This window comes from Hordeum vulgare, chromosome 2H (genome assembly GCF_904849725.1).
Source record: "Hordeum vulgare subsp. vulgare chromosome 2H, MorexV3_pseudomolecules_assembly, whole genome shotgun sequence".
In the NCBI taxonomy this organism is placed as follows: Eukaryota; Viridiplantae; Streptophyta; class Magnoliopsida; order Poales; family Poaceae; genus Hordeum; species Hordeum vulgare.
In genome coordinates this window covers 475,300,891-475,372,979 of record NC_058519.1, presented here as the reverse complement: position 1 = coordinate 475,372,979, position 72,089 = coordinate 475,300,891, and positions in this window count along the sequence as shown.

The following is a 72,089-nucleotide window of genomic DNA, read 5'->3' as shown; positions in this document are numbered from 1 at the left end:
ACCCCTTGGCTCCTCCTATATATACTTGAGGTTTAGGGATTTTTGAGACAGAACTTTTCCACGTGCAACCCTAAACCTCTACTTCGTAGTTCTTCCTCTAGATCGGTTTTCTGCAGAGCTAGGGGCGGGGCCATGCAGGAATAGATCATTACCATCACTAGCGCACCGTCACGCTGCCGAAGAACTCATCTACTTACCCGTCTCTCTTGCTGGATCAAGAAGGCGGAGATCATCATCGAGTTGTACGTGTGCTGAACGCGGAGGTGTCGTCCGTTTGGCGCTAGATCGGAATGGATCATGGGACGACGATGATTTGAATCACGAAGCTGTTCCACTACATCAACCGCGTTTCTTAATGCTTCCCACATAGCGATATACAAGGGTATGTGGATCCGATCTCCCTCTCGTAGATGAACATCACCATGACAGGTCTTCGTGTGCGTAGGAAATTTTTTGTTTCCCATGCAACGTTCCCCAATAGTGGCATCATGAGCTAGATTCATGCGTAGATGCAATCTCGAGTAGAACACAAAAGTTTTTGTGGGCGCTGAAGTTCGATTGGTTGCCCTCCTTAGTATTTTCTTGATTTGGCGGTATTGTTGGATTGAAGCGGCGCGAACCAACATTACTCGTACGCTTACGAGAGACCGGTTTCATCGAGTAACATTCAACTTGTTGCATAAAGATGACTGGCAGGTACCTGTTTCTTCAACTTTAGTTGAATTGGATTTGACCGAGGCAGTCCTTGGAGAGAGGTTAAATAGCAATTTGCACATCTCCGTTGTGGTTTTTTGTAAGTAAGATGCGATCATACTAGATACCCATAGCAGCCACGTAAAACATGCAACAACAAATTAGAGGACATCTAACAATTAAGAGGACGTCTAACTTGTTTTTAAACTAACTTGATGTGATATGGACAAAAACATGATGTGATATATTGGATGTATGAGATGACCATGTTGTAATAGTTAAATATCGACTTCTACGTCGATGCTACGGCAACCGGCAGGAGCCATATGGGTGTCTTTAAACTAACGTTTGTGTTTGCAGATGTGTTTACTATTTTGCTAGGTTGTAGCTTTAGTAGTAATAGCATAGATAGCACGACAACCTCGATGGCGGCACGATGATGGAGATCATGGTGTGGCGCCGGTGACGATGAAGATCATGTCGGTGCTTTGGTGATGGAGATCAAGAAGCACAAGATCATGGCCATATCATGTCACTTATGAATTGCATGAGATGTTAATCCTTTTATGCACCTTATCTTGCTTAGAACGACGGTAGCATTATAAGATGATCCCTCACTAAAATTTCAAGATAAAAGTGTGTTCTCCCCGACTATGCACCGTTGCGATAGTTCGTCGTTTCGAGACCCCGTGATGTTCGGGTGTGATAGACTCAACGTTCACATACAACTGGTGCAAAACAGTTGCACATATGGAACACTTGGGTTAAACTTGACAAGCTTAGCATGTGCAGACATGGCCTCGGAACACAAGAGACCAAAAGGTCGAGCATGAATCGTATAGTTGATATGATTAACATAGAGATGTTTACCAGTGAAACTACACTCAACTCACGTGATGATCGTACTTGAGTTAGTGAATTTGGATCATGCCACACTCAAGTAACTAGAGGGATGTCTATTTGAGTGGGAGTTTATTAGTAATTTGATTAGCTAAACTCTAATTGTCTTGAACATAGTATCAGTCCTCTTTGCAATATTTTATGTTGTAGATCAATGGCTCACGAAGTAGCAACCCTGAATTTCAATATGTTCCTAGAGAAAGCTAAGCTGAAAGGTGATGGTAGCAACTTTGTAGACTTGGCTCGTAATCTAAGGCTCATCCTACAAGATGGGGAAAACAATTATGTGCTTGATGCAGCGCTAGGAGATGAACCACCCGCTACGTCTGATCAACATAGAGATGTGCAGTCTTGTATGGCTTAGAACCGGGACTTCAACGACGCTTTGAACGTCATGGAGCATATGTGATGTTCCAGGAGTTGAAGTTTATCTTTCAGAAGAATGCCCGGATCGAGAGGTATGAGACCTCCGATAAATTCTATGCTTGCAAAATGGAGGAGAATTCGTCTGTCAGTGAACATGTGCTCAAAATGTCTGGGTACTCAAACCGTCTAGCTGAGTTGGGGATTGAACTCCTGCAAGAGGCTATCACTCATAGAATTCTTGAATTACTGCCACCTAGGTACAACAGCTTTGTGTTGAACTATAACATGCAAGGGATGAATAACTCACCCGGCGAGTTATCCGCGATGCTGAACGTCGCAGAGTGAGAACTCCAGAAATAACATCAAGTGTTGATGGTGAGTAAGACCATTGGTTCAAGAAAAACGGCAAAGTCAAGAAGGGTAACTCCAAGAAGAGCGGCAAAGATGTTGCCCCTCCGATAAAGAAACCCAAGGTTAGACCTAAGCCGGAAACTGAGTGCTATTATTGCAAGGGGATGGGTCACTGGAAGCTCAACTGCCCCAAGTATTTGGCTGATAAGAGGGCAGCTAACGCCAAACTAGGTATATGTGATATACATGTTATTGATGTGTACCTAACCAACTCTCGTAGCAGTGCCTAGGTATTTGATACCGGTTCTGTTGCTCATATTTGCAACTCGAAGCAGGAACTACGGAATAAACGAAGGCTGACAAAGGATGAAGTGACGATGCGCGTGGGAAATGGTTCCAAGGTTGATGCAATCGCCGTCGGCACGCTCTCACTTCAGTTACCATCAGGATTAGTTATGAACTTAAATAATTGTTATTTAGTGCCTGCGTTAAGCATGAACATTATATCTGGATCTTGTTTATTGCGAGAAGATTACTCATTTAAGTTAGAGAATAATGGTTGTTCTATTTTTATGAGTAATATCTTTTATGGTCATGCACCCAATGTGAGGGGTTTGTTCATATTGAATCTTGATTGTGATGACACACATATCCATATCATTGAGACCAAAAGACGTAGAGTTAACAATGATAGCGCCACCTTTTTGTGGCACTGCCGCTTAGGTCATATTGGTGTAAAGCGCATGAAGAAACTCCATGCTGATGGACTTTTGGAGTCACTTGATTTCGAATCACTTGACACGTGCGATCCATGCCTCATGGGCAAGATGACTAAGACTCCGTTCTCCAGAACAATGGAGCGTGCAAGTGACTTGTTGGAGATCATACATACTGATGTGTGCGGTCCAATGAGTGTGGAGGCGCACGACTGATATCGTTATTTTCTCACCTTCACTGATGATTTGAGTAGGTATGGATATATCTACTTGATGAAGCACAAGTCTGAAACTTTTGAAAAGTTCAAGCAATTTTAGAGTGAAGTTGAAAATCATCGTAACAAGAAGATCAAGTTCCTACGATCTGATCAAGGGGGCGGATATCTGAGTTTCGAGTTTGGTGCTCACTTAACACAATGTGGAATCGTTTCACAGTTGACACCGCCTGGAACACCACAGCGTAATGGTGTGTCCGAACTTCGTAATCGTACTTTGTTAGATATGGTGCAATATATGATGTCTCTTACCGATTTTCCATTATCGTTTTGGGGTTATGCATTAGAGAGAACTGCATTCACTTTAAATAGGGCACTATAAAAATCCGTTGAGACGACACTATATGAGATATGGCATGGCAAGAGGACGAAGTTGTCGTTTCTTAAAGTTTGGGGATGTGATGCTTATGTCGAAAAGCTTCAGCCTGAAAAGCTGGAACCCAAAGCGGAAAAGTGTGTCTTCATAAGTTACCCAAAAGAGACAATTGGGTACACCTCCTATCTCAGATCCGAGGGAAAAGTGTTTGTTGCTAAGAACGGAGCTTTTCTTGAGAAGGAGTTTCTCTCGTAAGAATTTAGTGGGAGGAAGATAGAACTTGATGAGGTTGTGGAACCTCTGCTCCCTCTAGATGGTGGTGCAGGGCAGAGGGAAATCTCTGTTGAGGCAACACCGGTTGAGGAGGAAGCTAATGATGATGATTGATGACCCACAAGTATAGGGGATCTATCATAGCCCTTTTGATAAGTAAGAGTGTTGAACCCAACGAGGAGCAGAAGGATCTGACAAGTGGTTTTCAGCAAGGTAATCTCTGCAAGCACTGAAATTAACGGTAACAAGTAGTTGTGTGACAAGATGATTCGTAGCAAGTAGCAAGTAACAACGGTAACAAAGGTGCAGCAAAGTGGCCCAATCCCTTTTGTAGCAAGGGACAAGCCTCGACAAACTATTATAGGAGGTAAAACGCTCCCGAGGACACATGGGAAGTTGTGTCAAGCTAGTTTTCATCATGTTCATATGATTCGCGTTCGGTACTTCGATAGTTTGATATGTGGGTGGACCGGCGCTTGGGTACTGCCCTTACTTGGACAAGCATCCCACTTATGATTAACCCCTCTCGCAAGCGTCCACAACTACGAAAGAAGAAGTAAGACAAAGTCTAACCATATCATTAAACTAGTGGAGCCAAATCAGCCCCTTACGAAGCAACGCATAAACTAGGGTTTAAGCTTCTGTCACTCTAGCAACCCATCATTTACTTACTACTTCCCAATGCCTTCCTCTAGGCCCAAATAATGGTGAAGTGTTATATAGTCAACGTTCACATAACACCACTAGAGGAAAAACAACATACTACACATCAAATTATCGAACGAATACCAAATTCACATGACTACTTATAGCAAGACTTATCCCATGTCCTCAGGAACAAAAGTGACTACTCACAAAGCATAGTCATATTCATGACCAGAGAGGTAATGACTAGCATCAAAGATTTGAACATATAATCTTCCACCAAGTAATCCAACTAGCATCAACTACAAAGAGTAATTAACACTACTAGCAACCTTACAGGTACCAATCAGAATCGCGAGACGGAGATTGGTTACAAGAGATGAACTAGGGTTTGGAGATGAGATGGTGCTAATGAAGATGTTGATGGTGATGAGTCCCCTCCGATGAGAGGAGTGTTGGTGATGACGATAGCGATGATTTACCCCTCCGGGAGGGAAGTTTCCCAGGCAGGATGACCCTGCCGGAGCTCTAGATTGCTTCTGCTCCAGTTACGCCTCGTGGCGGCGGCGATTCCTCCCGAAATCCTCCTCTTGATTTTTTCTGGAACGAAACCCTTCTTGTAGCAAAAGAGGGGGGCCAGAGGGCCAGCTGGGAGCCCACAAGCCCCTAGGTGCGGCCAGGGGGGAGGCCGCGCCTAGCAGGCTTGTGGCTTCCAAGTGGCGCCCCTCTGGTACTTCTTCGGCCCAGTAATTTTATAAATTCCAAAATAAATCCTTGTTGATTTTCACGGCTTTTGGAGTTGCGCAGAATAGGTATCTCAAACTTGCTCCCTTTTTAGGCCAGAATTCCAGCTGCCGGCATTCTCCCTCTTCATGTAATCCTTGCAAAGTAAGAGAAAAAAGGCATAAGTATTGTACCGTGAAGTGTAATAACATCCCAAAACGCGATAAATAACAACATGAAAGCATGATGCAAAATGGATGTATCAACTCCCCCAAGCTTAGACCTCGCTTGTCCTCAAGCGAAAGCCGAGATCAATAAATATGCCCACATGTTTAGAGAGAGAGAGTTGTCCAAGCTTAGACCTCGCTTGTCCTCAAGCAGGCATCATGATCATAGTTAGAACAGCAATATCATCATATGAACTCTTATGCTAAAGTGTCAATTCCTTCACAAGGTAAAGTATGGATCAAGAGCCTTACCGAGAATTAACAACCGATAGCCTTTAGTCATTGAAGCAATTGCAATTTATTATAACATCAGAAAGAGTCAAGTAAGAGCTTGTAAAGCAAATCCACATACTCAATCATCCTTTTGTCTTCTACAATTGCTACCACTCACGTGGTACTCATAAGATTAAAGTTTCAGCTGAACACAGAGAAAGATAGGGGCTTATAGTTTCGCCTCCCAACCATTTACCTCAAGGGTAATGTCAACAATAATAATTCATGAACACTCACTTCCAAGTTGACATATGAATATAGATCTTTCCCTAGCATATGACGTTAGCCAAGATAAAAGTGAAATAAGGAATTGGTGTAGATCAGCATTACTCTTTCAAGGGTAAAAAGTAAAGGTAAAAGATAGGCTCTTCGCAGAGGGAAGCAGAGGTTGTCATGCGCTTTTGAGGTTTGGATGTGTGTCCTCTTAGTGTGGAGGAACATCACTTTATATTGCCTCGTGTGATACATAACTTTATTATGCAGTCTGTCGCTTTTATGTCTTCCTCATCACAGGTTCGTACAAAGCTTTTTTCCACACACTAATAGATCATACATATTTAGGGAGCAATTTTTATTGCTTGCACCGATGACAACTTACTTGAGGGATCTTATTCAATCCATAGGTAGGTATGGTGGACTCTCATGGCAAAACTGGGTTGAAGGTTTATGGATGCACAAGTAGTATCTCTACTTGGTGCGGGAGGTTTTGCTAATATGAGGTGGAAGTAATCGTCACATGCTAAGGGATCTCTAGTCATATAACATTGTTCGGAAACAAGCAAACACAATTCATCATGTTGTCTTTCTTGTCCAGCATCTACTTCTAAGCATGTAATAGTTTAGTGAGTGTTCACAATCATAGATTGTGTCAAAGATGATATATTTATATGTGAACCTCTCCTTCTTTATCACTTCCTATTAATTGCAACAATGACCAAGGTTTACGTTTGTCTACCCCCAACAAGTTTCAATCAACATTCTTTTTTATATGTGAAGCCATCACTTCCCATAAGATCATTACATGATCTTTCTTGCTTTTGTTCTTTTCTCATTCTTTTGATCATGGCATGAAGCAAGGCCCTTAACTAAGACACTCTTTATTATATGGCTCACGAGCTCGAATACATCGGGGGTGACACAAAGGAAAACTCAAGCCTAAAACACTAAGGACTTTAATTCTACTAGAGAAAGATAAAACCAAAAAGGAACAAACTAAGAAAGGTAAAGGCAAAAGAGGAGATGGTGATACGATACCGGGACAACTCCCCCAAGCTTGGCACAAGCCAAGGTGATTGCACATACCCATGCTTAGTTGTCTTCCTTTGGAGGTGATGGTGGTGGAGTTGTTGCAACATGGGTTTGATCCCGTGTCTTCCAAGGCATAGGTGCTCCATCATGGAAAGATGACTGAGTCTCCGGAATGCTCAAATCTGCAGCCAACCGTATTGATTTAAATATATACTCATACTCACAGTTTTGGTTCTGCAGGTCATAGATCTGAGCTTGGAGATGATCAATTCTGTCATAGAGCCTGGAGAGGTGCTTCCCTATGTCATTGGCATCGATCTTGTGCTTGTTGGTGAACACCGTGATCATCATGTGGTTGGGGTTGAGTCCACGCTCCACCACCCCTTGGCACTTGAAGACTTGTTGCCCCACTGCTTCGAGCCTCGCCTCCACGCTTCCGGTCCTCTTGGGCCCCTCAACATCATTAATGTGCAGCACCCCCTTGCTACTGCAACAAAAGACCTTCCAACGGCGCCAGAAACAAGCGTGCTGACAAGAGACTATTCTTGTCTTGATACTCCTCAGCAACGGCACCAGGAATCCTTCTGCTAGGGCTACGCCTTTAGGGACTTCCTTGGCAAATATGCAAAGGATTCCCCCGTGGCCTTGGAGCCTTGCGTTGGTGTTCCCTCGAAGCGGAAAGGGTGATGTATCACATCGGTGGTAAGTATTTCCCTCAGTTTTGAGAACCAAGGTATCGATCCAGTGAAGGATTATCACAAGTACCTGCACAAACACAATGAGCTTGCACCCAACGCTATGAAGGGGTTGTCAATCCCTTATAGATTGTTTGCCAGGTGAGAACTGAAAGCAACAAAGAAACAAAGCAAAGTAAAAGCGAAAGTGGAAACGATAAGTGTGAATAGACCCGGGGGCCGTAGTATTCACTAGTGGCTTCTCTCATGAAAGCAAGTAGATGGTGGGTGAACGAATTACTGTCGAGCAATTGATAGAACCGCGCAAAGTCGTGACATTATCTACGGCAATGATTATATCTATAGGCATCACGTCCAAAACAAGTAGACTGATACTTTCTGCATCTACTACTATTACTCCACACGTCGACCGCTATCCAGCATGCATCTAGTGTATTAAGTTCATGAGAACAGAGTAACGCCTTAAGCAAGATGACATGATGTAGATGGACAATCTCACATCTATGATAAAAGCCCATCTTGTTACCCTTGATGGCAACAACACGATGCGTGCCTTGCTGCCCCTTCTGTCACTTGGAAAGGTCACCACACGGTATGAACCCAAAACCAAGCACATCTCCCATTGCAAGAATCATAGATCTAGTTGGCCAAACAAAACCCAAGACTCGGAGAGACTTACAAGGATATCAAATCATGCATATAAGAAATCAGCAAAGACTCAAATATATATCATAGATAATCTAATCACAAATCCACCATTCATCGGATCTCGACAAACACACCGCCAAACAGGATTACATCAGATAGATCTCCATGAAGATCATGGAGAACTTTGTATTGAAGATCCAAGAGAGAGAAGAAGCCATCTAGCTACTAATGACGGACCCGTAGGTCTGAAGTGAACTACTCACGAGTCATTGGAGGGGCGATGATATCGATAAAGAAGCCCTCCAACTCCAAAGTCCCCTCCGGCAGGGCACCGGGAAGGGTGTCCAGATGAGATCTCGCGGAAACGGAAGCTTGCGGCGGCAGAAAAGTGTTTTCGTGGATGCCCTGATTTTTCTGGATTTTTAGGGAATTTATAGGCCAAAGACCTAGGACAGGGGAGCGCCAGGGGGGCCACAAGCTTGGTTGCTGCGGCCTCCCCCCTGGCCGCGACAACAGGGCTTGTGGGCCCCCATTGGGCCCACTTGCTTGGCCCTCAAGCCTCCCGATCTTCTTCCGTTCTGGAAAACTTCATTTCGTGGATTTTATTCCGTTTGTACTTTGTTCAAAAATCAGATCTGAAAAGAGTCAAAAACAGAGAAAAAACAGGAACTAGCACTTGGTACTGAGTTAATAAGTTAGTCCCAAAAAGATATAAAAGGTAAACAAAACATCCAAAGTTGACAAGATAACAACGTGAAACCATCAAAAAATTATAGATACGTTTGAGACGTATCAAGCATCCCCAAGCTTAACTCCTGCTCGTCCTCGAGTAGGGAAGTGATAAAGAATGAATTTTTGATGCTTTCATGCTGCCTAACATAGATGTCCTTTGTAACTCCTCTTATGTGACGTGAATGTTCAGATCCATTAGATTCAAAACAATAGCTTGCTATTGACGTGGAGACAATAATAATTCAAGCAAACTAGCAAGGTAATCATGAACTTTCAGAATAACAAGGCCAAACGAAGGTTATCCCTAAAAATCATATAGGCTGGCTATGCTCTATCATCATTGCATAACGAATTTAAATCATGCACAACCCCCGTTATGGCCAAGTAATTGTTTTCACACCTTTACTTTCTCAAACTTTTTCAACTCTCACGCAATACATGAGCGTGAGCTATGGTTTTAGCACTATAAGTGGTGTGGAGTGTGGTGGAGGTTGCAAGACAAACAAGGAGAAGATGGTCACATTAACTAGGCATATCAATGAGCTGTGGAGATGCTCATCAATAGATATCAATGTGAATGAGTAGGGATTGCCATACAAATGATGCACTACAGCTAAGAGTATTTCAAAGCTCTTAAAGAAAACTAGTGGGTGTGCATCCAACTTGCTTGCTCACGAAGACCTAAGGCAATTTTGAGGAAGCCTATCATTGTAATATACAAGCCAAGTTATATAATGAAAATTTCCCACTAGCTATATGGTGGTGACAAAACGAGAGACTCTCAATCATGAAGATCATGGTGCTTAATATGCACAAGTGTGGAAAGGTGGTAGCCTTGTCCCTTCTCTCTTTTTCTCTCATTTTTTCGGTGGGCTCTTTGGCCTCTTATTTTGGTGGGCATCTTTGGCCTCTTTTTGTATATGGGCTTCTCTGTCCTCTTTTATTTTCTCACATGGGACAATGCTCCATCAATGATGATCATCACACTTACAACTCAAAACTTAGAGCAATGATGACTCTATATGGAATGGCTTCGGTAGTGTACCGTGACAATGATCTAGCATGGCATAGACACTAATGGAAACATCATGCTAGCTATCTTACGATCATGCAATGGCAATGTTGACATGGTGGCACATGTCATGGTGGTAGTTGCATGGCAATATATCTCGGAATGACTTTGAAAAAGCATAGTAGGTAGGTATGGTGGCTGTTTTGAGGGAGGCTAATGGTGGGTTTTGTGCACCGACGAAAGTTGCACGACACTGAAGAAGATAGTGATGGTGGAAGGTGAAAGTGCATCTAAACCATGGACTCAACATTAGTCATGAAGAACTCATATACTTGTTGCAAAAGTTTTATTAGTAATTGAAACAAAGCATTCAACGCATACTCCCAGGGGAAGGGTTGGTAGGTATAAACCATCGCGCGATCCCGACCGCCACACAAAGAATGACAATCAATAGACTAATCATGCTCAGACTTCATTACATAGCGATTCACCATACGTGCATGCTACGGGAATCACTAGCTTCAATACAAGTATTTCTAGATCCACAACACCCTTACTAATATAACTTCAATATTACCATAACCACAACTCGAAACTTCTCTAACTATTCAATGCACATGAAGGTGGAAGTTTTCGTATCCCTTTGGATAACTACCCCTTTTGAGACTACTTTCATATCATAGATAAACTACCAAGCCACGCACCGCCGTGCTCTAAAAGATATAAGTGAATCACACAGAGCAAAATCAACTAGCTCAAAAGATATAAGTGAAGCACATGTGAGCTGAATTGTCTACCAAAGGATGTAAGTGAAGCTCGACAAAATCACAATGAGTGCATGTCTCTCTCTCTCTCTCTAGGTGTGCAGCAAGGATGATTGTGACACAACAAAAATAAAAGACTCCTACGAAACAAGACGCTCCAAGCAAAACACATAACATGTGGTGAATAAAAATATAGCCCCAAGTAACGTTACCGATGGATTGAAGACGAAAGAGGGGATGCCTTCCTCGGGCATCCCCAAGCTTAGGCTTTTAAGGTATCCTTTAATCAACTTGGGGTGCCTTGTGCATCCCAAAGCTTGAGCTCTTGCCACTCTTTATCTTTTTGTCCATAAGAACTTCACCCAAAACTTGAAAACTTCACAACACGAAACTTAAACAGAAACTCGTGATAACATTAGTATAAGAAAGAAAACCACCACTTCCTTAGGTACTGTAGCAAACTTAAATTCTACTTATGTTGATGTTGGGTTACTGTATTTTCAATATTCCATGGCTAATACCCCACGATACTATCCATAGTTTCATCAAAATAAGCAACCAACACAACAAAAATAGAATCTGTTAACAGCAGAACAGTGTGTAGCAATCTGTATACTTCGTATATTTCTGGTACTTCAAAAATTCTGAAAATTTACGACGGTCTGAAGAATTTGCGTAGAAGTCAGCAGCAAAAAGAATCAACTGATAAGCTCTTACAGAAAAAAAATGAAAATTCTTTTATTGAGCAGAAAGTTTCTGTCTTTTCCAGCATGACCAAACGATCATCCCCAAGACTAATCATAACGGTTTTGCTTGGCACAAATGCAAAAAGAAACACAAAAAACACAATCATAACAGAATTATGAAAGTGTGGAAAACACAAAAGAGAAAGAAAAAGGATAGATTCATTGTGTTGCCTCCCAACAAGCGCTATTGTTTAACGCCCTTAGCTAGGCATAAGGTGATGAAATCACGTATAGTCATCCTTGGTGCTCAAACCATAAGTAGCCCTCATCATAGATTCATAAGGCAATCTTATTTTCTTTCTAGGAAAATGCTCCATGCCCTTATTTAGGGGAAATTGAAATCTAATATTCCCTTCCTTCATATCAATGATAGCAACAATAGTCCTTAGGAAAGGTCTACCAAGAATAATGGGACATTAAGGATTGCAATATATGTCAAGTACAATGAAATCCATGGGTACATAGTTCTTATTTGCAACAATAAGAACATCATCGATCCTTCCCATGGGTTTCTTGACAGTAGAATCCGCAAGATGCAAATTAAGAGAACACTCTTCAATCTCATGAAAACCAAGAATATCACATAAAGACTTTGGAATTGCGGAAACACTAGCACCCAAATCACACAAAGCATTACACTCATAGTTTTTATCTTGATTTTCATAGTAGGTTCCCACTCATCGTGAAGTTTTCTAGGTATAGAGACTTCTAGTTCGAGCTTCTCTTCAAGAGATTTCATCATAGCATCTACGGTATGCGCGGGAAAGGCTTTGCTTTGGCTATAAGCATGTGGAGAGTTTGCAATGGATTGCATCAAAGAAATTCATTCAAACAAGGAGCAACTATCATAATTGAATTCCTTTAAATCAAAAGTGGGAGTTTCATTACTACCCAAAATTTTAATTTCTTCTACTCCACTCTCCACACCTTTATCATCAAGATAGGTGCGCTCCGAATCATTGGGGCGTTTTTCAACCAAAGTAGATTCATATCCAGCCCCTTCATCAATAGGTTTGACGCGCGAAAACAAAGATTCAAGAGGAGTCACACCAAGCACTTTAAGATCTTCGTGATTTGCATCACTAGAATGCACCCTTGTAAACCATTCATGCCTAGCACGAATTTGGGTGGTTCTTTCTTTGCTCTCATTCATGGAGACACACATAGCTTTCAAAGTTTCATCCAAGTTGACCTTGGGAGGAGCACATCTAACTTTCAAAGCATTAATATCACAAGACATCATATCAACGCTCTTAGCCAAATCGTCAATTTTGAGTAGTTTTCCCTCTATGGACGCATTGAAAATCTTTTGAGAGTTGACGAACTCTTTGATATTACTCGCTAAATCAGAGGGTAATTTGTTGTGATTTCCATAAGTGTTGTTGTAGGAATTTCCATAACTGTTAGAGGAGTTACTAGGAAAAGGCCTAGGAACATAGTTTCCTCTAAAAGCATTGTTGCTGCGAAAATTGTTCCTACCAACAAAATTAACGTCCAAACTAGCGTTACTACTCTCAATCTTGGAAGATAGTTGCATGTCATTAGGATCTAAAGGAGCGTTTCCACAAGCAACCAAATTCATCAAATCGTCCATCTTAGCACTAAGCGAGTTAATTTCTTCTATAGCGTGTACCTTTTTCGTTAGCAGGTGACCTTTCAGTGTGCCACTGAGAGTAGTTGGTCATGATATTGTCTAGGAGTTTTGTAGCGTCTCCTAACGTGATTTCCATGAACGTTCCACCTGAGGCGGAGTCCAAGATATTGCGAGAGGCAAAATTCAAACCAGCACAAAAGATTTGTATAATCATCCACAAACTCAAGCCATGAGCGGGACAATTTCTAATCATTAACTTCATCCTCTCCCAAGATTGTGCAACGTGTTCATGATCAAGTTGCTTGAAATTCATGATATCGTTACGTAATGAGATAATCTTAGTGGGCGGAAAATACTTGGATATGTAAGCATCTTTGCACTTATCCCAAGAATCGATACTATTTTTAGGCAAAGAAGAAAACCAAGTTTTTACGCCATCTCGCAACGAGAAAGGAAAAAGCTTCAACTTAATCACGTCATTATCCACATCTCTTTTCTTTTGCATATCGCAAAGCTCAATGAAGGTATTGAGATGGGATGTGGCATCTTCACTAGGAAGGCCAGAGAATTGCTCTGTCATAACAAGATTCAGCAAAGCTGCGTTGATTTCATACGATTCCGCACTAGTGGCGGGAGCAATCGGAGTACTAATAAAATCATTATTATTGGTACTCGAGAAGTCGCAAAGTTTGGTGTTTTCAGCCATGATGACTTTAACAAACAAACAAGCACACAAGCAAGCAAGAAAACCGGCAAAGAAAAACGGCAAAGGGCAAAAGAAAGCGGCAAAGGAAAACAACAAAAAGGCAAAATAAAACGGCAAAGGAGAAAGGCAAAGGAGAAAGGCAAATGAAAACGGCAAATGTGAAGTGGGGAAGAGGAAAACGAGAGGCAACTGGCAAAAAAAGTAAATGCAAGAGATGAGTTTGTGAGACCTACTTGGATAGATCTCTCTTTCCCCGGCAATGGCGCCAAAAATACTTCTGCTACTGCAACAAAAGACCTTCCAACGGTGCCAGAAACAAGCGTGCTAATGGGAGACTATTCTTGTCTTGATACTCCTCAGCAACGGCACCAGGAATCCTTCTGCTACGGGTACGCCTTTAGGGACTTCCTTGGAAAATATGCAAAGTATTCCCACGTGGCCTTGGAGCCTTGCATTGGTGTTCCCTCGAAGCGGAAAGGGTGATGTAGCACAGCGGTGGTAAGTATTTCCCACAGTTTTGAGAACCAAGGTATCGATCGTGTGACGGATTATCACAAGTACGTGTACAAACACAAAGAGCTTGCACCCAACGCTATGAAGGGGTTGTCAATCCCTTATAGATTGTTTGCCAAGTGAGAACTGAAAGCAATAAAGAAACAAAGCAAAGTAAAAGCGGAAGTGGAAACGATAAGTGTGAATAGACCCGGGGGACGTAGTATTCACTAGTGGCTTCTCGCATGAAAACAAGTAGACGGTGGGTGAACGAATTACTGTCGAGCAATTGATAGAACCGCGCAAAGTCATGATGTTATCTACGGCAATGATTATATCTATAGGCATCACGTCCAAAACAAGTAGACCGATACTTTCTGCATCTACTACTATTACTCCACACGTCGACCGCTATCCAGCATGCATCTAGTGTATTAAGTTCATGAGAACAGAGTAACGCCTTAAGCAAGATGACATGATGTAGATGGACAATCTCATATCTACGATAAAACCCCATCTTGTTACCCTTGATGGCAACAACACGATGCTTGCCTTGCTGCCCCTTCTGTCACTGGGAAAGGTCACCACACGGTATGAACCCAAAACCAAGCACTTCTCCCATTGCAAGAATCATAGATCTAGATGGCCAAACAAAACCCAAGACTCGGAGAGACTTACAAGGATATCAAATGATGCATATAAGAAATCAGAAAAGACTCAAATATATATCATAGATAATCTGATCACAAATCCACAATTAATTGAAGATCATGGAGAACTTTGTATTGAAGATCCAAGAGAGAGAAGAAGCCATATAGCTACTAACTACGGACCCGTAGGTCTGAAGTGAACTACTCACGAGTCATTGGAGGGGCGATGATATTGATGAAGAAGCCCTCCAACTCCAAAGTCCCCTCCGGCAGGGCACCGGGAAGGGTCTCCATATGAGATCTCGCGGAAACGGAAGCTTGCGGCGGCGGAAAAGTGTTTTCGTGGATGCCCTGATTTTTTCTGGATTTTTAGGGAATTTATAGGCCAAAGACCTAGGGCAGGGGAGCGCCAGGGGGGCCACAAGCTTGGTTGCCGCGGCCTCCCCCTGGCCGCGGCAACAGGGGTTGTGGGCCCCCTGTGGGCTCACTTGCTTGGACCTCAAGCCTCCCGATCTTCTTCCGTTTTGGAAAAATTCATTTCGGGGATTTTATTCCGTTTGGAATCCGTTCCAAAATCAGATCTGAAAAGAGTCAAAAACATAGAAAAAAACAGGAACTGGCACTTGGCACTGAGTTAATAAGTTAGTCCCAAAAAAGATATAAAAGGTAAACAAAACATCCAAAGTTGACAAGATAACAGCGTGAAACCATCAAAAATTATAGATACGTTTGAGAGTATCACCCCTCACGCATCTCAATAGATTGAGGGTGTTGCAGCACTCCCGCGAGGTAGGGATTGATGACCTTCTCGAAGATCTTGTCCTTCGGAGCTTTTGGTGACGCCATTGCGATCTAGATCTGCAGCAGAAACAGGCTCGAAACGAAACAGAGGAAATTTGTGTGATACGAGGGTCAGACCTTTTGGGCGAATATATAATGATTTTTTCTATTTTCTATTACACACTTATAGAATCACATACCTCTTCGTTTTGGAGTCTAAAACAGGCTGATAAATATCCCTTATGTACTCCTCCGGAGTTATGGTATTGATAATATTGCTTTCAATAGCCGGTCAAGAATCAATTGAAAAGACTGTGGGGTGATTCCCTACAGTAGCCGGTCAAAAAAAATATTGCTTTCAACATTTATGGGAGTACCTGAGATATAATGCTTGATTCTCTGCCCATTTACCACTCTCGGAAAATTACCTTCCGTGTTGTTGATCTTCATGGCACCGGAACGATATACTTGCTCAACAATGTAAGGACCTTCCCACTTGGAGAGAAGCTTGCATGCAAATAATCTTAAACGAGAATTATATAACAAGACATAATCACCTACATTGAACTCATGTTTTTGTATCCTTTTATCATGCCGCCTCTTAACCTTTTCTTTGAACAACTTGGCATTTTCATATGCCCGAGCTCGCCGTTCATCAAGTGAGCTAATATCAAATAACCTCTTCTCACCAACAAGTTTGAAATCAAAGTTGAGCTCTTTGATTGCCCAATAAGCCTTATGCTCTAGTGCAAGAGGTAAATGACAAGCTTTACCGTAAACCATTTTGTACGGAGACATGCCCATGGGATTCTTATAGGCAGTTCTATAAGCCCACAGTGTATCATCGAGCTTCTTAGACCAATTCTTTCTAGACCTATTGATAGTGTTTTGCAGAATTAGTTTAATCTCTCTATTGCTTAGCTCTACTTGACCACTGGACTAAGGGTGATAGGGAGACGCAATTCTATGGTTGACATCATACTTAGCAAGCATTTTACGGAAAGCACCATGAATGAAATGTGAACCACTGTCGGTCATTAGATATCTAGGGACTCCAAATCTAGGGAATATAACTTCTTTAAGCATCCTGATAGAAGTGTTGTGATCAACACTACTGGTTGGGATAGCTTCTACCCACTTAGTAACGTAATCAACAGCAACTAGGATATGAGTATACCCGTTGGATTTTGGAAAAGGTCCCATATAATCAAAGGCCCAAACATCAAATGGTTCAATAACAAGTGAATAGTTCATAGGCATTTCCTGACGTTTACCGATATTACCTGTTCTTTGACATTCGTCACAAGACAAGACAAACTTACGGGCGTCCTTGAAGAGAGTGGGCCAATAGAAACCTGATTGCAATACCTTGTGTGCAGTTCTATCTCCCGCATGGTGTCCTCTGTAGGCCTCGGAGCGACACTTCTGTTGGATCTGTCCCTGTTCATTTTCAGGTACACAACGTCTAATAACACCATCTACTCCTTCCTTATAAAGGTGAGGATCATCCCAGAAGTAATGTCTTAAATCAAAGAAGAATTTCTTCTTTTGCTGGTATGTGAAACTAGGTGGTATATATTTGGCAACATTTTAGTTTGCATAATCAGCTTTCCACGGTGTACTACGGGAAGTATTGATGACATTCAATTGCCCATCAGGAAAGCTATCATCAATAGGTTGTGGGTCATCAAGAACGATCTCCAACCTAGACAAGTTATCTACTACGGGGTTATCAGCACCCTTCGTGTCGACAACGTGCAAATCAAATCTTGTAGCAAGAGAACCCATCTGATAAGTCTAGGTTTAGCATCTTTCTTCTCCATGACGTACTTAATAGCAGCGTGGTCAGTGTGAATAGTGACTTTGGAATCAACTATGTAAGACCTGAACTTTTCACATGCAAACACGATTGCTAAAAATTCCTTTTCCGTAGTAGCATAGCTTCTTTGGGCATTGTCTAGAGTTTTACTAGCATAGTGAATAACATTCAACTTCTTATCATCTCTTTCTCCTAGAACAACACCAACAACATAATCACTAGCATCACACATGATTTCAAAAGGTAGGTTCCAATCAGGTGGTTGAACGATAGGCGCAGTTATCAAGGCCTTCTTAAGTATTTCGAAGGCTTCCTCACATTCATCGTCAAAAATAAAATGAATATCCTTTTGCAAGAGATTGATAAGAGGCCTAGAAATCTTAGAGAAGTCTTTAATGAACCTTCTATAGAACCCAGCATGACCAATGAAACTTCTTATACCTTTGATATCTGTGGCATGGCATTTTCTCGATTGCATCAACCTTAGCCTTATCGAATTCAGTACCTCTTTTAGAAATTTTATGTCCTAAGACGATACCTTCATTAACCATAAAGTGGCACTTCTCCCAATTCAAGACAAGGTTGGTGTCTTTACATCTCTGCAAGACTCGATCAAGGTTGCTGAGGCAATCATCAAAAGAAGACCCATAAACGAAGAAGTCATCCATGAAAACCTCAACAATCTTTTCACAAAAGTCAGAGAATATAGCCAGCATACATCTTTGAAAGGTGGCAGGTGTGTTACATAATCCAAAAGGCATACGTCTATAAGAAAAGGTACCGAAAGGGCAGGTGAAAGTGGTTTTCTCCTAATTAGCTTGTGCAACTGGTATTTGGGAGAAACCAGAATAACATCTAGAAAGCAGAAGTGTGTGTGTTTAGACAGTCTTTCTAGCATTTGGTCAATAAAAGGCAAAGGGTAATGATCTTTCCTAGTGGCTTTATTCAATTTTCTAAAATCAGTCACCATCCTGTAACCAGTAATAATCCTGTGTGGGGTCAATTCATCCTTATCATGAGGGACAACGGTAATACCTCCCTTCTTAGGGACGCAATGCACAGGACTCACGCAATCACTATGAGCAACAGGATAGATAATACCTGCTTCCAAGAGCTTTAGTATTTCTTTTCTTACTACCTCTTTCATCTTAGGATTTAATCTCCGTTGATGATCGGCAACTGGTTCGGAATCAGGATCGGTTCTAATCTTGTGCTGGCATAGAGTGGGACTAATGCCCTTAAGATCATCAAGAGTATATCCAATAGCAGCACGGTGCTTCCTCACAGTTTTTAGTAACTTCTTTTCTTCATGCTCTGAGAGGCTAGCACTAATAATAACAGGATATATCTCTTTTTCATCAAGATAAGCATACTTAAGAGTATCAGGAAACTGTTTAAGCTCGAACACAGGATCACCCTTTGGTGGGGGTGGATCTCCAAGCAGTTCAACAGGCAAGTTATTCTTAAGGATATGATATTGTTCTAAGACAACTCTATCTATCTCATCCCTTTCATCCATATACATATCATTTTCATGCTCAAGCAAGTATTGCTCTAAAGGATCAGTAGGAGGCACGGCAATAGAAGCTAGGGCAATAGTTTCATCCTTACTTGGCAACTCTTTTTCATGACTTTGTCTACCAAACTTGGAGAAATTGAACTCATGTGACACACCTTCAAAGCCAATAGTGATAGTTTGCTTTTCATAGTCAATATGAGCATTGACAGTATTGAGAAAAGGTCTGCCAAATATGATGGGACAAAAGCTATCTTGGGTGGTAGCAAGAACGAATAAATCAGCAGGATACTTCTTTTTCCCACACAAGACTTCAACATCCCTAAAAATTCCCACAGGGCAGATAGTATCTCTATTGGCAAGCTGAATAGACATCAATGGGTTCTAGCTCGACAGGTGCAATCTCGTCTTTGATTTCATCAAATAGGGATTGAGGTATTGCACTAACACTAGCACCCACGTCACATAAACCATGATAACAATGATCTCCTATCTTAACAGAAAAACAGGCATGCCAACAACATGCCTATCTTTGTCTCTAGCATGAGGTTTAGCAATTCTAGCAGCATCTTCACAGAAGTGAATATCATGGCCCTCAACATTGTCGGACAGAAGATCTTTGATAATAGCAATTCTAGGTTCAACTCTAATTTTCTCAGGGGGTGTAGGTGTTCTAATGTAGCCCCTACATATCACAGTTGAAGCTTTAAAATGATCGTTTATCCTAACAGGGAAAGGTGGTTTCTCAATGTAAGCACTCGGAACAATAGGATCATTATAGGCAATGACTTTCTCTTCAACTGGATTGGGTTTAACTACATTGACTTCTAAGGGAGGATGATATTTAAACCACTTCTATTTAGGGAGATCAATATGAGCAGCAAATGATTCACACAGTGAAGCTACTATCTCAGAGTCAAGTCCATATTTAGCGCTAAAATCACAAAACGTATTTGTTTCAACAAAGGATTTAACGCAATCAAACTTGAAATTCATACCTGACTCCTTACCTTCATCAAGCTCCCAATCTTTAGAGTTGTGTTTAATTATTTCCAATAAATTTCATATGAAGTCAATATCTCTCTTCATAAAAGAACCGGTACAAGAAGTGTCAAGCATGGTGCGATCATCATGAGAAAGCCAAGCATAGAAGTTTTGAATGATAATTTCTCTTGAGAGCTCATGGTTGGGTCATGAATATAACATTGATTTAAGCCTCCCCCAAGCTTGAGCGATGCTTTCTCTGTCACGAGGCCAAAAATTATAAATATAATTCCGATCACGATGTACTAGATGCATAGGATAAAACTTTTGATGAAATTCCAATTTCAACCGGTTGTAGTTCCATGATCCAGTATCATCACATAGCCTATACCATGTCAACGCCTTATCCCTCAAATATAAGGGAAAGACCTTCTTCTTGACCTCATCATCGGGCAAACCTGCAAGCTTAAATAAACCACAAACTTCATCTACATAGATTAGATGCAAGTCTCGATGTGATGTTCCATCTCCTGTAAAAGGATTAGCGAGCAGTTTCTCAAGCATACCCGAAGGAAATTCAAAGCAAATATTTTCAGTAGGTGCAGCAGGTTGAGGAGCAACTCTTTGTGCTTCCGTTCGAGGTGAAGATACCCCGGACAAGCCCCTCAAAGGATTAGTTTCCATAGCAACAAGTGACAATAAAATTTAGCACACTATATAAATGTTCCCTTACCAAATTCCACTTACCAAAGGCGCTTCACTCCCCGACAATGGTGCCAGAAAAGAGTCTTGATGACCCACAAGAATAGGGGATCTATCATAGTCCTTTCGATAAGTAAGAGTGTCGAACCCAACGAGGAGCAGAAGGATCTGACAAGTGGTTTTCAGCAAGGTAAACTCTGCAAGCACTGAAATTATCGGTAACAAGTAGTCGTGTGACAAGATGATTCATAGCAAGTAGCAAGTAACAACGGTAACAAAGGTGCAGAAAAGTGGCCCAATACCTTTTGTAGCAAGGGACAAGCCTGGACAAACTTTGAGGTAAAACGCTCCCGAGGACACATGGGAAGTTGTGTCAAGCTAGTTTTCATCATGTTCATATGATTCGCGTTCGGTACTTTGATAGTTTGATATGTGGGTGGACCGACGCTTGGGTACTGCCCTTACTTGGACAAGCATCCCACTTACGATTAACCCCTCTCACAAGCATCCGCAACTACGTAAGAAGAATTAAGACAAAGTCTAACCATAACATTAAACTAGTGGATCCAAATCAGCCCCTTACGAAGCAACGCATAAACTAGGGTTTAAGCTTCTGTCACTCTAGCAACCCATCATCTACTTACTACTTGCCAATGCCTTCCTCTAGGCCCAAATAATGGTGAAGTGTTATGTAGTCGACGTTAACATAACACCACCAGAGGGAAACAACATACAACACATCAATTTATCGAACGAATACTAAATTCACATGATTACTTATAGCAAGACTTATCCCATGTCCTCAGGAACAAAAGTGACTACTCACAAAGCATAATCATATTCATGACCAGAGAGGTAATGAGTAGCATCAAAGATCTGAACATATAATCTTTCACCAAGTAATCCAACTAGCATCAACTACAAAGAGTAATTAACACTACTAACAACCTTACACGTACCAATCGGAGTCGCGAGAGGGAGATTGGTTACAAGAGATGAACTAGGGTTTGGAGATGAGATGGTGCTGATGAAGATGTTGATGGTGATGAGTCCCCTCCGATGAAAGGAGTGTGATGACGATGGCGACGATTTCCCCCTCCGGGAGGGAAGTTTCCCCGGCGGGATGACCCTGCCGGAGCTAGATCGGTTGTGCTCAAGTTCTGCCTCATGGCGGCGGCGATTCCTCCGAAAAGCCTCCTCTTGATTTTTTCTGGAATGAAACCCTTCTTGTAGAAAAAGAGGGGGGCAGAAGCCCAGCTGGGAGCCCACAAGCCCCCTAGGCGCGGCCAGGGGGCGCGCCTCGCAGGCTTGTGGCTTTCTGCTGGCGCCCCTCTGGTACTTCTTTGGCCCAGTATTTTTTATAAATTCCGAAATAAATCCTCGTTGATTTTCACGGTTTTTGGAGTTGCGCAGAATAGGTATCTCAAACTTGCTCCCTTTTCAGGCCAGAATTCCAGCTGCCGGCATTCCCCCTTTTCATGTAATCCTTGCAAAGTAAGAGAGAAAAGGCATAAGTATTGTACCGTGAAGTGTAATAACAACCCAAAAAGGGATAAATAACAACATTAAAGCATGATGCAAAATGGACGTATCAATGATCATGAAGCTTCAGATCAAGTTACTATCAGACCTCGTAGGTCGACAACATCACGTACTGCTCCTGAGTGGTACGGGAATCATGTTTTATCTATCATGTTGTTAGACAACAATGAGTCTGCGAATTATGAAGAAGCAATGGTTGGCCCGGATTCCAACAAATGGTTAGAGGCCATGAAGTGTGAGATAGGATCTATGTATGAAAACAAAGTGTGGACTTTGGAAGCATTACCTGAAGGTCGTAAGGCTATTCAGAACAAATGGATCTTTAAGAAGAAGACGGACGGGGACGGTAATTTGACCATTTATAAAGGTTGACTTGTGGCAAAGGGGTTTTCACAAGTTCAAGGAGTTGACCATGATGAGACATTCTCACCGGTAGCGATGCTTAAGTCCGTCTGAATCATGTTAGCATTAGCTGCATTTTTCGATTATGAAATCTGGCAAATGGATGTCAAGATGGCGTTCCTTAATGGTTTTCTTAAGGAAGAGTTGTACATGATGCAATTCGAAGGTTTTGTCGATCCAAAGAATGCAAACAAAGTATGCAAGCTCCAGCGATCCATTTATGGACTGGTGCAAGCACCTCGGAGTTGGAATAAGCGCTTTGATGAGGTGATCAAGGCGTTTGGGTTTTAACAAGTTGTTGGAGAATCTTGTATATACAAGAAAGTGAGTGGGAGCTCTGTAGCATTTCTAACATTATATGTGGATGACATATTGCTGATTGGAAACAATGTGGAGTTTTTAGAGAGCATGAAGGATTACTTGAACAAATATTTTTCAATGAAAGTCCTAGGAGAAGCTTCTTACATATTAGGTAGTAAGATCTATAGAGATAGATCGAGGCGCCTAATAGGACTTTCACAAAGCACATACCTTGATAAAGTTTTGAAGAAGTTCAAAATGGAGCAATCCAAGAAGGGGTTCTTGCCAGTGTTACAAGGTATAAAGTTGAGTAAGACTCAGTGTCCAGAAAATGCAGAAGATAGAGAAAAGATTTGTACCGTCCCCTATGCTTCAGCCATAGGGTCAATCATGTATGCAATGTTGTGCACAAGACCGAACATCAGCCTGGCCATAAGTATGGCACGCAGGTTTCAAAGTGATCCAGGAGTGGAACACTGGGCGGCGATGAAGATTATTCTGAAGTACCTGAAAAGGACTAAGGAAATGTTTCTCGTTTATGGAGGTGACGAAGAGCTCGTCGTAAAGGGTTACGTCGATGCAAGCTTTGACACTGATCCGATGACTCTAAGTCTCAAACCGGATACATATTTATTCTTAATGGGGGTGCGGTAAGCTGGTGCAGTTCCAAGCAAAGCGTCATAGCAGATTTTACATGTGAAGCGGAGTACATGGCTGCCTCGGAGGCGGCTAAGGAGGGTGTCTGGATGAAGCAATTCATGACGGATCTTGGAGTTGTGCCGAGCGCACTAAATCCAATAACTCTGTTCTGTGACAACACTGGTTCCATTGCTCTAGCCAAAGAACCAAGGTTTCACAAGAAGACCAGACACATCAAACGACGCTTCAACCTCATCTGCGACTATGTCGAAGGAGAGGACGTAAATACTTGCAACGTGCACACGGATCTGAATGTTGCAGATCTGCTCACTAAACCTCTTCCACGAGAGAAGCATGATCAACACCAGAACTGTATGGGTGTTAGATTCATTCCAATGTAAATCGCATAGCGATGTGAGACTAGATTATTGACTCTAGTGCAAGTGGGAGACTGTTGGAAATATGCCCCAGAGGCAATGATAAAATAGTTATTATTATATTTCCTGTTTCAAGATAATTGTTTATTATCCATGCTATAATTGTATTGAATCAAAGCATAGATGCATATGTGGATATATGGACAAAACAATGTCCCTAGTAAGCCTCTAGTTGACTGGCCAGTTGATCAAGGATGGTTAAGGTTTTCTGACCATATGCAAGTGTTGTCACTTGATGAGTGGATCACATCATTAGGAGACTGATGTGATGGACAAGACCCATACTATAAACGTAGCATGTGATCGTGTCATTTTGTTGCCATTGTTTTCTGCGTGTCAAGTATTCATTCCTATGACCATGAGATCATTTAACTCACTGACACCGGAGGAATACCTTGTGTGTATCAAACATCGCAACGTTACTGGGTGACTATAAAGGTGCTCTACAGTATCTCCGAAGGTGTCCGTTGAGTAAGCATGGATCAAGACTGGGATTTGTCACTCCGTGTGACGGAGAGGTATCTCAGGGCCCACTCGGTAATACAACATCACATATAAGCCTTGCAAGCAATGTGACTAAAGTGTTAGTCACGGGATCTTGTATTATGTAATGAGTAAAGAGACTTGCCGTTAACGAGATTAAAATAGGTATAGAGATACCGACGATCAAATCTCGGGCAAGTAACATACCGAAGGACAAAGGGAATTATGTACGGGATTATATGAATCCTTGGCACAGAGGTTCAATCGATAAGATCTTCATAGAATATGTAGGACCCGATATGGACATCCAGGTCCCGGTGTTGGATATTGATCGGGGAGTGTCTCAGGTCATGTCTGCATAGTTCTCAAACCCGCAGGGTCTGCACACTTAAGGTTCGGTGACGTTTCGGAATAGTTGAGTTATAGGTATTGGTGACCGAAGGTTTGTTCAGAGTCCCGGATGAGATCACGGACGTCACGATGGTTTCCGGAATGGTCCGGAAGTGAAGATTGATATATAGGATTGTTTCATTTGGTCTGCGGAAAGATTTCGGGCATTACCGGCAGTGTACCGGGAGTGACGAATGAGTTCCGAGTTTTTACTGGGAGGGGCCCACCAACCCGTGAGTGAAACTAATAGCCCAAGGGTGACGCACCAGCCCTCAGTGGGCTGGTGACGCCAGCGCAAGTGGGCTATTTCGGACAAGAGGAAAAAATCAAGGAGAAAGAAAAAAGGAAAAAAAAGAGGACGTGGGAAGGAAGGAAGGGACTCCTCCCTCCAAGCCGAGTTGGAGGAGGATCCCTCCTCCCTTGGCCGGCACCCCAAGGGAAATCCCCACCCCTTGGCTCCTCCTATATATACTTGAGGTTTAGGGCTTTTCGACACACAACTTTGCCACGTGCAACCCTAAACCTCTACTTCGTAGTTCTTCCTCTAGATTGGTTTTCTGCACAGCTCGGGCGGAGCCCTACAGGAATAGATCATTGATTGTTCTACTGTGTATCCCTTGCAACGGCGCCCGAAATACTTCTGCTACCTCCAAAAGATCCCCGGCAATGGTGCCACGAAGTAGTTGTGTCGACGGCACCAGGAATCCTTCAGCTACGGCTACGCCTTAAGGGACTTCCTAGGCAAGTATGCAAAGGATTTCCCCTGTGGCCTTGGAGCATTGCGTTGGTGTTCCCTCGAAGCAGAAAGGGTGATGTAGCACAGCGACGGTAAGTATTTCCCTCAGTTTGAGAACCAAGGTATCAATTCGGCGGAAGAGTATCTCAAGATCCTGCACAAACACAAAAGCTTGCACCCAACTCTATGAAGGGGTTGTCAATCCCTTATAGATTGTTTGCCAAGTGAGAACTGAAAGCAACAAAGTAAAAAAGCAAAGTAAAAGCGGAGATGTAAACGATGGATGTGAATAGACCCGGGGGCCGTAGTGTTTACTAGTGGCTTCTCTCATGAAAGCAAGTAGACGGTGGGTGAACAAATTACTGTCGAGCAATTGATAGAACTATGCAGAGTCGTGACGATATCTATGCAATGATTATTTCTATAGGCATCACGTCTGAAACAAGTAGACCGATACTTTCTGCATCTACTACTATTACTCCACACGTCGACCGCTATCCAGCATGCATCTAGTGTATTAAGTCCATAAGAACAGAGTAACGCCTTAAGCAAAATGACATGATGTAGAGGGATAATGTCAAACCAATGATAAAAACCCCATCTTTTTTACCCTTGATGGCAACTGCTTGATGTGTGCCTTGCTGCCCCTACTGTCACTGGGAAAGGTCACCACATGGCAGAACCCAAAACAAAGCACTTCTCCCATTGCAAGAATCATAGATCTAGTTGGCCAAACAAAACCCAAGACTTGGAGAGACTTACAAGGATATCAAATCATGCATATAAGAAATCAGCAAAGACTCAAATATATATCATAGATAATCTGATCACAAGTCCACAATTCATCGGATCTCGACAAACACACCGCCAAAGAAGATTACATCGGATAGATCTCCATGAAGATCATGGAGAACTTTGCATTGAAGATCCAAGAGAGAGAAGAAGCCATCTAGCTACTAACTACGGACCCGTAGGTCTGAAGTGAACTACTCACGAGTCATTGGAGGGGCGATGATGATGATGATGAAGCCCTCCAACTCCAAAGTCCCCTCCGGCAGGGTGCCGGGAAGGGTCTCGAGATGAGATCTCGCGGAAACGGAAGCTTGTGGCGGCGAAAAAGTATTTTCGAGGCTCCCATCATTTTTTGCGGAATATTTGGGAATATATAGGCTCAAGATCTAGGTTAGGGGGCGGCTAGGGTGGCCACAAGCTTGCCCACCGCCGCCTCCCCCTGGTGGCGTGGTGGGAGCTTGTGGGCTCCCTAGGGCCCACCTGGCTTGGCCCAAAGGCTCCCCGGTCTTCTTTCGTTCAGGAAAAAATCATTTCGGGGTTTTTATTCCGTTTGGACTCCGTTCCAAAATCAGATCTGAAAAGAGTCAAAAACACGGAAAAAACAGGAACTCGCACTTGGCACTGAATTAATAAGTTAGTCCCAAAACGATATTAAAAGGTACACAAAACATACGAAGAAGGCAAGATAACAGCGTGAAACCATCAAAAATTATAGATACGTTTGAGACGTATCAAGGATCCCCAAGCTTAACACCTGCTCGTCCTCGAGTAGGGAAGTGATAAGAATGAATTTTTTATGCTTTCATGCTACCTAGCATAGGTGTCCTTTGTAATTCCTCTTATGTGACCTGAATGTTCAGATCCATTAGATTCAAAACAATAGTTTGCTATTGACGTGGAAACAATAATAATTCAAGCAAAATAGCAAGGTAATCATGAACTTTCAAAATAACAAGGCCAAAAGAAAGTTATCCCTACAAAAGCATATAGTCTGTCTATGCTCTATCATCATTGCACAACTAATTTAAATCATGCACAACCCCGGTATTGGCCAAGTAATTGTTTCACACCTTTACTTTCTCAAACATTTTCAACTCTCACGCAATACATGAGCATGAGCCATGGTTATAGCACTATAGATGGTGTGGAATGTGGTGGAGGTTGCAAGACAAAAAAGGAGAAGATAGTCACATTAACTAGGCATATCAATGAGCTATGGAGATGCTCATCAATAGATATCAATGTGAATGAGTAGGGATTGCCATACAAATGATGCACTAGAGCTACAAGTATGTGAAAGCTCTTAAAGAAAACTAGTGGGTGTGGATCCAACTTGCTTGCTCACGAAGACCTAAGGCAATTTTGAGGAAGCGTATCATTGGAATATACAAGCCAAGTTATATAACGAGAATTCCCACTAGCTATATGGTGGTGAGAAAACAAGAGACTCTCAATCATGAAGATCATGGTGCTCAAAATGCACAAGTGTGGAAAAAGTGGTAGCTTTGTCCCTTCTCTCTTTTTCTCTCATTTTTTTTATTATTTTGGTGGGCTCTTTGGCCTCTTTTTTTATGGGCTTCTTTGGCCTCTTTTATTTCCTCACATGGGACAATGCTCCAATAATGAGGATCGTCCCACTTTCAACTCAAAACTTAGAGCAACTATGACTCTATATGGAATGCCTTCGGTAGTGTACTGTGGCAATGATCTAGCATGGCATAGACATCAATGGAAACATCATGCTAGCTATCTTACGATCGTGCAAAGGCAATTTAGACGTGGTGGCACATATCATGGTAGCAGTTGCTTGGCAATATATCTTCGAATGACTTTGAAAAAGCCATAGTAGGTAGGTATGGTGGCTGTTTTGGGGAAGGCTAATGGTGTGTTTTGTGCACCGGCGAAAGTTGCACATCACTAAGAAGATAGTGATGGTGGAAGGTGAAAGTGCATGTAAACCATGGACTCATCATTAGTCATGAAGAACGCATATACTTGTTGCAAAAGTTCTATTAGTAATCGAAACAAAGCATTAAACGCATACTCCTAGGGGAAGGTTTGGTAGGTATAAACCATCGCGCGATCCCGACCGCCACGCAAAGGATGACAATCAATATACTAAGCATGCTCAGACTTCATCACATAGCGGTTCACCATACGTGCATGCTACGGGAATCACTAACTTCAACACAAGTATTTCTAGATCCACAACACCTTACTAGCATGACTTCAATATTACCATAACCACAACTCGAAACTTATTGAGATGAATCAAACTTCTCTAACTATTCAATGCACATGAAGGTGGAAGTTTTCGTATCCCTTTGGATAACTACCCCTTTTCAGACTACTTTAAAGCCTAGATCAACTACCAAGCCACCCACCTCTGCGCTCTAAAAGATATAAGTGAAGCACATAGAGAAAAAGTATCTGGCTCAAAAGATATAAGTGAAGCACATGTGAGCTGAATTGTCTACCAAAGGATATAAGTGAAGCTCGACAAAATCACGGTGTGTGCATGTCTCTCTCTCTAGGTGTGCAGCAAGGATGATTGTGACACAACAAAAATAAAAGACTCCTACGATACAAGACGCTCCAAGCAAAAACACATAACATGTGGTGAATAAAAATATAGCCCCAAGTAACGATACCGATGGATTGAAGACGAGAGAGGGGATGCCTTCCCGGGGCATCCCCAAGCTTAGGCTTTTACGGCATCCTCGTATCTCTTGGGGTTCCTTGGGAATCCCCTAGCTTGAGCTCTTGCCACTCTTTATCCTTTTGTCTATAAGAACTTCACCCAAAACTTGAAAACTTCACAACACGAAACTTAAACAGAAACTCGTGATAACATTAGTACAAGAAAGCAAATCACCACTTCCTTAGGTACTGTAGCAAACTCAAATTCTACTTGTGCTGATGTTGGGTTACTTTACTTTCAATCTTCCATGGCTAATACCCCCCGATACTATCCATAGTTTCATCAAAATAAGCAACCAACACAACAAAAACAGAATCTGTCAACAGCAGACCAATCTGTACCAATCTGTATGTTTTGAATACCTCTGGTATTTCAAAAATTCTGAAAAATTAAGAAAGTCTGAAGAATTTGGGTAGAAATCAGAAGCAAAAATAATAAACTCAAAACCTCTTACGTAAAAAAAACTAAAATTCTTTTCGTGAGCAGAAAGTTTCTGTCTTTCCCAGCATGACCAAACGATCATCCTCAAGACTAATCATAACGGTGTTGCTTGGCACAAACGCAAAAAGAAACACAAAAAACACAATCATAACAGAATTATAAAAGTGGGGAAAACACAAAACGGAAAGAAAAAGGATAGATTCGTTGGGTTGCCTCCCAACAAGCTCTTTCGTTTAACGCCCTTAGCTAGGCATTCCATGATGCTCTCACAAAAGACAAGAATTGAAGCATAACGAGAGCATCCTAAAGCATGTGAAAACCACATCTAAGTCTAACATACTTCCTATGCATAGGCATTTTATAGGAAAACAGATTGTCTAGACAACCAATAGTTGCCATATGCAAGGAAGAAGAAAGAGACAAGAGCAATCTCAACATAACGAGAGGTAATTTGGTAACATGAAAGTTTGTACCAAAATATTTTCCTCTCTCATAGCAATTACATGTGGGATCATATTCACATTCAAAGATATAGCTATCCCATAGGATATTGTTTTCATGATCCACATGCATGCAAAGTTATGCTCTTCAAAAATAGCATGACGTCTCCAAACCCACTTCCAATATTATTGCAAATATCATATTCATCATGGGGTTTGAACAAATTTTCAAGATCATACGAAAGACCATCACCCCAATCATGATTATTGCAACAAGTAGTGGACAAAGCAAAACTAGCATCCCCAAGCTTAGGGTTTTGCATAATTTTAGCATGATTATCACTAATAGAATTTATAGTCAAACCATTGCAATCATGCTTTTCATCCAATGAGCCCTCGTGAATCACTTCATGAATTCCTTCCTCACAATTTTCAGATTCACGCATCTTACCCAAAACTCCAAAGAAATAGTCAATTGCCCTCAACTCACTAGCAATTTGTTCCACGCGAGTGGGTCTCTTAAAGAGACTAGCAAGTGGATGAGGATCCATATCACTAGATTTTCAGCAAGCGAAGATTCAAGCATATTGAGGGCAAATGGCACACAAGCGAACAGAAAGTAAGCGAGAGAAAAGGGCGAATGAAAAAAGCAAAAGAAAACGGCGAAGGTGAAAGGCGAATGAAAACGGCAAATGTGAAGTGGGGGAGAGGAAAAGGAGAGGCAACTGGCAACAAAAGTAAATGCAAGAGAAGAGTTTGTGAGACCTACTTGGATAGATCTTGATTTCTCCTCCCCGACAACGGCGCCAGAAATAGGCACGTTGTCGCGAGAATATTCTTGACGATCCTCCTCCCGGCAACGGCGCCAGAAATACTTCTGATTGTTCTGTTGTGTATCCCTTGCAACGGCGCCAGAAATACTTCTGCTACCTCAAAAAGATCCCCGGCAACGGTGCCAGGAAGTAGTTGTGTCGACGACACCAGGAATCCTTCAGCTACGGCTACGCCTTAAGGGACTTCCTAGGAAAGTATGCAAAGGATTTCCCCCGTGGCCTTGGAGCCTTGCGTTGGTGTTCCCTCGAAGAGGAAAGGGTGATGTAGCACAACGACGGTAAGTATTTCCCTCAGTTTGAGAACCAAGGTATCAATCCGGCGGAAGAGTATCTCAAGATCCTGCACAAACACAAAAGCTTGCACCCAACGCTATGAAGGGGTTGTCAATCCCTTATTGATTCTTTGCCAAGTGAGAACTGAAAGCAACAAAGTAACGAAGCAAAGTAAAAGCGGAGATGTAAACGATGGATGTGAATAGACCCGGGGGCCGTAGTGTTTACTAGTGGCTTCTCTCATGAAAGCAAGTAGACGGTGGGTGAAAAAATTACTGTCGAGCAATTGATAGAACTGTGTAGAGTCGTGGCGATATCTATGCAATGATTATTTCTATATGCACCACATCCGAAACAATTAGACCGATACTTTCTGCATCTACTACTATTACTCCACACGTCGACCGCTATCCAGCATGCATCTAGTGTATTAAGTCGATAAGAACAGAGTAACGCCTTAAGCAAGATGACATGATGTAGAGGGATAATCTCAAACCAATGATAAAAACCCCATCTTTTTTCCCTTGATGGCAACTGCTTGATGTGTGCCTTGCTGCCCCTACTGTCACTGGGAAAGGTCACCACATGGCAGAACCCAAAACCAAGCACTTCTCCCATTGCAAGAATCATAGAACTAGTTGGCGAAACAAAACCCAAGACTCGGAGAGACTTACAAGGATATCAAATCATGCATATATGAAATCAGCAAAGACTCAAATATATATCATTGATAATCTGATCACAAGTCCACAATTCATCGGATCTCAAAAAACACACCACCAAAGAAGATTATATCGGATATATCTCCATGAAGATCATGGAGAACTTTGCATTGAAGATCCAAGAGAGAGAAGAAGCCATCTAGCTACTAACTACGGACCCGTAGGTCTGAAGTGAAGTACTCACGAGTCATTGGAGGCGCGATGATGATGATGAATAAGCCCTCCAACTCCAAAGTCCCCTCCGGCAGGGTGCCAGGAAGGGTCTTGAGATGAGATCTCGCGGTAACGGAAGCTTGCCGCGGCGGAAAAGTGTTTTCGAGGCTCCCCTGATTTTTTGCGGAATATTTGGGAATATATAGGCGCAAGATCTAGGTCAGGGGGTGGTCAGGGTGGCCACAAGCTTGCCCACCGCCGCCTCTGCCCTGGTGGCATGGTGGGAGCTTGTGGGCTCCCTGGGGCCCACCTGGCTTGGCCCAAAGGCTCCGTGGTCTTCTTTCGTTCGGGAAAAAATCATATCGGGATTTTTATTCCATTTGGACTCCGTTCCAAAATCAGATCTGAAAAGAGTAAAAAACACGGAAAAAACAGGAACTGTCACTTGGCACTGAATTAATAAGTTAGTGCCAAAATGATATAAAAAGGTACATAAAACATACAAAGAAGGCAAGATAACAGCGTGAAACCATCAAAAATTATAGATACGTTTGAGACGTATCAATCATCACCATCACCAGCGCGCCGTCACGCTACCAGAGAACTCATCTACTTCCCCGTCTCTCTTGATGGATCAAGAAGGCGGAGATCGTCATCGAGATGTATGTGTGCTGAACGCGGAGGTGTCGTCCATTCGGTGTTAGATCGGAACAGATCGTGGGACGACGGTGATTTGAATCACGAAGCTATTCCACTACATCAACTGTGTTTCTTAACGCCTTCCACTTAGCGATCTATGAGGGTATGTGGATCCTATCTCCCTCTCGTAGATGAGCATCACCATGATAGGTCTTCGTGTGCATAGGAAATTTTTTGTTTCCCGTGCAACATTCCCCAAGAAGAGGTTGTCCTCACTCGGGATTGTTTTTAACTTAGGCGAAAGTTGGTTCGCGGCTAACCCCCGAGTAAGGAGGTTGTCCTCATTCAGGATTGTTTTTAACTTAGGCGAAAGCTGGTTCACGGATAAGCCCCCGAGCATGGCGATTGTCCTCCCTCGGGATTGTTTTTAACTTATGCGAAAGCTGGTTCATGGCTAAGCCCCTGAGTGTGGAGGTTGTCCTCACTCGACATTGTTTTTAACTTAGGCGAAAGCTAGTTCACAACTAAGCCCCCGAGTGTGGAGGTTGTCCTCACTCGGGATTGTTTTTAACTTAGGCAAAAGTTGGTTCGAGGCTAAGCCCGTGAGTGTGGAGGTTGTCGTCACTCGGGATTGTTCTGTTCATCTTGGCGAGTAAATGAAGAACTTGCTTCTATTCGGAACCGTTTTAACTTAGGCGAGTAATATTGTATTCTTCTAACCATTCGAATTCATTACATGAATGAAAATGGCACGTTCTAAGCATAGAACTAGCGCAGATGGTCTGCATTCCATATTCTGGGCTCTCCCACTCCATTCTCGAGGTTGTATAAACGATAACCTCCATTGTGCATGACTTTGTAGATGGCGTATGGTCCTTTCCACGGAGGTGCCAGCTTATGGGTTTTTTGTTGGTCCAATCGAAGGACCAAGTCCCCTTCTTGAAACACTCGACCCCTCACTTTCTTGTCATGGTAGCGTCTCAGGTCTTGCTGGTATAGTGTGGACAGAATGAGGGATAGATCTCTCTCTTCTTACAAGAGATCCAAATTGTCTTGTCATGCTGCTTTGACTTCAACTTTGTTGTACTGCTCTACTCGGGGGGAGTTGTGACGTAAGTCACTCGGTAGAACAGCTTCCGACCCATACACCATGAAGAAAGGAGTATGCCTGGTTGAACGATTCAGACTCGTTTGGATACCCCAGAAGACGGCTGGTAACTCTTCTACCCATGCGCCTGCTGCGTATTTGAGATCTCTCATCAGTCGGGGCTTTAATCCATGCAGTATCATACCATTCGCCCATGTTGCCTGCCCATTCGACTATGGGTGAGCCACAGAGGCGTAATTGACCCGAGTTCCCTGGGAGTGATAGAACTCACAGAACTCATCTCACTCAAAGTTACTTCCATTGTCGGTGATGATGTCGTGAGGAACTCCAAATCTGAAGATAATTTGCCGAATGAAGCTGATGGCAGTCGCTGAATCCAGGGTTTTGATGGGCTTCGCTTCGAGCCAGTTGGTGAATTTATCCACCACAACTAGCAAGTGGGTGAATCCACTCGTCCAGGTTTGCAAAGGGCCAACCATATTGAGACGCCACAAGGCGAATGGCCAGGTGAGCGGAGTCGTTTTCAGCGTGGATACACGCTTATGCGATAGATTTTTATAGAACTAGCATCCAACACACAGTTCGACCAGGTATCTTGCTCCCTCATTGGCTCTAGGCCAATAAAAACCCACTCGGAAGGCCTTGGCCACCAGGGTCTGAGAGGATGCTAGATGTCCACAGGTTCCCGAGTGAATCTCGTGCAAAATCTACATCCCTTCCTCTAGGGAAATGCCCTTTTGAGTGACTCCTGTAACACTCTTCTTCTATAGTTTATCTCCGAGGACTTCGAAAGCTGTAGAGTGCTAAACGATTTGGCGGGATTCCTCCTCGTCTTTGGGGAGTTCTTGTCGAAGCAAGTATGCGAGATAAGGCTCAGTCCATTTGGGTGTGATGACCAGCATATCATGGATGAAGTGGACCACGGCCGGGACATTGATTTGAGTCGGATTTGACGGACCTATTATTTGCGGAGGCTCTTCCGTAAAAAGGTCTTCTTTGACTGAAGGGGCGCGTAGGCATTAGAGGAACACGCCTTTCAGAATGACTTTCCGAGTGGAGCTGATTTTTGCCAAGTCATCAGCCACTTGATTCTTGGCACGTGGCACATGGTGCAATTCCAACCCTTCAAAGTTCTTCTCTAGCTTTCTAACTGTGTTGCAGTAGGCTATCATGGTTGGGCTTTGAATGTCCCATTCCTTCATCACTTGATTAACGACGAGGTCCGAGTCGCCGTAGACAATCAATCGTCACACACTGAGCGAGATGGCCATGCGGAGTCCGTACAAGAGGGCTTCGTATTCGTCGTCATTGTTAGATGAGTCGAAGTGGATTTGGAGCACATAGTTAAGTCGGTTTCCCCTGGGGGAAACAAGAACCACTCCAACCCCTAAACCTTGAAGCATCTTGGATCCATAAAAGAACATGGTCCAATGCTCGGGGACGCCAGGAGTTGACTGCTCTTGTTCTATCCATTCGACAAGGAAGTCGACCAAGGCGTGAGACTTGATCGCCTTTTTGGCTTCAAACTTGATCTCCAGTGGGAGGAGTTCAATAACCCATTTAGCCACTCGACTAGTAGAATCCCTATAATCCAGGATTTCCGCCAAGGGAGCATCACTGATGATAGTGACCGAATGATCTTGGAAGTAATGGACTACCTTGCTCACAGTTAGATAAATTCCATAAACTAGCTTCTCGTAATGTGGATACCTCTGCTTGGAGGGAGTTAGTACCTGCGAGATGTAATAAATGGGTATTTGTACCTTGTACGCCTTGCCCGCTTCTTCGTGCTCCATAGTGAGGACAATGCTAACCACTTGGCTAGTGGCGGCATTGTACATGAGTAAGGGCTCCTGGCTGCCTGGAGCAACTAACACCGGTTGGGTGGATAGTAAAGAATTGAGATGGTCGAATGCGACTTGTGCTTCGTTTGTCCACTCGAGTCTATCATATTTCTTCTTCAATCAGAAAAGAGGCAGTGCCTTCTCGCCGAGTCTTGAGATGAAGTGGCTCAGGGAAGTGAGGCAACCGATAAGCCTCTGCACATCATGGATGCACTCTAGACATCTCATTTGGACTACTGTGTCAATTTTTATCGAGGCTGGCGACAATACCACGTTTGGAAACAAGGAAACCGAGTAACTTACCGATCGACACTCCAAAAATGCACTTGGTCGGATTGAGCTTGATCCCTAAGCACCGGAGGTTCGCGATGGTTTCAACAAGGTCGGTCAGGAGGTCGGAACCTTTCCTCGACCTGACCATGATGTCATCCATGAATGCTTCAATGTTTTGGCTGATCTGTTCCTGCAAACACTTCTCGATCATGCGCTAAAAATTAGCCCCAACATTTTTGAGGCCGAATGGCATGGTGATGTAGCAAAAACACTCGAATGGGGTGATGAAGGACATTTTTATTTCATGAGGTCTGTACATTCGGATCTAGTGGTACCCGGAGTATGCATCCTGGAATGATATGCGTTCACATCCACCAGTTGAATCTACAATATGATCTACTCGAGGTCCTTTGGGTAGGCCCGATTGAGGTGCTTGAAGTCAATACGCATCCGGAGTGAATCGTTCTTCTTGGGCACCATGACCATGTTCGCCAACCACTCCGAGTGGTACACCTCGCGAATGAACTCGACAGCTAGGAGTCGAGAAATCTCCTTTCCGATTGCCTTGCCCTTCTCCACGAAGGAGCGGCGCAAGTGCTCATTCACGGGCTTGACTTTGGAGTCCACTCGAAGGCGGTGCTGAGCTAGTTCCCTGGGAACACCCATCATGTGAGAAGGCTTCCATGCGAAGATGTCCCACTTCTCACGGAGGAACTGGATGAGTTCGGCTTCCTATTTGTCGCCGAGTGAAGTGGAGATGTTTGTCCCGGAGGCACTCGGGTCGGTTGGGTGGACGAGAACCTGCTTGGTCTCACCGGTCGACTGAAAGGCGGACTAAGTAGCCAGCCGTTTGGACCTAAGCAAGTCAGCAGTGTCCACCGCTTTCTTGTACCCATCGAGCTCAACCACCAAGACTTGCTCGTTAGCGATCCGAGAACCCTGTTGTAGGAATTCTTCGGCGATCTTCCATTTTCGGTCACTGTAATCACGCCTTTTGGCCCTGGCATCTTAAGTTTAAGATATACGTAACATGGTCGGGTCATGAAACGCGCATAGGCAGGCCTACCCAGGATGGTGTGATATGCGTTTCGGAAGTGAACAACCTCAAAGGTCAGTCTTTCCTTCCTGTAATTCTTCTCACCGCCAAATACGACATTCAAGGTGATCTTATCGTGTGATTCATCCTTCTTTCCGAGGATGACCCCATGGAACTGCATGTTACTCTTGCTTAGCTGGGACCATGGAATGTCCACCGCTCTGAGCATGTCGACATAGATGATGTTGAGGCTGCTATCGCCATCTATGAGGACCCTTCACAGTCGGACCCCGTTGACAGCTGGATCGATGACCAACGTCTGCCTTCCAGGAGTGGAGATGTTGGCCGGGTGGTACGGTTGGTCGAACATGACGGGCATCTTTTCCCAATCGAGGTACTTTGCATTAGCCGGAGCCACTATGTTTACCTCCTGTTTTATGACCTTCAATTGGATCTTGCTCTCGACATCGGCAAAGATCATGAGAACTTTCTCCATGTTCGGATACCCGGGGGTAGCCTCTTGATTGTCCTCATTACTTTTATCCTTCGAGGGTTCTCCGCCCATCTCCTGCCGGAGCAGGCGACAATCTCGAGTCGTGTGCTTGGCAGGGATGATCTCCCCCTCCCCGTCCTTCCTAGCATGGAACGGACATGGCTGGTCCATAAGGTGTCTTTTGGACTCGGCCTTCTTCTTGCCTACCCAATGTTTCTTCTTCTTCTTGGGCTTGCTTTGGCTCTGCCCGTGGACAACAGCCACTTCGGCTCTGCCCAATGGGTTGCCCAACTCAGGGGCTTTGTTGGCTCGGCCTTTGCCATTGCGGAGGCGGTCTTCTTCTTCGCCATTCGTGTACTGATTGGCGATTTCCATTGCCTGATTGAGGGGCAGATCCCCTGATCTGCCAAACTTGAGGATGAGTTCCCAGTACCGAGTGCCCGCTTTGAAAGCGCACATGGCCTGATGCTTGGTGACGTTTTCCATCGTGTTAGACAACATGGTACATCGCTAGATGTACTCCCAGAGGGTCTCGTTGCTCTTCTGAACACAATGGTGTAGCTCAGTTAAGCCACCTGGGTGCTTGAAAGTGCCCTCGGATGTTTTGACAAACACTCGGGCCATAGTTCCCCGGCCATGGATACTGTCGGGGGGAAGCTGGTTGAGCCATGCCCTCACCGATCCCTCTAGCATTATGGGCAGATGCTTCATTGCGACGAAGTCATTTCCACCGCCTATCTAGACGGCCACTCGGTAATCCTCGAGCCAGGTCTTCGGCTTGGACTCACCGTTGAAATTGCTGATCCCCGTGGCCGATCGGTAATTGGAGGGGATCTCCACTTCAAGGATGTGTCGGCTGAAGCACTCGAGGCCAAATATTCCACGGGCTGCGCGCGATCAGTCAACCACGTTCTGCGTGATTGTGGACCTTGCGTTCACTTGAGGGGCACGGTAGCCGTCGTCCCCATAACCCGTGTGCCAATTGGGGCTTGGTCTGTGGTCATGGGGACGACGTCCGAGTGAACCACTCCTCGGAGGAGGTGTTCTGCTACGAACCCGATGATCATGTCGTCGATCTCCGTGCGTGCCTCTTTGAAGAGGAGAAGATCTTTGACGTCTTCCAAGTGCATGCAAGATATGAGCAGACTCACTGTGTCCACTTCGACGGATCTGCTTGTCACACCCTGTTTTCACTACCAATTTTTCTGTAATTCAAAAATCTGAGTTTATTAAAACTTTTTCAAAACTAATGTTGTGAGTGCCATGATTGTCATTGTATGCTTTTATGCTTGATCATGTGATATTAAAAACAACATTCCTCATTACTTAATTATTTTCAAAACACTTTTTATTGTTTCTGGTTAAAGCAAAACCCTGCTTTTGGTTGCACTACAAGTCCTTGATGGCAAGGAGTGTTCTTACCCAAAGTTAGTGATCTGGTTCTAGCACCATTTTAGAGCACCAAAACCATATAATAATTATTTTATGAAATATTTTTCTAATTTAATTGCATGTCCATTTCTCAGGCCACAAATGGTATTCCTATATGGAAAAATACTTTTCTGCCTAAGAAAAATCTGAGAAAATTTGGAGATGATCAGAAGGACATATATTTTCCATACATAAGATTTTCAACCCCTATTTATATTATTATTATTTGAGTAAAACCCTCAAAATCCTTTCTGTCTGTTTTGCCCTTTTGAAATATTTTCAAAGGAAATATTCTCAATAAATTCGTAGAAAATTCCAGTGGTATCTCTAAGCCATATTTGGTGTCCATATAAAATTTTACCTTGATCCAAGGTGATTAAGGCCACCAAATTGTTGCAAAACCCCTTCTGTCCAGATTGAAGTTAGAGCAACTCTACATAGCAAAGTTTGTCCAATGGAGTTGAAACTTTGCAAGAGTACCTAATGCCTCAAATGAGGGCTCCATGCCAAAAATGGGATTTGTGGGACTTAATTTGCCTACAGTCTCTTTGGAAGGAACAGATGTGGTCATTTAGTGAAGTTTTCAAGTTTACAAAGCTAAACTTGTCCAATGGAGCTCAAACCTGACCGCAGCCACTGACCGCAGGGGTCCGTGCGTTAGGTTCGAACCTGATGGCGCGCGCGCCTAGGCAGGCTGGTTGGCCGGACTTTGGGCCAGCCTAGTCCCAGGCCAAGCCAGGCCAGGGTCTGTAGCCTTTTTCTTTTTGATTTTAAACCTGTGTTTAAAATATTTTTATAAAAAGATTTAACCAGTGTAAAAATATAAATTTTCCACTGTTATTCTTCTAAAATTGTGTAGTATTTAACAGAATCATTGGTTGAATTTTTGCAACAACTATTCCATTTTATAATAATAAAAAGGATTAAATTGGAATAGTTATGCTTCTCCTAAGTTGATTTAAAAAATATTCTTTCTCTAAAACCAGAAGAAAATATTTTTAAAATAACAACCTGGATTTATCAGAAATAACCAACATTTTTAAAATGACTTTGTGATCTGTTTTGGAGTGAGCTACTTATTATTTTTATCTTTATATGACGATAGAAAACCTGTGTGACGAAGGAGTCGGATCGGAAGACCTCGAAGACCCGGGATACCTAGCTAACCAAGGCAAGCAGCCTTTGACCATGACTGAGCATATGATATAATTGCATGTTAGTATAGCAAATATTTCCGTTGCATATGATCTTAAGTACCGGTAAATCATTGAAGTGATGTTACCGATGGCTCCTCCAGAGCACATGCATTGAGCTTGATCCTACCACCCATGAGGGTCATGCTAAATATCATGTTGACAAGTAGATCTAAGCATAGTAGCATGAGCATGTTGTTGGTATAAATCAAAGGTTTATGAAAACCCCGTCGGGTGCCACTAATGCCCGAGGATGATGATGAGTTAGGTGGCCAGTTTTGGTGAAGTGGTTCACGAGGTATTTTGAGTGAGTATGGTTTCGGAAATGGGAATAGATTTACGACGTGTCGACCGTCCCAACCTTACATGTACAACCACGTTACCCCTTTATGGGACGGGGCTGTGTTGATTACACTGGTCGGTGCTAGCAAAGAGCCACATTACTAGTGGCGGGAGTGATGTGTGGTCACTCTCGTGATGGGGTCGTGCCAGGTAGGGCGACTATGTCGTTTTTACGTGTTCCAGGCACACTATTGGTCCCCGCATGGTTGATACTGTCGAGAGTCGGTGCTCGTAACACGTGCAACATGTGGGCTGGGTACCAATCGAGTGGACCTCTTTGTCTAGTATCGTCAGGGGAAAGGCATTGATCGGGTACTTACGTCGGGTGTGTTATATACCGCGAGTCTGGGATGACACGAAAGTTTCCCGAATCTCGTGGGTCTAGCGTACTACCTCTACACAGTGTAGAACTATTCGAATAGCCGTGTCCATGGTCAAGGACAGTTGGGTAATTCTGCTTAAACTATGTCCACTCGTTTCCGCAGAAACCAAGTGTGTGTGAGTATGTGGTAATGAAGTTAACATGAAAGAGTTGATATGACCAAGTTTGGTGACTTGGCATTCAGGGTGAACCCGGAGTGTTTAGCCCTCGACGGATATATTGGTATTTGTAACCTGTTCTTCAAATCAACATTGAGCTTATGTTGCATACACATGATCATGTTTATTACAACAAGTTGTTGTCCAGCAAAGATGCATATTATTGTTATCCTTCACATGCATTGTTCATATCATGGGTTGTTTGCGAGTACATTCAAAAATACTCATTGGCTTGCCACTGGTTATATTATTGACCAGACATGGAAGGACCGAAGTTTGGAGATGAGTACGTCTTTGGAGATGCCCCTACGAACTAGGACGCTTCGCAGTCAGAAAGCATGTTGGTGTAGGCTGATGGCATGGGCACCCGCTTAGCCCTAACATTTCCGCTACTAGTTGTATCCGTGTGATTTGTCCTTATAGGCCATCCCTTTTGAACTTGACCATTCGGTCACGTGATGTAATAATTCAGTATTTGGATGTAAGACTCTTAATAGTCAGCATCTGTGTGTTTGGTGAGCATTGATCTCTGGGATCATTGAGCATGTTCATTCCGCGATCTCGACTCGTAAGTTGGGGTCCCCCAGAGCTGCTATCAGAGCCATCCTGACAATAGGAAGCCTTAGGTAGCATGGACGATAGCCGAGACGATTAGTGCACCTAGACCTTAACTTGAGGTTCTGCACCACTAAAAACTTTCTAACCCTCTCTCCTACATCTTGTAGATGGACGCCGTATCTAAGATACTTATGGGGACGGGCTTTCCCCTACTTTTGGGTGATAGCCTTGAGAAGTGCCAAGTACGCTGCACACCCATCTTCCTCTACCACGAACACTGGGTCAACGCCGACACCAAGGAATATCACGTGGATGTGATAGTGAAGGCTAATGACTCCCCGACTAGTTGGTTCTTCGAAGGACCACAAATGGAGGATCTGATGCTTTCAGTGGAGACAGCCGCACGAGAGGCGCTCATGCGTCTCCGCGTTATCCTTCCCGAGATGGCTGACGAGCCAGCTACTCGTCACCTACCTTTTATTAAGGATGGGATAAATGTGAGTTGGACACTCAACCCATCATCAGAGGACGAGATGCCACTAAGGTTTCACACCTACTTCAGCATGTCCTCCAATACTTTGACACACCTTTTGATCAAGGAGTCAACAAAGATTCGCCAAGAACTGCACCAAGTCAAGGATCTGCTCCACATGGAGAAGATGAAGACCTGCAAGGTGAAGAAGGAAGGAGCAACCGCAGGACGATCATCGTTGCTTTCCGAGGAGGAGTACCACCGCTGCACGCCACTCCTATTCAGAGTCGCTGCCTAACAGCGGAAGAGTACACTGAACTCTTCACTGCCTCGCCAACCAAGAGACGTCGCGATGGACCGCTTCCTTCTCCCACTCCTCTGAAGGAGGAAAGTATCGATGAATATGAAGACGGAGACCGTGCAGAACCCGCCTATGAAACCGAGCAGTCAGCCGCATAGGATTACAACTTAGGCAGTTAGGAGATTTCCCAACCGTAGTGCGTTTATTTATCGGTTCATGCAAACCATGATGTTGTGAGCATGTTGGATGCAAGTCGCATTCTGCCTTAGGCAGCTTGTAAGCAACTACATCACTTGATTTAATCTAATGCATTAGTCTTTTCCAAAAATCTTTGGCTTAAAACTCTCACACCAGCACAGCACCAGACCCCTTTACTAGAGCATCATCCCTTATGATTCCGGCTAGTTCACCATATTGACCTGTCTACTCCCCTGACAGGATGGTGATTGCAACTTGCACCAGCACCTTCGACAACCCCGGCTCTGCCTCTTCAGGTCAGCAGCAGGGAACCGGAGGGGACGCTCAAGCTGGAGATCACCACAAGCAGCAGCAAGACGATGTTCCACTGCCACCGCCTCCTCCTGAAAGCTTGACTATCGCTCAGTTCCTTCAAGCTCTCCGCGAGAAGCCTCAAGCCAGTAATGCCGCTATTCAGCAGCTGGCTCAAGTCTTGGTGAACAACCCGCTGCAGAACGGGAATGGAAATGGTCGCTCTACTCTCTCTAAGTTCATGCGAACTACGCCACCCATATTCATGGAGACTTCTGAACCATTGGATGCCGATGACTGGATCTGTACTATCAAAGACCTCCTCGCGCTGGTCAAATGCACTGATGATCGTGAGAAAGTCCTCTATGCTTCTCACTGTCTCGGAGGCACAACCAGAGCTTGGTGGGATGGATTCCAGATCATGCGATCCGGGCAAGTCATCACCTGGGCAATGTTCAAGGAAGGATTCCGCGCTGCTCACATTCCTCCTGGAATGATGACCATTAAGAAGCGTGATTTCCAAGCTTTAAGGCAAGGCAGTGGATCCGTCAAGGAGTATTTGCAGAAGTTCAACCTCCTGTCAAGATATGCACCAGAGGATTCAACACTCAGGCCGCTAAAGTGGAACGCTTTATGGAAGGACTGCAGCAGTCACTCTAGTATCAACTGGTTGTTTGTGAATGTCGGACCTTCAGCGATCTGGTTAATAAGGCTCTTATGTTGGAGTATAAGCGTCTTGCAATGGACGACACCCTTAAGCGCAAGCTGATGGATACTGGAGGACCTAGTAATCCGAAGCCACGCCCATGGCAATCAGCTCCAGCAAGACCCAGTTATCAACAGCAGCAGTACAAGTCTCCAACATTTCACCGGAACTACCAGCCTCGGCACCAAGTCAACACCAAGCTAGCATTCAACCCACCATACAACAGTGGAGTTAAGACCAACCTTCCAGCACAAGTTACCTATTTTGGATGTGGACAGACAGGGCACTGTTCCAGGAAGTGTCCCAACAAGATGCCTGACGCACCGCGCCCCAATGCGCCAAACAAGGCCAAGGAGCACCACGCAGGAACCAAGCTCCCCGCAACCAGCAGTATCACAACAGGGGGCGGATCAATCATATCTCCGCAGAAGAGGCACAGGAAGACCCGGACTGCATTCTAGGTACGTTCCTCGTCAACTCCACCCCATCAACAATATTGTTTGATTGTGGTGCTTTGCATTCTTTTGTCACGCAAAGATTCGCAAAAAAATGCGGTTTAAGGCCTACTCTGCTTAACAGGCAAATGGCAATACAAACCCCGGGAGAAGTGTTAAGGACCAACCTAGGGTGTAGGAAAGTCGGGATTGTTATCAATGGGATAAGCTTCTCAGCAGATCTCATCGTCATTAAGTCGCAAGGCCTAGAAGTAATTCTCGGCATGGATTTGTTGGCCAAACACCAGAGCATCTTGGACTGTGCCAATAGGGCTATTACCATGACAAGCGACCAAGGGGTCAAAGTCAAGTATGTCTCTGAGCAAATAACCACTCGAGTACCACAGGTTAACAACCTGTCAGGAGAAGAGCTGGACCGAGTGCCGATAGTCTGTGAGTACCCAAACGTATTTCCTGATGAGCTACCATGGATGCCTCCCGACCGAGACATCGAGTTCATCATTGAGCTCATGCCCAGATCAAGGCCTATCTATAAGAAGCCTTAGAGGATGGGATCCGAAGAGATAGCGGAGCTGAAGAAGCAGCTAGATGAGCAACTCAGGAAAGGTTCATCCGTCCAAGTGCATCACCTTAGGGATCACCTGCTCTATTCGTGTCTAAGAAGGATGGAACTATCAGACTGTCTGTCGATTACCTTTCTCTCAATGAAGTCACGGTCAAGAACAATTACCCACTCCCTAAGATTGAAGATTTGTTTGACCAGTTAAATGGAGCCAAGGTATTCTCCAAGATCGACCTCCGATCTGGATATTACCAACTGAAGATCCGACCTGAAGACATACCCAAGACTGCGTTTGTGACTTGGTACGGTCTATACGAATGCACTGTCATGTCTTTCGGGTTGACTAATGCCCCAGCTTACTTCATGTACCTCATGAACAAGGTCTTCATGGAATACGTGAATAAGTTTGTTGTCGTATTTATTGATGACATATTAATCTTCTCCAAGTCCGAAGAAGAGCATGAGCAACACTTGATGTTAGTTTTGGAAAAGCTTCGAGAGCACCAACTTTATGCCAAATTCAGCAAATGCCAATTCTCGCTGAATGAAGTTGGATTCTTGGGTCATACCATGACAACAAGTGGATTGGCAGTCGATCCCTACAAGATTACTACGGTAACCAACTGGGAGTCGCCAATCGATGTGCAGGAAGTCAGGAGCTTCCTCGGGCTCGCAGGATACTACCGCAAGTTCGTAGAAGGATTCTCCCGCATCGCTCGACCCATGACTCAGCTCTTGAAGAAAGGCAAGAAGTTCGAATGGACGTCGGAGTGTGAAGCAAGCTTCTAGGAATTGAAGAAGAGATTGACTACCGCCTCGGTATTGGCTACTCCAGATATCAGCAAGGAGTTTGTGATATACCGTGATGCCTCCAGAACCGGGCTCGGTGGAGTCCTAATGCAAGACGGTAGGGTCGTGGCATATCTGTCATGGCAACTACGCCCGCATGAGGAGAATTATGCCACCCATGATCTCGAGTTGGCAACAGTAGTGCATGCTCTAAAGACATGGCGACATTACCTTCTGGGGAAGCGATGTGAAATATACACCGACCACAAAAGTCTGAAGTATATCTTCACTCAAAGGGGATTGAATATGAGGCAACGAAGATGGTTGGAGTTAATCAAATACTACGATCTCAACATTCAATATCACCCCGGTAAGGCTAAGGTAGTGGCTGATGCCTTAAGCAGAAAGACCGGCACCTTGAACGTTATGCTCAAGGAAAGGCTACCTGCCATATATGAAGAAATGGAGAACTTCGGGTTGGAGCTAGTGGAATCAGGATTCCTAGATAACCTCGAAGTCAAACAAACGCTCGCTGATGATATCAAGAAGGCCTAGAGGGGGCACAAGAGCATTGAAGGCATCAATTAGAAGATCCTAGAAGGCAAGGCCCCGGAATTCTCAGTGGATGAGCAAGGAGTAGTGTGGTTTGGGAAACGTTTATGCGTACCCAACAAGGCAGAACTTAAGGACTTGATCCTCCAGGAAGCACATGACACCCCCTACTCTATTCACCCCGGTGGTACCAAGATGTATCAAGATCTCCGAGAAAGATTCTGGTGGCACGGCATGAAGAGGGAAATAGCCTCATATGTTGCCAAGTGCGATGTGTGTCAGCGAGTCAAGGCTGAGCATCAGCGACCTGCTGAACTGCTACAACCTCGCCAAGTGCGAGAATGGAAGTGGGACAAAGTAGGCATGGACTTCGTTACTGGCTTAGTGAGGTATAACACAGGTCACATGGGTCATCGTCGACCATCTGACCAAAGTGTCTCACTTCATTCCGGTCAGCACCACCTTAGGGGGCGACAAGCTGGCTAGCCTCTACATTGTGCGTATTGTGAGCCTTCACGGAGCTCCCAAGGAGATTGTGTCTGACCGAGGCACGCAGTTCACCTCAAGATTTTGGAAGAAGTTCCAAGAAGCCCTCGAAACCAAGCTCCCTTTCAACACCGCTTTCCACCCGCAAACGGGCAGACAAACGGAACGAGTAAATTAGATACTCGAAGATATGCTCCGCGCTTGTGTCTTGGCGCATGGTGCCAAATGGGAAGATTGTCTGCCATTCGCTGAGTTCTCATACAACAACAGCTACCAGTCTAGTCTCCAGATGGCCCCATTTGAAGTGTTATATGGACGAAAGTGCCGCACCCCGCTCAATTGGTCTGAAACCGGTGAAGGGTTGATTTTCGGGCCGGAAATTCGGCAAGAAGCAGAAGATAAGGTGCAACTTGTTAAAGAAAACCTAAAGGCAGCCAAGACACGACAGAAGAGCTATGCGGATTATCATCGCCGAGAATTGGAGTTTAACCTTGAAGACCACATGTACCTCCATGTCACACCTCTCAAGGGAACCAAGCGTTTCCACGTCAAGGGGAAACTTGCTCCAAGGTTCATTGGACCTTTTAAGATCACGGCAAGGCGTGGAGAAGTTGCTTACTAGTTGGAGCTACCTCCAGAACTTTCGGGTGTGCACAACGTCTTCCACGTGCCACAACTTCGGAAGTGTCTTCAAGTGCCAAACCGTTTCAATCTTTACAAGGACATTGACCATCAGGCCATCGACCTTCAGCTCGACCTCACTTATCGTGAGAGGCCGATCCGCATCCTGGACGAAGCAGAGCGTTGCACCAGAAGCCGCAGCATCAAGTATTTCAAGGTTCAGTGGAGCAACCACACCGAAGCAGAAGCAACATGGGAGCGTGAAGACTATCTCCGATCTGAGTTTCCGTACCTTTTTAGCACATAGGTTAGGAATCTCGGGGATGATATTCTTGTAAGGGGGATAGGTCTGTCACACCCTGTTTTCACTACCACTTCTTATGTAATTCAAAAACCTGCGTTTATTAAAACTTTTTCAAAACTAATGTTGTGAGTGCCATGATTTTCATTGTATGCTTGTATGCTTGATCATGTGATATTAAAAACCACATTCCTCATTACTTAATTATTTTCAAAACCCTTTTTATTGTTTCTGATTAAAGAAAAACCCTCCTTTGGGTTGCACTACAAGTCCTTGATGGCAAGGAGTGTTCTTACCCAAAGTTGGTGATCTGGTTCTAGCACCATTTTAGAGCACCAAAACCATATAATAATTATAGAGCACCATTTTAGAGCACCAAAACCACAAATGGTATTCCTATATGGAAAAATACTTTTCCCCCTTAGAAAAATCTGAGAAAATTTGGAGATGATTAGAAGGACATATATTTTCCATACATAAGATTCTCAACCCCTATTTATGTTATCATTATTTGAGTAAAACCGTGAAAACCCTTTCTGTCTGTTTTGACCTTCTCAAATATTTTCAAAGGAAATATTCTCAATAAATTCCTAAAAATTCCAGTGGTATCCCTAAGCCATATTTGGTGTCCATATAAAATTTCACCTTGATCCAAATATTTTTCTAATTTAATTGCATGTCCATTTCTCAGGCCACAAATGGTATTCCTATATGGAAAAATACTTTTCTGCCTAAGAAAAATCTGAGAAAATTTGGAGATGATCAGAAGGACATATATTTTTCCATACATAAGATTTTCAACCCCTATTTATATTATTATTATTTGAGTAAAACCCTCAAAATCCTTTCTGTCTGTTTTGACCTTTTAAAATATTTTCAAAGGAAATATTCTCAATAAATTCCTAGAAAATTCCAGTGGTATCTCTAAGCCATATTTGGTGTCCATATAAAATTTCACCTTGATCCAAGATGATTAAGGGAACCAAATAGTTGCAAAACCCCTTCTGTCCAGATTGAAGTTAGAGCAACTCTACATAGCAAAGTTTGTCCAATGGAGTTGAAACTTTGCAAGAGTGCCTAATACCTCAAATGAGGGCTCCATGCCAAAAATGGGATTTGTGGGACTTAATTTGCCCACACTCTCTTTGTAAGGAACATATGTGGTCATTTGGTGAAGTTTTCAAGTTTACAAAGCTAAACTTGTCCAATGGAGCTCAAACTTGGTGAAGCCCCTTGTTTTAGCACCAAACCCAATCCTATTAAGTTGCACAGCGAGAGGTGGGGTGCAACCACCCCAAACCACTGTCGAGCACCTTATGACGGATGGCTAAAACCTCTCCTAACCTTAGATAAACCCTAACCCTTTCTCCTAAACTCTCAGATTAGGTGGCTAGCATCAATGCCAAGCCTCAATCAACTGGCCCCTCTCTGGTTCAAAGTAGAAATGCCAAAAACCCCAATCTAAGCTTGAGCTCAAGGTTGACAACACATGTTTTCCTTGTCCCCTTGACCAGTTGAAGCTCCCACGGGTCTCCAACAGCTAGGCATCTTGCAGCCAGTCCCCACGGCACGCTAGACTCATCCAAGGCACCCCAGAGCACGCCAGCATGCCGTAGCATGCCCAAGCTGCGCTCTGGGCGCACTACAGAGAGCCACCGAGGTGGGGACAACGCTCTCGGCAGTTCCAGCCTCCCCGATGTGTCTATCCTCTCCCCGACAACCCCTTGGCACCACGTGACCATCACGGGCCCTTCTCTCGCACGCTAAGAGCTGGTGCGACGCGTGCCCGCGCGCACCAGAACCAGCGAGAGATGTGCGGCCACGGTAGCTCGCCTCTCCTCTCCCTCCCTCCCACGCACTGAGTCCTCGCAGTCCAAAACCACGTCCTGAGACCGTGGTTTCGACCCCATCTCCTCTCTGCAACCCCATGCGTGCCACGGTGAATCACTAGCGCTCTCGAGTCGGCTCACCGTCGTGGGCCTTTTTATAGCCTCTCCCCTCACTCCAGCACCCCTCATTCCTCATCACAACAACCTCAATCACCTCCCTAGCCACCCAGTAAGCCAGCAGAGCCCCGATGCTCGAGATCGACCGAGGCCCCTCCACCTCGGAGCTCCGGTCGATCTCCGGCTACACGTCAGCTCCTCCGTTCCTCTGCCCACCAAACCACTCCCCGTGACCTCAGGAAGCTTTCCCCTCTCTTCCCTCGAGCAAAGCCTGCCCCTAGCTACCACCTCCGCCTTCACCAGAAACCCCTCCGCCGTGGCTACCTCGTCGTCGGTGAACCTGAGCCCCTCCGCCGTCTTCTTGACCATCTTCAGGTAGGCGACGATGAGCCAGACCCATTCCCGTCGTCGTTAGGGCCCGAGGACGTCGGTAGCCACGCCGGCGTGCTCCTCCTCCTCTCTGGCCAGAGGTAGGAGACGACCCCGATAGGTGTGCCACACATGTCGGTGGCCAATCGCTCTCCCTGGATGCTTGCACACACTGACTGCACGGGCCCGCGCGTCAGGTTCAAACCTGACGGCATGCGCGCCTGGGCAGGCTGGCTGGCTGGCCTTCGGGCCAGCCCAGTCCCAGGCCAAGCCAGGCGAGGGTGTGTAGCCTTTTTATTTTTGATTTTAAACCTGAGTATAAATGATTTTTATAAAAAGATTTAACCAGTGTAAAAATATAATCTTTCCACTGTTATTCTTCAAAAATTGTGTAGTATTTAACATAACCATTGGTTGAATTTTTGCAACAACTATTCTGTTTTATAATAATAAAAAGGATTAAATTGGAATAGTTTTGCTTCTGCTAACTTGATTTTAAAAATATTCTTTCTCTAAAACCAGAAGCAAATATTTTTAAAATAACAACCTGGATTTATCATAAATAACCAACATTTTGAAAATGACTTTGTGATCTGTTTCGGAGTGAGCTACTTATTATTTTTATCTTTATACGACGATAGAAAACCCATGTGACGAACGAGTCGGAGCGGAAGACCTCAAAGACCCCGGATACCTAGCTGACCAAGGCAAGCAGCCCTTTGACCATGACTGAGCATATGATATAATTGCATGTTAGTATAGCAAATAATTCCATTGCATATGATCATAAGTACCGATAAATCATTGAAGTGATATTACCGATGGATCCTCCGGAGCACATGCATTGACCATGATCCTACCACCTATGAGGGTCATGCTAAATATCATGTTGACAAGTAGAGCTAAGCATAGTAGCATGAGCATGTTGTTGGTATAAATCAAAGGTTTATGAAAACCCCGTCGGGTGCCACTAATGCCTGAGGGTGATGATGAGTTAGGTGGACACTTTTTGTGAAGTGGTGCACCGGGTATTTTGAGTGAGTATAGTTTCAGAAATGGGAATGGATTTATTACGTGTCGACCGTCCCAACCTTACATGTACGACCACGTTACCCCTTTATGGGACGGGGCTGTGTTGATTACTCTGGCCGGTGCTAGCAAAGAGCCACATTACTAGTGGAGGGAGTGATGTGTGGTCACTCTCGTGATGGGGTCATGCCAGGTAGGGCGACTATGCCGTTTTTACGTGTTCCAGGCACACCGTTGGTCCCCGCATGGTTGATAATGTCCAGAATCGATGCTCGTAAGACGTGCAACATGTGGGTTGGGTACCAATCGAGTGGACCTCTTTGTCTAGTATCGTTAGGGGAAAGGAATTCATCGGCTACTTACCTCGGGTATGTTATATATCGCGAGTCGTGGATGACACGGAAGTTTCCCACATCTCGTGGGTCCAGCGTACTACCTCTGCAGAGTGTAAAACTATTCCAATAGTCGTGTCCATGGTCAAGGACAGTTGGGTACTCCTGCTTAAACTATGTCCACTCGTTTCCGAATAAAACCAAGTGTGTGTGAGTATGTTGTAATGAAGTTAACATGAAAGAGTTGATATGACCAAGTTTGGTGACTTGGCCTTCAGGGTGAACCAGGAGTGTTCAGCCCTCGACAGATATATTGGTATTTGTAACCTGTTCTTCAAATCAACATTTAGCTTATGTTGCATACACATGATCATGTTTATTACAACAAGTTGTTGTCCATCAAATATGCATATTATTGTTATCCTTCACTTGCATTGTTCATATCATGGGTTGTTTGTGAGTACATTCAAAAGTACCCATTGGCTTGCCACTGGTTATATTATTGACCACACATGGAGGGACCATAGTTTGGAGATGAGTACGTCTTCGGAGACGCCCCTGCGAACAAGGACGCTTCCTAGTCAGAATGCCTGTTGTTGTAGGCTGATGGCATGGGCACCCGCTTAGCCATAAGATTTCCGCTAATTGTTGTATCCGTGTGATTTGGCCTTATAGGCCCTACCTTGTGAACTTGACCATTTGGTCACGTGATGTAATAATTCAGTATTTGGATGTAAGACTCTTAATATTCAGTATCTGTGTGTTCGGTGAGCATTGATCTCTGGGATCACTAAGCACGTTCATTCGGCGATCTCGACTCGTAAGTTGGGGTCCCCACACTGCTATGGATACGATGCCATGACTCTAAAGCCATGGAGTTTTGTTGCATGGCAGTCTAAAGTAGAGCCTGGATCTGTCAAATGCCTACTCCGGCCGCAGACTCACTCGGCTGAATGGAATCAGCAATCCAAGTGGCAGCGGCCAAATTGAGCAGAGGTGTTCGCATCACCTCAATATGGCAAGGGTCGTCGTTCGAAAACAGCTCACGATGATTGCGATTGGATTCGGGCTGATCCCTCGTGGCCTAAGCATTGAGTGACTGCTGGAGCCGCTCGAGACGCTCGCGCTCGACCAAAGTGTCCCAACATGTGTTCTCCAATGCTATCTCCTCCGGGGCATTCCCGGTGATGGGGTACGAAGGGCTTGCTCGCTCCTCCGCCAAAGTTCCTCCTGCCACTGCTCCGTGAGCGGCCGCGGAACGTGATGACTGTCATCACCATGGCAATGCTCTCCATCATCACGCCAGAAGAATTCTCTACGGGAAATCCTGGGCTGCCTCCCCTGGTCGTGTCGGCCATCAAGACCTCTGCGGTGTGTCCACTGCATTAGGAGTCAAAGTCGCTGAGTGATTCGTTGCTCGATGACAGGAAGAGGTTGAAGGTGGGCTCATCGGAACTAAGCATAGCCACCTGTCCTGAAGTAGCCTGTTGGGCCACTGCATGCTTGATCCACCGCTCCAACCGCGAGCACCCGTTGCGCTTCGGACGAATTGCAGCGGGGCACGGGGGTACCGAGTGGTACGACACCGATGACTGCCGAATCAGGACCCCGTGCAGAACTGTGCTGAAATGCGATGTACCTCGAGTAGGGAGGGTGTCAGTGTCTAGCGGGGAGACTTGCAGCCACGCTGAGTCGTTTATGACAAAGCTGAGGGAGCCGAAGAGGATCTCTGCATCGAGTGACATCATGATGACGAAAAAGGTAAAACTCCTACTGCGCCGGATTTGCTAAACGTCAAGCCCCACGGTGGGTGCCAACTATCGTGGGAATGATCCTGACAATAATACGAGGGGTACGAATGAGGGGTGAAGCCTAGCTAGGGTGCAGTGGATACTCTCGGATGTACGAGTTCGGGCCCCACTCGGGAGTGGTAACAACCCTACATCTCGAGCCTTGGAGGCTGGTGTTTGCTTATAGGATTTGTGATAGTACAAAATGTTGAACCCCTGATCACGAGCCCGGGGATGGCTTATATAGAGTGCGCCACGACCAACCAGATCTTATTACAAGGGTGAGTAATGCTAATAACTACGAGAGTTACTGGTAACGGCAGCCCTAACTTCAGTGTTACAGGTAACACACGTTTTCACTGCACTTCATGTAATTGTCTAAGTATGTAGTCGTTGCAGTCCTTTCGTAGCCCACGCCTTGTTGCAGTCCGAGTGTAGAGGTACATCCGACTGATACGAGATGGTCCGAGTGACCTCATGCGGGCCAAGTGAAGGTACTCTTGTACAAATGAAGTCACGACCGCAGAGGTGGATTTTGGGACGCTGATGTCCATGTAGGGTCTTGGGCAGGCCTAGGGATGCAGGTCTGTAGGACTACCACTAATGTACAACCCCGTGAGGTATGAAAATTCCCATGCCTACTAGTGGACATGTTGACCTCACCAAGGAGGAAAAACTGGTTGATAAAAAGTTTAATCGATCAATGATCGCTTCATTGCTATATCTATGTGCCTCTCATCCTAATATCATGCTAATAAGTTTCAGCATGTGTGCCCGATATCAAGCGCTACATAAGGAGTGTCATCTAAAGGCCATCAAAAGAATCGTGAGATATTTGATACATACACCAAACTTTGGTATTTGGTATCCCAAGGGATCTTGTTTTAATCTTGTTGGATATTCTGACTCGGACAATGCCGGACACAAGGTTGATAGAAAATCCACCTCGGGTAATGCTACTGCAACAAAAGACCTTCCAACGGTGCCAGAAATAGGAGTGTTGCTTGATACTCCTCAACAACGGCACCAGGAATCCTTCAGCTGCGGCTACACCTTAAGGGACTTCCTAGGCAAGTATGCAAAGGATTTCCCCCGTGGCCTTGGAGCCTTGCGTTGGTGTTCCCTCGAAGCGGAAAGGGTGATGTAGCGTAGCGGTGGTAAGTATTTCCCTCAGTTTGAGAACCAAGGTATTAATCCGGCGGAAGAGTATCTCAAGATCCTGCACAAACACAAAAGCTTGCACCCAACGCTAGGAAGGGGTTGTCAATCCCTTATAGATTGTTTGCCAAGTGAGAACTGAAAGCAACAAAGTAACAAAGCGAAGTAAAAGCGGAGGTGCAAAAGATGGATGTGAATAGACCCGGGGGCCGTAGTGTTTACTAGTGGCTTCTCTCATGAAAGCAAGTAGACGGTGGGTAAACAAATTACTGTCGAGCAATTGATAGAACTGTGCAGAGTCATGACGATATCTATGCAAAGATTATTTCTATAGGCATCAAGTCCGAAACAAGTAGACCGATACTGTCCGCATCTACTACTATTACTCCACACGTCGACCGCTATCCAGCATGCATCTAGTGTATTAAGTCCATAAAAACAGAGTAACACCTTAAACAAGATGACATGATGTAGAGGGATAATCTCAAACCAATGATAAAAAACCCATCTTTTTACCCTTGATGGCAACTGCTTGATGTGTGCCTTGTTGCCCCTACTGTCAATGGGAAAGGTCACCACATGGCAGAACCCAAAACCAAGCACTTCTCCCATTGCAAGAATCATAGATCTAGTTGGCCAGACAAAACCCAAGACTCGGAGAGACTTACAAGGATATCAAATCATGCATATAAGAAATCAGCAAAGACTCAAATATATAGCATAGATAATCTAATCACAAGTCCACAATTCATCGGATCTCGACAAACACACCGCCAAAGAAGTTTACATCGGATAGATCTCCATGAAGATCATGGAGAACGTTGTATTGAAGATCCAAGAGAGAGAAGAAGCCATCTAGCTACTAACTACGGACCCATAGGTCTGAAGTGAACTACTCACGAATCATTGGAGGGGCGATGATGATGATGAAGAAGCCCTCCACCTCCAAAGTCCCCTCCGGCAGGGCGCCGGGAAGGGTCTCCAGATGAGATCTCACGGAAACAGAAGCTTGCGGCGGCGAAAAAGTATTTTCGAGGCTCCCTGATTTTTGGCGGAATATTTAGGAATATATAGGCGCAAAACCTAGGTCAGGAGGCGGCCAGGGAAGCCACAAGCTTTCCCACCGCCGCCTCCCCCTGGAGGCGTGGTGCAAGCTTGTGGGCTCCCTGGGGCCCACCTGGCTTGGCCCAAAGGCTCCCTCGTCTTCTTTCGTTCGGGAAAAAAAATCATTTCGGGGATTTTATTCCGTTTGGACGCCATTCCAAAATCAGATCTGAAAAGATTCAAAAACAGGAACTCGCAATTTGCACTGAACCAATAAGTTAGTCCCCAAAAAGATATAAAAAGGTACATAAAACATACAAAGAAGACAAGATAACACCGTGAAACCATCAAAAATTATAGATATGTTTGAGACGTATCAAGCATCCCCAAGCTTAACTCCTACTCATCCTCGAGTAGGGAAGTGATAAGAATGAATTTTTGATGCTTTCATGCTACCTAGCATAGGTGTCCTTTGTAATTCCTCTTATGTGACGTGAATGTTTAGATCCATTAGATTCAAAACAATAGTTTGCTATTGACGTGGAAACAATAATAAGTCAAGCAAACTAGCAAAGTAATCATGAACTTTCAAAATAACAAGGCCAAAAGAAAGTTAACCCTACAAAAGCATATAGTCTGGCTATGCTTTATCATCATTGCACAACGAATTTAAATCAAGCACAACCCCGATATTCGCCAAGTAATTGTTTCACACCTTTACTTTCTCAAACATTTTCAACTCTCACGCAATACATGAGCGTGAGCCATGGTTATAGCACTTCAGATGGTGTGGAATGTGGTGGAGGTTGCAAGACAAAAAGGAGAAGATAGTCACATTAACTAGGCATATCAATGAGCTGTGGAGATACTCATCAATAGATATCAATGTGAATGAGTAGGGATTGCCATACAAATGATGCACTAGAGCTACAAGTATGTGAAATCTCTTAAACAAAACTAGTCGGTGTGCATCCAACTTGCTTGCTCACGAAGACCTAAGGCAATTTTGAGGAAGCCTATCTTTGGAATATACAAGCCAAGTAATATAATGAAAATTTCCCACTAGCTATATGATGGTGACAAAACGAGAGACTCTCAATCATGAAGATCATGGTGCTCAAAATGCACAAGTGTGGAAAAAAATAATGGTAGCATTGTCCCTTCTCTCTTTTTATCTCATTTTTTTACTTTTTTATTTTGGTGGCCTCTTTGGCCTCTTTTTTTTATGGGCTTCTTTGGCCTCTTTTATTTCCTCACATGGGACAATGCTCCAATAATGATGATCATCACACTTTCAACTCAAAACTTAGAGCAATTATGACTCTATATCCAATGCCTTCGGTAGTGTACCGTGGCAATGATCTAGCATGGCATAGACATCAATGGAAAAATCATGCTAGATATCTTATGATCATGCAATGGCAATGTAGACGTGGTGGCACATATCATGGTGGTAGTTGCATGGCAATATATCTCGGAATGACTTTGAAAAAGCCATAGTAGGTAGGTATGGTGGCTGTTTTGAGGGAGGCTAATGGTGGGTTTTGTGCACCGGCGAAAGTTGCACGGCACTAAAAAGATAGTGATGGTGGAAGGTGAAAGTGCATCTAAACCATGGACTCAACATTAGTCATGAAGAAATCATATACTTGTTGTAATTGAAACAAAGCATTCAACGCATACTCCTAGGGGAAGGGTTGGTAGGTATAAACCATCGCGCGATCCCGACCGCCACGCAAAGGATGACAATCAATAGACTAATCATGCTCAGATTTCATCACATAGCGGTTCACCATACGCGCTTGCTATGGGAATCACTAACTTCAACACAAGTATTTCTAGATTCACAACACCTCACTAGCATGATTTCAATATTACCATAACCACAACTCAAAACTAATTGAGATGAATCAAACTTCTCTAACTATTCAATGCACATGAAGGAGGAAGTTTTCGTATCCCTTTGGATAACTACCCCTTTTGAGACTACTTTCATATCTTAGATCAACTACCAAGCCACGCACCGCTGTGCTCTAAAATATATAAGTGAAGCACATTTGAGCTAAATTGTCTACCAAAAGATATATGTGAAGCTCGACAAAATCATGGTGTGTGCATGTCTCTCTCTCTAGGTGTGAAGCAAGGATGATTGTGACACAACAAAAATAATAGACTCCTAAGATACAAGACGCTCCAAGCAAAAACACATAACATGTGGTGAATAAAAATATAGCTCCAAGTAATGTTACCGATGGATTGAAGACGAGAGAGGGGATGCCTTCCCGGGGCATCCCCAAGCTTAGGCTTTTACGGCATCCTTGAATCTCTTGGGGTGCCTTGGGAATCCCCAAGCTTGAGCTCTTGCCACTCTTTATCTTTTTGTTTGTAAGAACTTCACCCAAAACTTGAAAACTTCACAACACGAAACTTAAACAGAAACTCGTGATAACATTAGTACAAGAAAGCAAACCACCACTTCCTTAGGTACTGTAGCACACTTAAATTCTACTTGTGCTGATGTTGGGTTAGTGTACTTTCAATCTTCCATGGCTAATACCCCCGATACTATCCATAGTTTCATCAAAATAAGCAACCAACACAACAAAAACAGAATCTGTTAACAGCATACCAGTCTGTAGCAATCTGTATGTTTCGTATACCTCCGGTACTTCAAAAATTCTGAAACATTAAGACAGTCTGAAGAATTTGCGTAGCAATCAGCAGCAAAAAGAATCAACTCGAAAGCTCTTATAGAAAAAAATGAAAATTCTTTTCGTGAGCAGAAAATTTCTGCCTTTTCCAGCATGACCAAACGATCATCCTCAAGACTAATCATAACGGTTTTGCTTGGCACAAACGCAAAAAAGAAACACAAAAAACACAATCATAACAGAATTATGAAAGTGTGGGAAACACAAAACAGAAAGAAAAAGGATAGATTCGTTGGGTTGCCTCCCAACAAGCGCTTTTGTTTAACGCCCTTAGCTAGGCATTCAATGACGCTCTCACAAAAGACAAGAATTGAAGCACAACGAGAGCGTCCTAAAGCATGTGAAAATCACATCTAAGTCTAACATACTTCCTATGCATAGGCATTTTATAGGAAAACAAATTGTTAAGCTAACCAATAGCTGCCATATGCAAGGAAGAAGAAAAAGACAAGAGCAATCTCAACATCAGAGAGGTGATTTGGTAACATGAAGGTTTCTACCACAATATTTTCCTCTCTCATAGCAATTACATGTGGGATCATATTCAAATTCAACAATATAGCTATCCCATATGATATTCTTTTCATGATCCACATGCATGCAAAGTTGACGCTCTTCAAAAATAGTGGGATTATCATCAACTAAAGTCATGACTTCTCCAATCCTAGTTTCAATATTGTTGCAAATATCATATTCATCATGAGGTTTGAACAAATTTTCAAGATCATAAGAAAAATCATCACCCCAATCACGATTATTGCAACAAGTAGGGGACATAGCAAAACTAGCATCCCCAAGCTTAGGGTTTTGTATATTTTTAGCATGATTTTCACTAATAGGATTTATAATGAAATCATTGCAATCATGATTTTCAACCAAGGAGCCCTCGTGAATCACTTCATGAATTTCTTCCTCACAATTTTCAAATTCACGGATCTTAAGCAAAACTCCAAAGACATATGCAATTTCCCTCAACTCAATAGCAATTTGTTCCACACGAGTGGGTCTCTTAAAGAGACTAGCAAGTGGATGAGGATCCATATCACTAGATTTTCAGCAAGCGAAGATGCAAGCATATTGAGGGCACATGGAACACAAGCGAATAGAAAGCAAGCGAGAAAAAAGGGCGAACGAAAAAGGCAAAGGAGAAAATGGCGAAGAAGAAAAACGGCAAACGTGAAGTGGGGGAGAGGAAAACGTGAGGCAACTGGCAACAAAAGTAAATGCAAGAGAAGAGTTTGTGAGACCTACTTGGATAGATCTTGACTTCTCCTCCCCGGCAACGGCGCCAGAAATTATTTAGCTACTGCAACAAAAGACCTTCCAACGGCGCCAGAAATAGGAGTGTTGCTTGATATTCCTTAGCAACGGCACCAGGAATCCTTCAGCTGCGGCTACGCCTTAAGGGACTTCCTAGGGAAGTATGCAAAGGATTTCCCTCGTGGCCTTGGAGCCTTGCGTTGGTTTTCCCTGGAAGCGGAAAGGGTAATGTAGCGTAGCGGTGGTAAGTATTTCCCTCAGTTTGAGAACCAAGGTATCAATCCGGCGAAAGAGTATCTCAAGATCCTGCGCAAACACAAAATCTTGCACCCAACGCTATGAAGGGGTTGTCAATCCCTTATAGATTGTTTGCCAAGTGAGAACTAAAAGCAACAAAGTAACAAAGCAAAGTAAAAGCGGAGGTGTAAAGGATGGATGTGAATATACCCGGGGGCCGTAGTGTTTACTAGTGGCTTCTCTCATGAAAGCAAGTAGACGGTGGGTGAACAAATTATTGTCGAGCAATTGATAGAACTATGCAGAGTCATGACGATATCTATGCAATGATTATTTCTATAGGCATCACGTCCGAAACAAGTAGACGGATATTGTCTGCATCTACTACTATTACTCCACACGTCGACCGCTATCCAGCATGCATCTAGTGTATTAAGTCCATAAGAACAGAGTAATGCCTTAAGCAAGATGACATGATGTAGAGGGATAATCTCAAACCAATGATAAAACCCCCATCTTTTTACCCTTGATGGAAACTGCTTGATGTGTGCCTTTCTACCCCTACTGTCACTGGGAAAGGTCACCACATGGCAGAACCCAAACCTAAGCACTTCTCCCATTGCAAGAATCATAGATCTAGTTGGCCAAACAAAACCCAAGACTCGGAGAGACTTGCAAGGATATCAAATCATGCATATAAGAAATCAGCAAAGACTCAAATATATATCATAGATAATCTGATCACAAGTCCACAATTCATCGGATCTCGACAAACACACCGCCAAAGAAGATTACATCGGATAGATCTCCTTGAAGATCATGGAGAACTTTGTATTGAAGATCCAAGAGAGAGAAGAAGCCATCTAGCTACTAACTACGGACCCGTAGGTTTGAAGTGAACTACTCACGAATCATTGGAGGGGTGATGATGATGATGAAGAAGCCCTCCACCTCCAAAGTCCCCTCCGGCAGGGCGCCGGGAAGGGTCTCGAGATGAGATCTCGCGGAAACGGAAGCTTGCGGCGGCGGAAAAGTATTTTCGAGGCTCCCCTGATTTTTTGCGGAATATTTGGGAATATATAGGCGAAAAACCTAGGTCAGGAGGCGGCCAGGGAAGCCACAAGCTTGCCCACCGCCGCCTCCCCCCCGGTGGCGTGGTGCAAGCTTGTGGGCTCCCTGGGGTCCACCTGGCTTGGCCCAAAGGCTCCGTGGTCTTCTTTCGTTCGGGAAAAAATCATTTCGGGGATTTTATTCCGTTTGGACCTCGTTCCAAAATCAGATCTGAAAAGAGTCAAAAACACGGAAAAACAGGAACTAGCACCTGGCACTGAATCAATAAGTTAGTCCCCAAAAAGATATAAAAAGGTACATAAAACATACAAAGAAGACAAGATAACAGCGTGAAACCATCAAAAATTATAGATACATTTGAGACGTATCACGTACATGTCAATTTCTTGGGGGATATCTTGTGTCTTGGTCCTCCAAGAAACAAAACTCGGTATCTATATCTATCGCCGAAGCAGAATACATTGTCGTCAGATCATGTTGTGTGCAATTTGTATGGACGAGCAAACTCTTAAGAATTATGACATACATGTGAAACATGTTCCATTGTTTTTTGACAATTAAAGTGCTATTAAAATTGCTGATAATCCCATGCAACATTCTTGAACTAAACATATTCAAGTTCGATATCACTTATTCATGATCATGTTGGCAAAAGAGATACTGATCACAACCATGTTAGTATCGGAAAATAATCGGCCGATATCTTTACCAAGCCACTTGATAAGAAAGTGTTTTGTCACTTGAGAAGTGAGTTGAACATGAGTGGTGCTTTAACTTGAGATATACTCACTTGGATGCATGCAAGGGCATGAGCTTACTTGACTATTCCATGATGTTATTGATATGTCACTATCTTATATTTTGCAAAACTACGCTCCCTTGTATTACATCTAACCTTTTGTACATACTTGGAGAACCACACTTCACAAGATTGCCATCAACTCACATCAAAAGCAATCTTGACATGGCCAAGTATTAACAACACTTTCTCTATGGATGAAGGAAGGAGACAACTCAATTCGTATCCTTGACAACTATTTGTTGAATAAACCCACTCTTGTCATTTGGATATATTATGTTTTTTCTTTCATGACTAACCTATGTAGGTGAAAAGTGAACCGAAAAACAAGGAATGCTCCAAATTCAAGATGAACCTCATCAATATTGACCATCCACAACCACTTCACCTACATGCCATGTCATCAACGTCTTTCAAATTTATATACTCATATCCTTGATAAAGCTTTACTCCAAGTCATGAGGTAAAGCAACACGAGGGATATGAAGACATTAAAATGCTTAACGAAAAATGTAACCCCATTTTGAGCTTAACAATGAGTATGGCCTATGATCAAGCATTCTTGCTTGGCTCCTTAAGTCAAATAACTCTAATATAGGTGACCTAGTCGTCGATCACCATCTAGATGAAGTTTCTTGTATGGTTCATAATTTTTAGTTGCATGCTTTCTTAGAACTATTCTATCTCCATCTACTTGTGAAAAATCATTGAAAATATTTTTGAAAATTCCTTGAAAATCATTTCAATATTTTCTTAGAACATTGGCCAAAATTCCTGAAAGACTTCACAGTCAAAATGGCCAAGAAGGATATTTGCTTGATAAAAGAAACCCCATTTTCAAGTAGTTAAGTTTCTATTTGCAACTCGGTCCCTCGGAACTCAGAAAATCGGTCTCACCAACACAGTAGATATACTTCCAAGAGTTTCTTCGGCACCACCGATATGAACCTCTTCAGCTGTACTAATTTCTCCCATAGGCCTAAGATCATTTTCGGTTCTACCGAATTATTTTTCCTCGGAGTCTTCAAATTTTGATGCTACTTGAGTTCCTTGACTTTATCTCAACCTTTTCAAGGGCAAGAAATAAATATCAAAGGGGGAGAAATATCAAGGATCCCTTACTCTCAAGGAACCCTTACCCTCTGACCTTTTTGGAAATTAATGCCAAAGGGGGAGAAATATCAAAGCTTATGGTTTAAGGGGGAGAAATATCAAAGATTATGCTTACTCAATGGGGGAGAAATATTCCATGGGGAGAACTACATTAAGGGGGGAGAAAGTTTTATTTAAGTTTTATTTGCCTTCTTGTATTGGACTTGTCTCACCCTACCTACTCCCAATATCTACATGTTGAGATTCACGGGGAGAGGGAAACCTGCATATTCATACTTAGGGGAGGAAGTTCTAAATGTTGTTGGAGACATATCTATCCTAACAAATAGGGGGATAAATATCTATTTTCAAATCCTATTATCAATATGTCTTCCATGTCTTGGTACTATTGAAGCTCTTTGCATCTTTACAATTGAATACTCTTGTGTTATCTAACAATTGTTTTCTCAAGTGTGTTCCTACTGTTAATATGCTCAAGAACTCCAAGGTAAGTATCTGCATCATATCCTTATTCAAGGTTATCTCTTGTCTCTTGCACATATTGTTTCCAAGAGTGAGTCTTGAACATGGAAACCTTTCATTCACATATGTTTGATGAATATAGCCAATATACACATGACTCGTCATGTCTCTTTTTACAATGTGTGTATCCATGCATTCCAAAGCAATTGTCTTTTAAAGGGGATTGCACACATTTAGAGGGAGCTTGTACCAGTCATGTACCCTTCAAAGTTGTCATACTTTACTATCCATCTTTATTTGAAGCTTCGATTTTGTGTTGTCATCAATTACCAAAAAGGGGGATTGAAAGCACATATGCTCCCTTGGCGGTTTTGATAATTCATGACAACATACATTGTCTCTTGGACCAGTACTTTTACCTAGTGTATTTCAGACATAGTCCACACAAATTATTGGCTAAGGATTGTGAGGATAATCCCCAACAAGTAAAGGAATAGGATTGGACAAACTTCGAGCCTCAATACTCTACATTTTACATTTTGTGAGAAATCACATTTGAGTCCATAGGAAAGCCTATACTATTAAAAGGAGATGAGGTGACTATGATGATCTGGTTGCTCAAGTGCTTAGAGAGTGTCCACCAAAAGTACTCATGAAATTCTCCCACAAATATTATATGCAAACCTCAAAATCAAATTCGGTGCCACCAATATTTACAAATGGCCCCTGTCGAGTTTTACCCTAGACAGAACCTATGCCAAACCCTAGCATCTCGATACCACCAAGTTTGGTTTTGGTGTGACCAAAAACAGTGACCAACTACCTGGTTAGCCATTTGCTAAAATTGGATTTTCTGAGTTTTGCTAATCGGTGCCACCGAGTCTAGTAAATGCCTAGGCCATCCAAAATTGGACCCTCCGAGATTCATATATCGGTCTCTTCGAAAAGCCTAAAGTTGACACATTTTGCACTAGTCGGTGCAACCGAGTTTTTACTTCGGTTTCACTAAGTTGGGAAATAATGTTGTAATGCTGGATTTTTGGAGATGCCTATATATGCCCCTCGATATGCCTCCCATTCGTAGAGGAAGCACTCGGAACTAACCAACACTTGCCCCATCCATTTTATGAGAGAGATCCACCTACTCATGTGTTGATATCAAGATATTCCACTCCTACCATATGAATCTTGACTTCTAGCCTCCCCAGGTTGCTTTCCACCCAATCAATCTCTTCTACCAAAGCCAAATCTATGAGAGAGTGATTGAGTGTTGAGGATACTATCTTTTGAGACACAAGAGCAAGGAGTTCATCGTACTACCACATCTATTACATTTTGGAGTGTGGTGTCTCCTAGATTGGTTAGGTGTCGCTTGCTAGCCTCCGAATTTGTGTAGAATTGAACCAAGAAGTTTGTAAGGGCAAGGAGATCACCTACTTGATGAAGATCTACCCCGAGTGAGGCCATTCCTGTGCAAACGTAAGCCATGGTGGAATAGACAAGGTTGCTTCTCCGTGGACCCTTCGTGGGTTGAGCCCTCCATGGACTCTTGGGGTTTTTGCCCTCCGTGGGTTGAAGTCTCCATAAACATGGACGTACAATAGCACCATGATGTTTCAAAAGGGATCCCTGGCAATGGCGCAGGAATGCTTCTGATGTCCTTTATGTTGTTGCACAAAAGACCTTCCAATGGCGCCAGAAATGGGCACGTTGACGACACCAGGAATCCTTCTGCGTTAGTGTTTCCTCGAAGCGGAGAGGATGATGTAGCACAACGGAGGTAAGTATTTCCCTCAGTTTGAGAACCAAGGTATCAATCCAGCGGAGGAGTATCTCAAGATCCTGCACAAACACAAAAGCTTGCACCCAACTCTATGAAGGGGTTGTCAATCCCTTATAGATTATTTGCCAAGTGAGAACTGAAAGCAACAGAGTAACAAAGCAAAGTAAAAAAGCAGAGTTGTAAATGATGGATGTGAATAGACCCGGGGGCCATAGTGTTTACTAGTGGCTTCTCTCATGAAAGCAAGTAGACGGTGGGTGAACGAATTACTGTCGAGCAATTGATAAAACTGTGTAGAGTCGTGACGATATCTATGCAATGATTATTTCTATAGGCATCACGTTCGAAACAAGTAGACCGATACTTTGTGCATCTACTACTATTACTCCACACGTCGACCGCTATCCAGCATGCATCTAGTGTATTAAGTCCGTAAGAACAGAGTAACGCCTTAAGCAAGATGACATGATGTAGAGGGATAATCTCAAACCAATGATAAAAAACCCCATCTTTTTACCCTTGATGGCAACTGCTTGATGTGTGCCTTGCTGCCCCTACTGTCATTGGGAAAGGTCACCACATGGCAGAACCCAAAACCAAGCACTTCTCCCATTGCAAGAATCATAGATCTAGTTGGCCAAACAAAACCCAAGACTCGGAGAGACTTACAAGGATATCAAATGATGCATATAAGAAATCAGCAAAGACTCAAATATATATCATAGATAATCTGATCACAAGTCCACAATTCATCGTATCTCGACAAACACACCGCCAAAGAAGATTACATCGGATAGATCTCCATGAAGATCATGGAGAACTTTGTATTGAAGATCCAAGAGAGAGAAGAAGCCATCTAGCTACTAACTACGGACCCGTAGGTCTGAAGTGAACTACTCACAGGTCATTGGAGGGGCGATGATGATGATGAAGAAGCCCTCCAACTCCAAAGTCCCCTCCGGAAGGGTGCCGGGAAGGGTCTCCAGATGAGATCTCGCGGAAACGGAAGCTTGCGGCGGCGGAAAAGTATTTTCGAGGCACCCCTGATTTTTTGCGGAATATTTGGGAATTTATAGGCCAAAGATCTAGGTCAGGGGGGCAGGGAGGCCACAAGCCTGCACACCGCCGCCTCCCCCTCGTGGCAGATTGGGGGCTTGTGGGCTCCCTAGATCCCACCTGCTTTGGCCCAAAAGCCCCCTGGACTTCTTCCGTTTGAGAAAAAATCATTTCGGGGTTTTTCTTCCGTTTGGACTCCATTCCAAAATCAGATCTGAAAAGAGTCAAAAACACGGAAAAAACAGGAACTGGCACTTGACACTGAATTAATTAGTTAGTCCCAAAAAGATATAAAAAGGTACATAAAACATACAAAGAAGGATGGATAACAGCGTGAAACCATCAAAAATTATAGATACGTTTGAGACGTATCAAGCATCCCCAAGCTTAACTCCTGCTCATCCTCGAGTAGGGAAGTGATAAGAATGAATTTTTGATGCTTTCATGTGACCTAGCATAGGTGTCCTTTGTAATTCCTCTTATGTGACGTGAATGTTCAGATCCATTAGATTCAAAACAATAGTTTGCTATTGACGTGGAAACAATAATAATTCAAGCAAACTAGCAAAGTAATCATGAACTTTCAAAATAACAAGGCCAAAAGAAAGTTATCCCTACAAAAGCATATAGTCTGGCTATGCTCTATCATCATTGCACAACGAAATTAAATCATGCACAACCCCGTTATTGACCAAGTAATTGTTTCGCACCTTTACTTTCTCAAACATTTTCAACTCTCACGCAATACATGAGCGTGAGCCATGGTTATAGCACTATAGATGGTGTGGAATGTGGTGGAGGTTGCAAGACAAAAAGGAGAAGATAGTCACATTAACTAGGCATATTAATGAGCTGTGGAGATGCTCATCAATAGATATCAATGTGAATGAGTAGGGATTGCCATACAACTGATGCACTAGAGCTACAAGTATGTGAAAGCTCATAAAGAAAACTAGTGGGTGTGCATCCAACTTGCTTTCTTACGAAGACCTAAGGCAATTTTGAGGAAGCCTATCATTGGAATATACAAGCCAAGTTATGTAATGAAAATTTCCCACTAGCTATATGGTGGTGACAAAACGAGAGACTGTCAATCATGAAGATCATGGTGCTCAATATGCACAAGTGTGGAAAAAGTGGTAGCATTGTCCCTTCTCTCTTTTTCTCTCATTTATTTTGGTGGGCTCTTTGGCCTATTTTTTTTATGGGCTTCTTTGGCCTCTTTTATTTCCTCACATGGTACAATGCTCCAATAATGATGATCATCACACTTTCAACTCAAAACTTAGAAGAATTATGACTCTATATGGAATGCCTTCGGTAGTGTACCGTGGCAATGATCTAGCATGGCATAGACATCAATGGAAACATCATGCTAGCTATCTTACGATCGTGCAAAGGCAATGTAGACGTGGTGGCACATGTCATGGTGGTAGTTGCATGGCAATATATCTCAGAATGACTTTGCAAAAGCCATAGTAGGTAGGTATGGTGGCTGTTTTGAGGGAGGCTAATGGTGGGTTTTGTGCACCGGAGAAAGTTGCACGGCACTAAGAAGATAGTGATGGTGGAAGGTGAAAGTGCATCCAAACCATGGACTCAACATTAGTCATGAAGAACTCATATACTTGTTGCAAAAGTTTTATTAGTAATCGAAAGAAAGCATTCAACGCATACTCCTAGGGGGAGGGTTGGTAGGTATAAACCATTGCACGATCCCGACCGCCACGCAAAGGATGACAATCAATAGACTAATCATGCTTAGATTTGATCACATAGCGGTTCACCATACATGCATGCTACGGGAATCACTAACTTCAACACATGTATTTCTAGATCCACAACACCTTACTAGCATTACTTTCAATATTACCATCACCACAACTCAAAACTAATTGAGATGAATCAAACTTCTCTAACTATTCAATGCACATGAAGGTGGAAGTTTTCGTATCCCTTTGGATAACTACCCCTTTTGAGACTTCTTTCAAAGCATAGATCAACTACCAAGCCACGCATCGTTGTGCTCTAAAAGATATAAGTGAAGCTCGTAGAGCAAAATTATCTAGCTCAAAAGATATAAGTGAAACACATGTGAGCTAAATTGTCTACCAAAAGATATAAGTGAAGCTCGACAAAATCATGGTGTGTGCATGTCTCTCTCTCTAGGTGTGCAGCAAGGATGATTGTGACACAACAACAAAAAATACTCCTACGATACAAGACGCTCCAAGCAAAAACACATAACATGTGGTGAATAAAAATATAGCCCCAAGTAACGTTACCGATGGATTGAAGACGAGAGAGGGGATGCCTTCCCGGGGCATCCCCAAGCTTAGGCTTTTACGACATACTTGAATCTCTTGGGGTGCCTTGGGCATCCCCAAGGTTGATCTCTTGCCACTCTTTATCTTTTTGTCCATAAGAACTTCACCCAAAACATGAAAACTTCACAACACGGAACTTAAACAGAAACTCGTGATAACATTAGTACAAGAAAGCAAACCACCACTTCCTTAGGTACTGTAGCAAACTTAAATTCTACTTGTGCTGATGTTGGGTTACTGTACTTTCAAACTTCCATGGCTAATACCCCCCGATAATATCCATAGATTCATCAAAATAAGCAACTAACACAACAAAAACAGAATATGTTAATAGCAGACCAGTCTGTAGCAATCTGTATGTTTCGTATACCTCTGGTACTTCAAAAATTCTGAAACATTACGACAGTCTGAAGAATTTGCATATAAATCAGAAGTAAAAAGTATCAACTCAAAAGCTCTTACGGAAAAACAATGAAAATTCTTTTCGTGAGCAGAAATTTTCTGTCGTTCCCAGCATGACCAAACGGTCATCCTCAAGACTAATCATAACGGTTTTGCTTGACACAAATGCAAAAAGAAACACAAAAAACACAATCACAACAGAATTATGAAAGTGTGGAAAACACAAAACAGAAATAAAAATGATAAATTCGTTGGGTTGCCTCCCAACAAGCGCTATTGCTTAACGCCCTTAGCTAGGCATTCAATGATGCTCTCACAAAAGACAAGAATTGAAGCACAACGAGAGCATCCTAAAGCATGTGAAAATCACATCTAAGTCTAACATACTTCCTATGCATAGGCATTTTATAGGAAAACAGATTGTCAAGACAACCAATCGCTACCATATGCAAGGAAGAAGAAAGAGACAAGAGCAATCTCAACATCACGAGAGGTGATTTGGTAACATGAAAGTTTCTACCAAAATATTTTCCTCTCTCATAACAATTACATGTGGGATCATATTGAAATTCAACAATATAGCTATCCCATAGGATATTATTTTCATGATCCACATTCATGCAAAGTTGACGCTCTTCAAAAATAGTGGGATTATCATCAAATAAAGTCATGACTTCTCCAATCCCACTTTCAGTATTGTTGCAAATATCATATTCATCATGAGGTTTGAACAAATTTTCAAGATCATAAGAAAGATCATCACCCCAATCATGATTATTGCAATAAGTAGTGGTCATAGCAAGACTAGCATCCCCAAGCTTAGGGTTTTGCATAATTTTAGCATGATTATCACTAATAGAATTTATAGTGAAACCATTGCAATCATGCTTTTCATCCAAGGAGCCCTCGTGAATCACTTCATGAATTTCTTCATCATGATTTTCAGATTCACGCATCTCAAGCAAAACTCCATAAAAATAATCAATTGCCCTCAACTCACTAGCAATTTGTTCCACAATAGTGGGTCTCTTAAAGAGACTAGCAAGTGGATGAGGATCCATATCACTAGATTTTCAGCAACCGAAGATGCAAGCATATTGAGGGCACATGGCACACAAGCGAACAGAAAGCAAGCGAGAGAAAAGGGCGAACGAAAAAGGCAAATGAAAATGGAAAATGTGAAGTGGGGGAGAGGAAAACGAGAGGCAACTGGCAACAAAAGTAAATGCAAGAGAAGAGTTTGTGATACCTACTTGGATAGATCTTGATTTCTCCTCCGAGGCAATGGCGCCAAAAATAGGCGTGTTGACGGGAGATTACTCTTGTCTTGATCTCCTCGGCAAGCGATCCTCCTCCCGGGCAACGGCGCCAGAAATACTTCTGATGTTTCAAAAGGGATCCCTGGCAATGGCGCAGGAATGCTTCTGATGTCCATTATGCTGCTGCACAAAAGACCTTCCAGTGGCGCCAGAAATGGGCACATTGACGACACCAGGAATCCTTCTGCGTTGGTGTTTCCTAGAAGCGGAGAGGATGACGTAGCACAGCGGAGGTAAGTATTTCCCTCAGTTTGAGAACCAAGGTATCAATTCGGCAGAGGAGTATCTCAAGATCCTGCACAAACACAAAAGCTTGCACCCAACGCTATGAAGGGGTTGTCAATCCCTTATAGATTGTTTGCCAAGTGAGAACTGGAAGCAACAAAGTAACAAAGCAAAGTAAAAGCGGAGTTGTAAACGATGGATGTGAATAGACCCGTGGGCCATAGTGTTTACTAGTGGCTTCTCTCATGAAAGAAAGTAGACGGTGGGTGAACGAATTACTGTCGAGCAATTGATAGAACTGTGCAGAGTCATGACGATATCTATGCAATGATTATTTCTATAGGCATCACGTCTGCAACAAGTAGACCGATACTTTCTGCATCTACTACTATTACTTCACACGTCGACCGCTATCCAGCATGCATCTAGTGTATTAAGTCCGTAAGAACAGAGTAACGCCATAAGCAAGATGACATGATGTAGAGGGATAATCTCAAACCAATGATAAAAATCCCATATTTTTACCCTTGATGGCAACTGCTTGATGTGTGCCTTGCTGCCCCTACTGTCACTGGGAAAGGTCACCACATGGCAGAACCAAAAACCAAGAACTTCTCCCATTGCAAGAATCATAGATCTAGTTGGACAAACAAAACCCAAGACTCGGAGAGACTTACAAGGATATCAAATCATGCATATAAGAAATCAGCAAAGACTCAAATATATATCATAGATAATCCGATCACAAGTCCACAATTCATCGGATCTCGACAAACACACCGCCAAAAAAGATTACATCGGATAGATCTCCATGAAGATCATGGAGAACTTTGTATTGAAGATCCAAGAGAGAGAAGAAGCCATCTAGCTACTAACTACGGACCCATAGGTCTGAAGTGAACTACTCACGAGTCATTGGAGGGGCGATGATGATGATGAAGAAGCCCTCCAACTCCAAAGTCCCCTCCGGCAGGGTGCCGGGAAGGGTCTCGAGATGAGATCTCGCGGAAACAGAAGCTTGCGGCGGCGGAAAAGTATTTTCGGGGCTCCCCTGATTTTTTGTGGAATATTTGGGAATTTATAGGCCAAAGATCTAGGTCAGGGGGCGGCCAGGGAGGCCACAAGCCTGCCCACCACCGCCTTCGCCCTGGTGGCGGAGTGGGGGCTTGTGGGCTCCCTGGAGCCCACCTGGCTTGGCCCAAAAGCCCCTTGGACTTCTTCCGTTTGAGAAAAAATCATTTCGGGGTTTTTCTTCCGTTTGGACTCCGTTCCAAAATCAGATCTGAAAAGAGTCAAAAACACGGAAAAAAAGGAACTCACACTTGGCATTGAATTAATAAGTTAGTCCCAAAAAGATATAAAAAGGTACATAAAACATACGAAAAAAGGCAAGATAACAGTGTGAAACCATAAAAAATTATAGATACGTTTGAGACGTATCACACCACCTATTGGAACCATGCTAAAAAATCACCGTGTCGTCTTTGCACTTGATCTTCCTAACTCTACTCCTCACTTTCATGTGCATGTCTTTACTTTTCGCTGCTATACTCATAGACTTGCATGTGTATGATGTGCTTGACTTGCTATAATTGCTAAAATGTGCCAACCATCAAAACTGGGAAAAGTTAGGTTTAATTTTGGCAAGTAGTCTATTCATCCCCCTCCCTCTAGAAATCCCTTCTAGTGATCCCACACACTTATTGTGGAATGCATTGAACAAGTTGTCGTGGACACTAAGTATCAATTACCATGTTCAACATACTAGAGCTACCATGTGAATTTTGGAAAAAGGATTGTCACTTGCTTCACCGTTGAGTTAGCTAGGTTCCACCACAGAAGGGATAGAAGAACACACCTCTTGGCTGTTTCCCTCAAGTATTCCAGTCCAACAGGATCCTCGATGTTGGACGATGCTATACAAGGAGACAAGCATGTGAACGTGATGCCAGCCATAGTGGGGGGCGCCTTGTTAAACCAAGAAGAAGCAAGAGAGGGTGTACCCACTTGTTTCTGTTTAGTTGCTCGTCCATTAGCTGTCGCCTCGTTGCCAACAGAAAACACAAGGTAAAGAGATTAAGAGAATACAATCATAGCATATAGGTGATGAAAAGTCATGGAAGGATGAAAACAAATTACACAATGAACAAAGAGCAAACCTCCTCCTAGTAGCAACAGGATCAGTCCTGAGCATCTTGCTGATAGGGACCTGAGCAACATACTCTAGCACCCTACCCTCTACGACGTAGAAACATCAATGTGTCTCGCGGCTATGGAGGCATTGTCTTGCTTGGATGCTGGTACAATCGACGGAGCCTTGATTCAGTGGGATCTC